The 60,948-nt window shown below is 36.4% G+C and overlaps 5 protein-coding genes and 1 long non-coding RNA gene across 15 annotated transcripts in view; all 6 read left to right on the forward strand.

Annotated features, from left to right (window-relative positions):
- otc (ornithine transcarbamylase) overlaps positions 1–1,432 on the forward strand; it is a gene marked incomplete at both ends in the record, with an annotated part of 2,522 nt that extends 1,090 nt beyond the window's left edge. Inside the window, 7 exons of the mRNA XM_079426602.1 lie at positions 1–27; positions 118–271; positions 346–468; positions 579–632; positions 891–1,040; positions 1,152–1,289; positions 1,373–1,432. The exon at positions 1–27 is cut by the window's left edge and continues 61 nt beyond it. Coding sequence (XP_079282728.1) covers positions 1–27; positions 118–271; positions 346–468; positions 579–632; positions 891–1,040; positions 1,152–1,289; positions 1,373–1,432 — 706 coding nt within the window. The remainder of the gene's footprint in view (positions 28–117; positions 272–345; positions 469–578; positions 633–890; positions 1,041–1,151; positions 1,290–1,372) is intronic.
- Positions 1,433–5,213: 3,781 nt separating this feature from the next.
- Positions 5,214–6,443, forward strand: LOC306876236 (mid1-interacting protein 1A-like). The gene has a single exon (XM_079427245.1). The coding sequence runs from the start codon at positions 5,273–5,275 to the stop codon at positions 5,729–5,731; it is 459 nt and encodes a 152-aa protein (XP_079283371.1). The 5' UTR covers positions 5,214–5,272; the 3' UTR covers positions 5,732–6,443.
- A 4,709-nt stretch (positions 6,444–11,152) lies between these two features.
- LOC306876218 (cyclic AMP receptor-like protein A) lies at positions 11,153–18,659 on the forward strand. The gene is made up of 13 exons (XM_079427223.1): positions 11,153–11,314; positions 11,861–11,913; positions 12,000–12,054; positions 12,652–12,708; positions 12,855–12,915; positions 13,165–13,252; positions 13,338–13,427; positions 13,519–13,557; positions 14,534–14,612; positions 15,026–15,073; positions 15,159–15,241; positions 17,591–17,732; positions 17,836–18,659. Exons 1-13 carry the CDS (start codon positions 11,246–11,248, stop codon positions 18,010–18,012), a joined length of 1,041 nt encoding a protein of 346 aa, XP_079283349.1. The 5' UTR covers positions 11,153–11,245; the 3' UTR covers positions 18,013–18,659.
- Positions 18,660–19,033: 374 nt separating this feature from the next.
- On the forward strand, positions 19,034–20,612 carry LOC306875856. Its single transcript, XR_013784774.1, has 3 exons — positions 19,034–19,211; positions 19,721–19,813; positions 20,062–20,612. It is a non-coding gene; the product is annotated as an uncharacterized lncRNA (long non-coding RNA).
- A 2,152-nt stretch (positions 20,613–22,764) lies between these two features.
- On the forward strand, positions 22,765–36,896 carry LOC306876522 (sentrin-specific protease 7-like). 8 transcript variants are annotated; one of them, XR_013784834.1, is made up of 23 exons: positions 22,765–22,799; positions 23,627–23,738; positions 23,849–23,947; positions 24,390–24,463; positions 25,563–26,124; positions 26,472–26,760; positions 26,988–27,115; positions 27,338–27,412; positions 27,982–28,015; positions 28,274–28,471; positions 29,987–30,234; positions 30,545–30,678; positions 31,140–31,256; positions 32,063–32,182; positions 32,310–32,402; positions 32,634–32,797; positions 32,912–32,952; positions 33,069–33,112; positions 33,483–33,551; positions 33,771–33,921; positions 34,001–34,067; positions 34,502–34,638; positions 36,780–36,896. XR_013784834.1 is itself a non-coding variant. In XM_079427786.1 (22 exons), exons 1-22 carry the CDS (start codon positions 22,894–22,896, stop codon positions 34,558–34,560), a joined length of 2,922 nt encoding a protein of 973 aa, XP_079283912.1. In that variant the 5' UTR covers positions 22,788–22,893; the 3' UTR covers positions 34,561–34,673. The 8 variants fall into 8 exon arrangements, 6 of the variants coding, with proteins under 6 accessions (XP_079283908.1, XP_079283909.1, XP_079283912.1 ...); XR_013784835.1 differs by having other exon boundaries at positions 22,778–22,937; XM_079427786.1 differs by lacking the exon at positions 36,780–36,896 and having other exon boundaries at positions 22,788–22,937; positions 34,502–34,673.
- A 1,157-nt stretch (positions 36,897–38,053) lies between these two features.
- Positions 38,054–53,544, forward strand: impg2a (interphotoreceptor matrix proteoglycan 2a). 3 transcript variants are annotated; one of them, XM_079426486.1, is made up of 21 exons: positions 38,054–38,187; positions 38,462–38,665; positions 43,181–43,347; positions 43,487–43,512; positions 43,648–43,674; positions 44,225–44,265; positions 45,947–46,077; positions 46,230–46,394; positions 46,520–46,578; positions 46,917–46,937; positions 47,229–47,422; positions 47,504–47,562; positions 47,823–47,928; positions 48,180–49,207; positions 50,035–50,254; positions 50,383–50,593; positions 50,794–50,982; positions 51,719–51,920; positions 52,067–52,146; positions 52,233–52,317; positions 52,499–53,544. In XM_079426486.1, exons 2-20 carry the CDS (start codon positions 38,482–38,484, stop codon positions 52,273–52,275), a joined length of 3,153 nt encoding a protein of 1,050 aa, XP_079282612.1. In that variant the 5' UTR covers positions 38,054–38,187; positions 38,462–38,481; the 3' UTR covers positions 52,276–52,317; positions 52,499–53,544. The 3 variants fall into 3 exon arrangements, with proteins under 3 accessions (XP_079282612.1, XP_079282614.1, XP_079282613.1); XM_079426488.1 differs by having other exon boundaries at positions 48,180–48,949; XM_079426487.1 differs by having other exon boundaries at positions 47,232–47,422.
- The last annotated feature ends 7,404 nt before the right edge of the window (positions 53,545–60,948 follow it).

Here is a 60,948-nt window from a genome sequence, read left to right on the forward strand (position 1 = left end):
CAATGAGAGCACCACAGACACAGCCAGGTCTGAAATCACACACATTGTAAACACTATGTAGACACAATTCACAGAGGCTTTAACATGGTCTGATATGTGGGTGTGTTTGTATGGCAGGGTGTTCTCTGGTTTGGCAGATGTTGTGTTAGCTCGGGTGTATAGTCACTCATCTCTGGAGCACCTTGATAAAGACGCTTCTATACCAATCATCAATGGCCTATCTGACCTCTACCACCCTATACAGGTTCTGGCTGACCTATTGACACTACAGGTACTCACTCACTGATACATACACACACATTCATTTAAGTACATGCACTCACATGTTCTTTTTCACTCCTACAGGAGCACTATGGCTCATTAAAAGGCCTCACTTTGGCTTGGATAGGTGATGGAAACAATGTTCTTCACTCCTTTATGATGTCATTGGCTAAACTAGGTGTCAATCTAAAAGTGGCCACACCCAAGGTCCGCCTTCTTCAGATCTGTTTTATACATGCATATACAACCATTCAAAAGTTTTTATTTTATTTTATTTTTTTATATATAACCCTTTTAATTAACCTTTTTTCTTTTAGGGTTATGAGCCAGATGCTAACGTCACTCAAGAGGCTCAGCTTCTGTCTAAGCAGGTATAGACTGAGAAGTCATGATCAGATTTACTCATAAGATCCACAATGTAATTAAGCATATTTTTTATAATGTTTACTTTATCTACCATGCATTTGCATTATATATTTGACTGTGTATGTGAAATTATTATTTCTCTTTATTAATTCTCTTCAAAAACACAAGAAATCTTGATCATGTGTGATGTTTTTTATGATCCCTAGCTCATTTACAGTATGCAGTTACAGTACGTTTACCTAATTGTGATATTCATGCTGTAGTTTGGTACCAAGTTGCAATTCCTGATGGATCCAATGGAGGCAGCACGGGACAGTAGTGTGCTGGTTACTGACACTTGGGTGAGCATGGGCCAAGAGCAGGAGAAGAAGGAAAGACTAAAAGATTTCCATGGTTACCAGATTACCATGCAGGTAGAGAAATATCCATCAACTTCTTCTGGTCTGATCTAATCTATTTTTGTAAATAGACAGACTTTTAATTCCATTATGGTAGTTTTCATGTTTCTGTTGATTGGTTGACAGACAGGGAGTGTGGCTGCACCAGACTGGACATTTCTGCACTGTCTCCCACGTAAAGCAGAGGAAGTAGACGATGAAGTTTTCTACTCACCACGTTCCCTTGTGTTCACAGAGGCTGAGAACCGCAAGTGGACCATTATGGTAAATTGTATATGTAAAAATGTGAGTATTATTAATTAATGCAAAGCAAGTAATAGTTTCTGTTTTATTTTGTTTTTTTCCAGGGGTTGATTGTGTGCATCCTGACAGACTATACGCCACAAATTCCCAAACTCAAATTTTAAAAAATATGTGGAGAAAAAAACACTAAAAACAGAATACTGTCATCTGTCTGTCATCTATAATCACAAATGATTATATTTATCATTCTAGGCCAATGGGGGGGGGGGGGGGGGGGTTAAGAAAGAAGGAAGAAATGAAGAAATAAACAATTGCTTTAAATGATTAAATACTTTTATTTAATGTGTGAAAAATACTTCTTACAAAATTAAATCATTTAAATATTTCAGTGAGGCAAAAACCTTTAAGACCTATAGAGGGTACTGTGACATTGTGAGAAATACTAGTATGTTATCACATTTGATATATTCAGATTTCAATTACAAGGGGTTGTATGGATACTGCAATTAACTTTTTTTTTACAACAGAAAGGGGTTGCAAAATGCACTGAGCGAAAAACAATAATACAATTCATATCCAGTCTCTGTAAGATTTTCATTGTGTCTCTTTAGGTTTCTGTGTAATTATGGGATTTGGCATCTATGTCACCTTAAATCACTTAGAAACATTTTACATAACGGATACACTCTTTTAGGTCATCCCTTGCATGTCTAACTCTGCGGGGCAAAAATAGAGTCCAGCAGTGCGACGTGATTTGAAGTAAATAGGTGGTTATGTGTGGGCATGCATTTAAAGCCACTATGGTATTTTCATGTTATGGCTAGGCTACTGATCATTTCATAATAAAATGTGCATGTGTTTTAGCATGAATGTCAGCATGCTTTAATTTTTTAGTTTCACTGTCTTGACTGCTGCCTTGTAAGCAGTATCAGATCATTGTGAGATCAGACTGATATTCATTACAGTCAAAGGATGTTTAGGCTGGGAAGTTTTCAGACTGTGAGTGAAACACTCAACAATTGAATTAGGTGAAGGCACACTGCAAGAAAAAGACATTGTTATTGTACTAAGAAATCACTTCTGCAATGCGTACATTTAAATGGTAAAAGAGAACCAGTGATTCTCAGGGTGAGGCTAGAACAAGGGTGGAGATATAGAGTCAGAGCAGAAGAACAGGTTTCTAAATCATCCGAGACATTCTCGTCATTGCAAAGGTGTTTCTGCTTCTCTTTCTATGACTTGGTATTTACAATTATTTAAACTGAAACCTTGCTGTGATCTTATCTCATCTAAACATTGTTTGACCCTCTTCAAATGTGACCTTATTAGGCCTGTGTGTGTTTTCATTTTTGTACATACTGAACTGGGTTTCAGACATGACTGCAAGATAACAAGACAAATAAGAAATAAAACATTGTAATTTTTTTAACTGTCACATTTTCAGTAGACAATTGGGGTCCTAATTGTTTGAAATTTGCATCTGAATACTTATTAGGCTCCTCTTGTGTTAATTTGTAGAATTGGACAACAAACCAAATCCCCTCTGGACATTCAGACTAATTCAACAAGCCAGAAAGGACAGTTTCAGGCCATTTTACATAAGCATTTTAAAAGATTTGAGTAAAAGACATAAGTCTATTAAAGAGAGGAGAGAAACATGCCCCTAAAACCCATTTTAAGGAATAAATAGACATCTACTCAAATGTTTTCAACTGTTTCAATTTGCACATAAGTTTGACCCTCAGACCACTTAGTTAATAAAAATATATACACAGATTTTCAAGAGGAATTGTCTTTTTTACAGGAGACTTAATTGAGTTCTCAGTTAAGTTCCTGTCACAATTATTTTAAGTATCACCTTTTAAATGTTTCTTCTGAAACATATGAAGCAATCTTTGACAAAAAAGAGCATAGAAATATCAAATGTATGTGGATTTTGGCATAGCTCTGGAAAATCAGAGAAATGTTTGAAAAGTTCATTCTGAAATCTTTTCATGTGTAGACTTCAGATTATCTGAGCAAAGCTTGAGATGTTAGTCTTCATCAGGAGAAAACTGTAACAAGCCAAAGTGTTAAACAAAAGTCTATTGTTTCTCTCTATTTGATCTCATTGTCACCTGGAACAAACAACTGTGATATAATCTCATATCTCATTTTTCTTTCCTGTTGGGTTCATACATATTTTGCTTATGTGGCATGATAAGGACTTTAAACATTAATAAGCCTATTCATAACTCAAACATGTAACTTTTGACATCAATGTTACTAACCAGCAAAGCATTTAAAGATTAGATTTTGTTAACAAGAACATTGTTTTATTTCAGTCATTCTTGAGCCATGGGACAAAACATGTCCAACTGCTATCAGGTTTAAAAAATAAAAATATTTTTCAATTGAAAATTTTATGGGGATTAATAATAGAATGTATTTAACACAATGATCCCCTTCAATTAAATTTGTATCATTATTATATGAAATCTATTACATTTGTTGTCTTCTCACTACATCTAAAACAGTGTGTCCACAGAGAAGGGTTCAATCATTCATATGCTATAACATGGAAAAAACGTTCTTGTTTTATCAAAAGTAACACTTAATAATATCTCATATTAAAGCAAGGATAATTTTCAGTGACACCTGCATGTTTCATAAGGTTTCAAAGTTGTGTCCCAACTTTTTGTCAACACCGTCAGACATTCATTAAAATGTAATAAAATCAGGGAATATCAGGGGCAGCTGTCACTCTAAACGAACCCCTTGACACATTCCTCCTCTGCAGAGTACATCACAGTTTTATAGTTTTAGAATATTTTAAATCCTGATGTTAATATTTCCTGGTCACAACCATGATATGTCAACACCATCTTCCAATTTCTGAGGAAATTATTTGAAATATTTTACTCTCCTGAAGCAGGTCCCATTAGCATCTAGCATCAACAGAAAAATACTAAATGGCTACTTTCAGGAAAACCATTTGTTTTGTGAAAGAAATGCCAAATTTGTCAACACCATCAGATGTCACCACCACCGTCACATTTTGTGTTCCAATAATATATCAAAATACTTAAATGTGACTCTTGAATAAAAGCTTTAAACAATAATATACCCACTGTTTGTTTTAATACAGTAATTGATTGATTCAATGTATTTGTAAAAGACTATAAATTCAGGTTTTCCTCACCACCGTCAGGGGAATATTTTGATAATATTTCATTATGATATTTTATATTTGTTGAGGAATTGTTGGTCATATGTGAAAGTGTAATCTGTCTGCTAACATGAGAATGTGTTTTGAAATGTTAAAAACATCTTGAATGCTATTAAAGATAAAGTTGAAATTATATTACACAGTCCAAGGTAAAAAGCACATTTAGTTAAAAAAGAGGTTGTATCAAACATAGCTCAGTAGCTTAGCCTATATAAGATATATAAATGTGTTTTCATTTGTCTGAATACATAAGGCTTTATTTTTTAAATTTTGCAGCCTGTTTTGTCCCACTTCTCAAGAATGACTGATTTACTCAAGTCAAAATCATTTACCCTTTTAACCCTTATTAATATTGTTAGCCTTTGACCTACACTTCATTTAGCTACATAGCCATAACACATCTATAGGCCTATAAGCAGGAGCTATTATTTTTCGTCATGTGTGAAATTTTAAAAATCAAAGTGGTATGTAGTGCTTTTCACATTTTCAGTTTTGTTTTGTTTCATTTTGTTTTTAAGTTTCTATGTAACGTAAATTAGGCTATTATACCAATCGATCGATGCACTTTCGTGCCGCTCCCTGTGTGTCTATGGGCCGTGCGGAGGTTGGTGTCTTGTAGTTGGAATCTGGTTTTGGCCGATACGACATCCCAAACCGGATCAACAGGTTTCGGTGACGCCCAGGAGCAAAAACAGTCAGGTATAAATTAAAGGTAAGGAATGCAGACCTTCAGAAACAACTAAGCGCACGAGAGACAAACATACGACTCTCGAATTAATCCTCATAAACCAGCAAAATGCAGATGTCCGAGCCACTCAGCCAGAAGAACGCTCTGTTCACGGCCATGAACCGCTTTATCGGCGCCGTCAACAACATGGATCAGACAGTCATGGTGCCGAGTTTGCTGAGAGATGTGCCGCTGGGCCAAGAGAAAGAGCAGCAGAAGCTAACCAACGACCCGGGTAGCTATCTGCGGGATGCTGAGGCCGACATGTACAGCTATTACAGCCAGCTCAAGTCCATCCGGAACAATGTCGAGTGGGGCGTCATGCGCGCAGAGGAGCAGAGGCGCAAGAAAGACACGACAGCGCCGGAGCCAGTGCGCACAGAGCCAGAGAGCGACGTGGATCTGGAGCAACTCCTGCAGTACCATCTGAGGGGCTTGCATGGGGTGCTGTCCAAACTCACAAGCCAAGCCAACAACCTGACCAACCGATACAAGCAGGAGATTGGCATCGCTGGCTGGGGACAGTGAACTGCATCATGATCTATTGGGAGATGATGAACTATTCTGATCTAATAGGATCTACTTTGCCTTTGTGGAAGAGCCTACCAAAAGGACCGAACAAACAGAAGTTAAACTGTCAAAAGTTAAAATGCAAGGCAAATCGAGAGGGGAAAGTGGGTTTGTTGTAGTATTGGTTTTGGTGTTGATCACTGACGTATTGTAAGGGCTGCTTCTTGTCTTATGGCATTTTATTTGCACTGACAGTTTTCCCTTTTAAAAACAGAAAAAAAAACAAAGTCTCCGTTCAAATGGCTGGTTGCCATGCCTTATCTTGATATTTAAATCTATTTATGTGTTATGTATATTTCAAAGCTTTTATTTTTCCATTCTTTTTCATTTGTTTGAGAGGAAGGTCATTGTCCTATGAAGTTGCTGTGTGTTCCAGAGGACTGATGACTTGAAGAACTGAGAGTATGATAGTTTGTATAGTGAGAACTCCTGTTGATGAAGCAGAAACCCTGTAGAAAGTTCTTGGGAATGTTCCCTGCTAATGACCTGAAGCTATCCCTGAATTATCCTGTGAGTCAATGACGTGGATGGCTCTGAAAATCACTGTGTGTGTGTCATGATGAGCTCCATGAGATTCTGTGTTAAATTGTGCCTAAAGGTCAGTATGATTGTTAAAAACATTTGCTGTATTTTGCACTGAATTGTTTTTTACTACAAAATAAACTTTTGTCATTTGAAAACATCGATGTGTGGTTGTTTATTCGTAATCATGCTCAACAATGCTTAGACATACCCTGTGCCTGTTTTACAAATTAGCCTCACACATACTCTTCATTCCTTAGTGCTTATAAAAGTTCATAATTTAAATAACTTTAATTTCTGAGACTGCTGATGGATTAGACATTAGACATAATGGCATGAAATAATAATCAGTTCTAATCAAATCTAATCTAACATTTTGTAATCTATTCAATTCCCATTTATCCATAATTATCCATGATCCTATTTAGTATGTGCATACAAGTAAGTGAGACAATGAAACAGATCTCTTTTATACACAAAGGTTATTTTTAGAATACAAATATACAAAGGGGCCATAAATAGGCTACTTGTGCCCATGTGAACAGACATGAGAAAAAGCAAAAACAGTTAGCCTATTTTTACAATTAGGCCTACAAGATAAATTGGTTTTGTGGTAGTTTACCATATCTGGGGTTCCAGTCCATTGGAGTCTCCAAATTTAGACGTGTGGATAAAAGTGATCAAAATGTATTTCCAAAACACAATAATTTGAAAAATAGAAATAATATTTATATTCATATTTATATTTATGTAAACAATATACATAATTATTGCCCAATGTCTTCTAGGATACCAAAGATTCTCTTTTTTTGGACCTAAACCTAAATAAACATTTTGACAAAAGGGGTGAACTGTCACATCATGTTCCTTGAATGAAAATCACCTCGCCTTCATGTTTCTTACCATATTATGAAAACTCAAGCAACACATAACACTACATTTTAAAAAAACAAAACAAAAATATAGCTGCAAGAAGCAATGGCGGCCCACGCCGTCAGTGCAACCGCCACCCCGGTGGCATCAGGATAATGGTGCCCAGCGGGCACACGCATTACAGTAACCCTCTGGCAGTCTGGTTTTAAGGGATACAGCAATTAAAGGGTTAATCCACATGATGCAGTTCATCAACTCTGTGAAACACACACAGATCAAAATGCATTCAATTAATATTTGTTCCATACGGACTCTGGAGGATAAGTCTCGCTGTCTTATTTTGTACCAGCTGAAGTTTCCTCAGATCCTTTTTTGAAGTATTGGCCCATATTATCTGACAATAGTCCAGCTGTGAAAAGAAGAGAGTATCCAATATTATTTTCATTATATCAATCGTAAAATATTTTCTACATCTCCTTACTACAGCTACTACCCTTCCCATTTTCTTCACTGTTTTCTCAATATGCTTTGACCATGACAATTTATTATCCAAGGTGATACCCAATAGTTTTACTTCCTTAACTTGTTGAATAAGTGTTTTATTTATATATAATTTCAGCTCCAGTTTGGTCTGTAGAAAATAGCTAGACCCAAACACTATACTCTTTGTTTTAGATGTATTTAGTATCAACTTATTCTCTAAAATCCGCTTTTATATGCTCTCCAACTCCTCATTCAAAATAGCCGTTAATTAAACCGACGTTTGTGCAGATGCATACATTGTTAAGTTAGCACTTCTTAGCACCAGATATAAATCATTTGTAAAAATGAAATACAACAGTTGTCCCAAACAGCTCCCTTGTGGAACTCCGCATTAAATTCCCCTTCTATCCGAATAACTTCCATTGAAAAAACTCTCTGTGATCTATTATCCAAGTAACTTTCCATCCAAGCAATTACTGATGGTCTAAATCACTACAACCTACTTGGACCGATATTGCTGTCGTATACAAATATTCATTGCTCAAATAAATATGATCTTTACAAGGTGCTGTGAACTCACCCTTATTATTTATACTTATTCTCGTTGGTTGTGTAACCATCTGTTTCAATCCACATACGTCTATTATATTTTCCCATTGATTCTTTAAAAAACACACATGTACTAACCAATTAATATTAAGATCACCTAAAAAAACAACTTACATATTTAATTCACAAACCTTATTCAGCATCTCACCCATATCTTCTAAATATTTATGATTTGAGCCTGGTGGCCTATAACAACATCCTACTAAAATTGATTTGACACGAGGTAGATTAATCTGCAGCCATAGAACCTCAACTTCATTACACATAATATCCCTTACTTTTAAAGAAATATTATTCTGCACATAAAAAGCAACACCTCCACCGTACTTATTTCTATCACTTCTATATACATTATATCCATAGACACAGCATTATCATCAAAAGTCTCATCCAAACGAGTTTCAGATAAAGCAACAATATTAATTGTGTTTGACAGTAACAAATCGGCAACTTCATGTACTTTGTTCCTCAAACTACAAATATTCAATTTTAAAACTTTAAAAATTAGTTTTTTTTTTTTTTTACTAAATAAAAAATGTAGTACTAAATAAAAAATAACATGCATTTTGTATGATCTCTCTTATTTTGTTAAAATTCTTCACATTTTCACAGATTCTGCAAGGGGTTGCCAAACTTTCGCATAATATTCAAAACTTAAACATTATTCAAATTTAAAGTTTTATCTGTTAACATTAGTTAATGCACTGTGAATTAACGAACATTTTGATTAACTAACATCAACAAACATTAATAAATGCTGTGAAAATATATTTTTCATTGGCAGTTCATGTTAGTTAATGCATTTACTAATGTTAACAAATGAGACATTATTATAGTTACCAAATCTTTTAATGATTCATAAGCATTTTTTAACAACTTATTTTTCCATGAACTAACATGAATAATTTTTACTAACACAAATAAATAAAAAATATATTGTTCATACTTAATGTTATTTGTGAATTAACCAATGTTTAAAAACTATATTATTTAACTGTTGTTAGTTAACAATATCAACAATAATTATATACCATTTATTAATGTTAATTAATAATAAGTCCAAAATGTATTAATACATTATTAAAATTTAAAGGTGTATCTTTTGAACATGACTATTTTTCTAACATTAAAAACATTAATAAATGCTGTAAAAAAATGTTCATTGTTAGTTCATACTATCAATGAAGAATTAACATGCTGTAGAAATATATTTTTCATTGTTAGTTCATGTTAGTTAATGCATTCCCTAATGTTAACAAAAGAGACCTTATTATGAAGTGTTATCAAAACCTTTAATAATTTATAAGCATTTGTTTTTACTATTTTATTGATCTAAGCATTCGTGAAATATTTTTGCCTGCATTACAGCTTACTCTGCATCTGTCAGCTGAACTGTTTTACTGTTAAAAACTATTAAAGCATCAAAAGTTTAAACAGACCCTCTCTCTCTCTCTCTCTCACCCACCCCACACAGAGAAGCAGAGTGACTTCAGCTGTCTGAAAGTTTTTTAATTTTCTGCTCTCCATAGTGTATTGTAAATTCATGAAATTAATCACATTTCCTCAGAATGACTTGTTCTGTGTATGTAATTTTTTATGAAGTGTTTGGAATCTGCTCTTAAAAGATACAAAAAAATTACTGCTATCTTTTTCTACTGTTACATTAATAAATCACCATTGCCACACCGTTCAAGATATCCTAAATCCGTTCGCAATTTAACATCTTCAGTAAGTTGGCATCATGTTGAAAAAGGTTTAGTGTGAATTACTTGTTTCTGCTTGGAGGAGTATGAATTTATTTACAGCATGATTTTGCAAAAAAACAAACAAAAAACACATTAAAATAAATATAGCTGACTTCCTGTTGGTCGTAGCTAATGACTGTAAATTAGAAAGTTGTCCGGCTTGATAAGAACAATATATGTACCGAGTTTGGTATCTGTAGCTAAAACTAACCCCTTAACGTTTGTCAAAAGGTGGCGCTATAGAGTGCCTCCTCCATGCCCTTTTATGAGCTTTTGCCAGTGTCTATCTATCATTAATACTGATGTGTGTTGAGTTTCATGACATTATAATCATGTTATCTGCCTCAAAATCACCAGAAAAGAATATTGAAGTTTGACACGCTGCCATGCCAACAGTATTTTAGAAATCAATATTCCCGTCACAGTTTTACATCGGCCGTGTTTTGACATTATTCTGATGAAGTTTGAAGCAAATCGAGTAAAAATAAGATGCTGAATTTAAAGCATTTGAAAAATGACACAATTCTTGCTGCCAGTTGGTGGCGCTATAACTTTCAGTCATATAGTCACATCTATCCGATCAGCATCATACAACGAACAAACCACTGATGTTTGATCAAAATTATTAGGCAATGTATGTGGACGTTATAGGCATTTCATGTTTCTCATTTTTTTGCCATAACTTCATCGCCTCGCAAACGGTTCGAGATGATATCATGTTCACCGAGTTTGGTGGCAATCGTTTGGAAATCCTCAGAGGAGTATATCAAATTCCAGAGCATGCACTTTTTAAACAGCCCTGAATAGCCGACTTCCTGTTGGACGGAGCCTAAGACATGCAGCGTGAAAGTTATTCGGTTCAAAGAACAAGAGGACCCTGTGCCTTTTGGCTTGGGCCCTAAAAAAACAGTAAACACATCAGTACATGCTTGATCAAATAATGCTGAACAGTTTCATCCGTTCATTTTAATTAAAATAAAATCTGATTTAAAGTAATATTTCCTCAATTATCTCAGAACAATATAAATCGAAATAAATACAGAGTATTGTTATCATTTTATTATGATCTCACTGTATAAACAACAGCGTAGTCTGTAGAGATAAGGTTCCGTCTTCAAAAAGATTTCGTCTCGCTGTTTGTTCCTCTGCGCACTCCGTACGTGTCAATGTGGCTGTAGTGTTCCTATGGTTCCCATGTGTGCACTCCACATCAAAACATTAGTAAAAAGAAAGAATAATTATGGGAGATGAGCATCCACTCCATGTTAACAACACTACTAGCAACGCAGTGCCCGATGATTATCGAAGTGTAAGTATAAACATGTTTTAAAAACTACTGTAATGCTAACTTGTTAGCCCTCATGCTAATCACAACATGACACCATCCTTTCCAGGCATGATAATGTTCACTAATACTTTTACTGAAAGAAAGACATGAAAGTTAGAGTATAGAGTAATTTATGACAACTTAATTTGAGGTAAAATGTAAACATTTTTTGTGGGAAATTCGAAAGATGAGTCACGGTGAGAAGTTAAGTAACGTTAGGAAATGAATCATTTATTGATCTGTGATGGGACCCAGCACACGAGGAGCAGGAAAACACCTGACTGCTTACATTTCTGTGATGAATATTCAAAGAGTGTCTGAAAGTGTAAATCAGTGTAGTGTTAGAAAACAAAATGTAATGAACCAAGGCGTTTATTTTAAAAGATAATAGAAGAATATGTGAAAGGGTTATTGAATAAAAAAAGCTGGTCGCATTAAATGTTATTATTGCCTTCTTGGAATTAAAGTTATAGCGCCTTTTCCTTCTTGATTTTTTTCATCAGCTTTAGTATGTGTTTTAATCCACAGGATGTGATTCTTATAGTGAAAAGAGCCACTGGGACATTTTCATTATTGGCATGGTGAGTCAAATCATATTGCACTTTGCTTTTTGTATAAAAATTGACTTTTGAGTATTCTTAACTTTATTAAAATTTTCTCTATGTAGCCTCTTCATGCTGTTTGCCATATGGCTGCTCCGCCGATGTAACTCTTTGGCTCAGGTACAGTGTGTGTGTTACAGTTGAAATGTTTTTTAAAATAAATTATTACTTTTATCTAGCAAGGGTGAATTAAATATATTAAAAGTGACAATACAAATGTCCACACTGTTACACACAACCAAAAGGATCAATAAAATATTTCAACAAAATGCTTTAAAAAATACATTTCATTTACATAAAAGAATTCTGAAAAAATACTATTAGGCAGCAAAACTCAACATTGACAATAATGAGAAACGTGTCTTAAACAAATCAGCATATTAGAGGGATTTCTGAAAGATCCCACTGACAAGTGGACTGATGACTGCTGAAATATGAATAAATTACATTATAATATATATTAAAACAATTTAAATAATATTTATAATAAATAATTCTTTAAATTTCACTACATTGCTGTTCTTATTGTATTTTTGATAAAATAAATGCTGCCTTGGTGAACATAAAATTAGCAAAAGTTATATAGACCCCAAACTAGTAGTGTAATTTATGTAATTCTAACCAGTAATTGTCATATTCAGTGATATTGTTGATTATTATGAATTATTTGGAGTAATGTTAAATCTTTTTTTTATCTTTTTTTCCTTTGTCCTTCAGAAAATGATATTCAGTCTGACAGTAGCTGCAGCTTTTGACAGTGTTGCATATGTTATGGTGAGTTGCACTGATTCATTTGTGTGTGAGAGAGGCATGTTTAGAGAGTAATTATTCAAGCTTATGTATGTTGGAGAAAGGGAAATATTTTCTCCCTTTTTAATAACTTTGTTTCATCGCACCTGTTGCTTTCTTCTCATCTACAGGGAGAGTCTCATCCAGAGGGGTCTCTGTGTAATTTTCAAGCCTGGTGGCTCACTTATTTTGGTAAATTTGGCAACTGATTTAAAGATGTGTGCACTGTTGTGTATATGTGAAGTAATAGATAATCAGTTCTGAGATGAGATAGTGAGAGCATTTATTTTTGGCTTTGATGTAACTAGCAGAAGACATTTGAATACATAAAATTCACAACATCAAAAACACATGCAGTATGATACTTCTGAATAAAGTCATTTAAGTGGAAAGGAAGTATCTTCTGTTTCTATAGTTATAGTTTTCGACTGTTTGTTTCAGACTGGACCGCGCTGATGTGGGTTTGTCTTATTACGTTTAATCTGTACCTGAACCTGGTGAGAGAAATCAGAACTGAACATTATGAAATGTGAATCATCACACACACTCAAATAAACACGTTTAGTTGTGGATACATACAGATAGTGTTCCTAACATCTGCATGTGTTTCTCAGACCGTATCACTTGGTTGCATGGGGGGTTCCTCTGCTCATGTCCACCCTCCCGCTGATGGCTGGATACTACGGTCCCGCCGGAGCCTGGTGGTGAGTGACCTTTGACTTTTGATATATTCTTAATTGCAATCATATCACTACAGTCATCATCAGTCATTTGTGTCTTATTGTTTTCCTGCAGTTGGATCACAGAAAAGCATGTCAAGTGGAGGTTTGGCATGTAAGTTTGTAATGTTCAGCATGCGTGTGAGTGTTTGCGGAAATGCATGTTGTTGCTAGGAATGAAACTGTGTTATGAGTTGCATCATTTTTCAGAGGCTCACGTAGCTCATGCTATTTGAATGCCAGGAATTTTCGTTCCCATTCTGACAGGTTATTGTGCATGCTGGAGTTTTTAACAATATTTTTCACTCTAATTTTGTCCAGTTATGCTATATTAAGGATTGTTCACACTGGCAACAAGTATATATGGACACCTAAAATGCATGAATGCTGTATAATATTTATACGTATGCACAAGATATCTGTACCGTATCGGTTATCGACCGATATTTAATTTATCAGTATCAGTCGATATTGAATATTTAATTGTATTTTTACATTTAGATTATGTTTTCCGTCTTCCAACAGTCACTTCAAAGTAATCTTAAAAAACCATTGAGTTAAATGAATCAGTTTTTAATACTCTATAATTTTTTTAATTATTACAAATATGATATAAGATGGCTTATATCATATTAATATATATCATATATTAGAATATTGACCTTTTATCAGTTAGTGGCTTTAAAATGAAAATAATTACTGTCTTCAGCCAGTCATTAGCCAGAGTTTTAATATTGTTGCATCCCTAGATATTTATTTTAGGTAACATTTTATTTTAATGTGTCCTTGCGTGTACTTACTATTATAACTACAATTAGTTATGCATAATTACATGCAAGAAAACCTAAACCAAACCCTAATCCTAACCCTAACCATATAGTAAGTACATGTATTTAACTAATATTATCCATTACTTAAATATATAATTATTACACTGTAACAAGGTCATCTTAAAATAAAGTGGAACCTTATTTTACAGAAGGATAGTACAAGCACACCATCAAGTTAACACTATCTAGTGTCCAAATACTTTTTGAGGCTTCTGTTTGTGTATATTGTTGTTTGAGGTGTAAAGTATTGTTTATTTGCAGATGGTACATTCCTCTGTTTAGCCTGATTATCCTCATGAGCTGCTGTTATGCTCGAATCATCTGTGTGGCCAACGAGAGGGTGAGTGAATGTGATTGTGAAAAAATGGTCTCACTACTTCCTAAATTTGATTTCATGGCAACTTGCTGTCAAACCTAGGTGTGTAATTAAAATGTATTGTAAACAAAAAGCTTTATCTCCTCCCTGTTCTCTGTTAATGCTGACTTACCACAGTGTGGCTGAAAGTGACATTCCACATTCCAGAACATTTTCAATGTCTGGCATATTCTGACACATACTGACGCAATAAATCAGCTCATGTACGTGCAGACATCTGTGTACTCCACACAGGTCTTACTGTGGTACACTCAGCAGTGTATATTAAAATGTCATGAACGAGCTGATGGGATTTGTGGCCGATCAGCCATAAAAAACATAATGATCCATGCATAAGGAGTATAAATGCATGTCTAAAATTACTGTATTTATTTCAGATGCGTTCCTGGTTAGGCACTTTTAACCCAGAAAGAGAGAGGAGGAAGGTATGTGTGTGTGCATTTGTGTATGTAAAAATGCTGCCATCTACTGGTCAATAAATCATTTATGTATTATTATTTCTTCCTGCAGATCTCTTTAGCTGAAGAGATCAGACCGTTGAAGTGGTATCCCTCTGTCTATCTGCTCGTCTCTATCTTCCCCCTCATAAATCGGTAACTGTGCATTTTCTCACCACATTTTACAGGGATGTAATTTTTCTGGATATACAGTGGATATAAAAAGTCTACACACCCCTGTTAAAATGTCAGGTTTCTGTGAACACCCCTGTTAAAATGCCAGTTTTGTGTGATGTAAAAACATGAGACCAAAATCAATCATTCCAGACCCTTTCCCACCTTTAATGTAAACTATAACCTGTACGACTAAATTAAAAAACAAACTGAAATCTTTTAGGAAAGGTGGAGTAAAAATAAAAAACTAAAATAATGTGGTTGCATAAGTGCACACCCTTAAACTAATATGTTGTTGAAGCACCTTTTGATTTTATTACACCACTCAGTCTTTTTGGGTATGAGTCTATCAGCATGGGACATCTTGACTTGGCAATATTTTCCCACTCTTCTTTGCAAAAATGCTCCTAATCTGTCAGATTGTGCATCTCCTGTGCATTTTCAATCGGATTCAGGTCTGGGCTCTGGCTGGGCCATTCCAAAACGTCAATTTTCTTTTGGTGAAGCCATTCTTTTGTTGATTTGGATGTGTGCTTTTTTTCGGTTATGTCATGCTGAAAGATGAAGTTCCTCTTCATCCTCCGCTTTCTAGCAGAAGCCTGAAGGTTTTTTGCTGGTATTGACTGGTATTTGAAACAGTTCATAATCCCCTCCACCTTGATTAAGTCCCCAGTTCCAGCTGAAGAAAAACAGCCCCAAAGCATGATGTTGCCACCACCATGTTTCACTGTGGGTATGGTGTTCCTTTGGTGATGTGCAGTGTTGTTTTTGTGCCAAACATATCTTTTAGAATTATGGCCAAAAGTTCAACCTTGGTTTCATGAGACATTTTCCCACATGCTTTTGGGAGACATATAATGTGTTTTTGCTAAATCTAGCCAGGCTTATGTTTTTCTTGCCACCCTACCCCATAGCCCAGACATATGAAGAATATGGGAGATTGTTGTCATATGTACTACACAGACAGTACTTGCCAGCAATTCCTGCAGCTCCTTTAATGTTGCTGTAGGCCTCCTGGTAGCTTCCCTGACCAGTTTTCTTCTCAATTTTAGAAGGACATCCAGTGCTTGCTAATATCGCTGTTCCGCCATATTTTCTCCACTTGATGATGACTGTCTTCACTCTGTTCCATGGTATATCTAATGCCTTGTTATATCTAATGCCTTGGAAATTCTTTTGTACGCTTCTCCTGACTGATAAGTGAAGTGACATTCAGCCAAGTGGTATCCCTCAGCCAAGTATGGTGACCCATACTCGGAATTCGTGCTCTGCATTTAACCCATCCAACGTGCACACACACAGCAGTGAACACACACACACCGTGAACACACACCCGGAGCAGTGGGCAGCCATTTTATGCTGCAGCGCCCGGGGAGCAGTTGGGGGTTCGGTGCCTTGCTCAAGGGTGGTACACCTCAGTCGTGGTATTGAGGGTGGAGAGAGCGCTGGACATTCACTCCCCCCACCTACAATTCCTGCCGGCCGGGGACTCGAACCCGCAACCTTTGGATTACAAGTCCGACTCTCTAACCATTAGGCCACGACTTCCCCACGACTTGCCACGACTGATACCTTTTAACAGTGAGATCCCTCTGATGCTTTGGAAGCTCTCTGCAGACCATGGCTTTTGCTGTAAGATGCAACTAAGAAAATGTTAGGAAAAGCCTACTAGAACAGCTAAACTTTATTACTTTTAACCAGAGGCACTTTAAATGATGACTCCTATTTAACATGAGTTAGAATGTGATTAATTCTGAACACAGCCACATCCTTAGTTATAAGAGGGTGTGCACACTTATGCAAACCCATTATTTTAGTTTTTTATTTTTACTCCACCTTTCCTAAACGTTTTCAGTTTGTTTTTTAATTTAGTTGTACAGGTTATAGTTTACAGTAAAGGTGGAAAAGTTCTGAAATTATTTATCTTGGTCTCATTTTTTTACATCACAGAAACCTGACATTTTAACAGGGGTGTGAGGTCCAAATTTGTAATAGATAATAATTTATAAATCAATCAACATAAGATGAGCTTCAAAGTATCTCAGCGGTTTTACACCAAAATAGAAGTTTTGTAAGCAGAGATATTAAGACCACTATAAATATTAGTATTGTAATTTTACTGTTGTTCCATAAAATAGAATATTAAATACTTTTTTATTTGACAGTAAGGAAGCATTTTGGCAATAATAATATATTTCTTTAAATTTCATAATTTTATAACAAAATTGATTTTCAACAATTTTTTTTTCATATTTTTTTGTCTCACATGCCTTGTACCTTTTGGATGCATCTTTGTGCATCTGTGTCTGATCTTTACGTGTGTTTCTGCAGACTTCATAATGCTGCTTACCCAGAGGACCCTATGTTTTCTCTGACGTTATTGCATGTGCTCAGTGCTCCCTTGCATGGGCTTGCAAATGCTCTTGTCTTCGGTAAGGACACCTGGAGTCAGCTGAGTACAACAGGAATAAAGGTACAGTTCATGCTCACTGGTCTCAGCCATGGTCAGCTGTGGTTAGTCACCTTAGCATTCTGTTTGATTTCAATCTCTTGTTCATGTAACATGTTTTCTTCAGATGGCTATCCAGTCTCGGCTGTGTGACAGCACAAGGATTGGAGAGTACCATGCTGCAAATGTAAGATACACACACAACCTCGATACACACTCCGATTCCGACGATGAGGACAACAACATCCTATTTTACAGCCCGGACATGATCTTAAAAGATAGGGGACCCTGGGAGAATGTTTAGAAAGTGTGTGTGTGTGCATATTTTTACATTCTTTGCCTTTAAAGAATTTCTATCAGTGTTTCCGTGTTGCAGCTTTTATGTTGACACTTTAATTACAGCATGTATTATTATAGTTGGAAAACAGAAAAAAAATGGTTGATATTATGTCTTCCTTTGCCGTTAATGACGGTAGAAGCATAAGATTGTTTTTGTACTGTATTAATGTGGAAAAGCTTTCAATCAAGCTGTTTACCGCCTCAAAGTAATGTTTGTTGTATATAGTGGAATTAAAGACTGCCTTTTCTATTTCATTCAGCTGAATATTTCAGACATATACATTGAAAACATTTGAGCATGTTTTACTATATTTATGAAAATGTACGCTATATTTTTGTATTGTTTGCAGATTCAACAAATTTGAAATACAAATCTAATAACATTTATTTTGTGTTTGTGTGTCTTTTGTCTAATAGAAAGAGCGGACACTCTTAAATTCAGTTAATCAGCTAATTAACTTTGAGTTCAAGTTAATTAAGTCTAGATATAGAGCCTCTTAGCACTCAGGATGATTAATGAGAAAGCCTTGTGGAGTAAGACAGGTTTCCCATGAACTGCTTCATGAAAGTTATAAAAGGTCTAAACGGAATAAATCAGTGATATAAACTTTGAACTGGTGTCTGTTTGTGTAACTTAGTCTTACGAAAGCAAATTAATGGACAGAAGTTTGAACACTTTCTTTGTTCTTGTCAGAAATTTACTATTTTTATCTCACTCTCTCGCTATGGCTATATGTAGTTTTAAAAAAAATTGAATGACATAAATATTACTTAAAGTGTTTAATATAGATAAAAGGAGACAAATGTTGTGCACAAAAGGGGGATCTATTTTCTTCGTTGTTTTCCTGATTGGCCGTGTTGTCTTATGTCATCTCAGCGCGTTTCATAGCGATTGGTGAACAACTCATCATAAGTGCCAAAGGAGCCAATCAATGATAAGTACGTTGTACGACTGATGAGAAATACTACAGTAAACCATACATAACATTTTCATAACAGCAGCTGGTGAAACTACTACTGGAAGAGACGGGGCGCTTCCGGAACAACAACACAACCTCCATAACCTGTAAAAGACGCTTGTGTTTCAAGGCAAATTTCTGGGTACGAAACAGATACAGTAGAAACTGTACGATCTGTACACCATGGTATGACTTTTGATAAAAGGTAAGACGTAATTCTTTAAACCATTTAACATTAGAACAAAATATTCGAACCTTTCGGGTTCTGTTTACGAGATAAACACCTATAATATAATAAATATAAAAATACTGTATGGTCTTATCACTGCTTGTTTCATTTATAACTCGTATACATGTATGTATACCGTATGTACAATAATGTTCGTTAAACATTGTAGTAACCCATAACCGATATATTATATTTCAGGTGTATATTTGTATGACCTTATGATTTGATATATATATAGTATGGTGTAAATACAATGATCATTCATGATTACCATGGTTAATTTCAAAGTACCATCTGATATGATCACTGTACTGTGGTATCACCACTGCATTTAGTAAAACAAAATTGATGAGATTTTAAATAATTTCTCATTCTTTTTATTTTTATGAAAAAATTCTGCCTTATAGGACCACCTAGTGTATAGTGAATTTTGTTTTGTGTATTTGTATGATGTTTTGTGTATGATTTGTAACATTTCCCTACAGCCAGCGTCTACGTGGTGCGCAGGATCCGCACTGCCCTTACATTGGGAGAGCAAGCAGAACAACCTGTGCTCACACCATGTAGTCTGGCTAAAGGTGAGGTATACTCACTTATCTCTCTCTCTCTCTCTCTCTCTCTCTCTCTCTCTCTCTCTCTCTCTCTCTCTCAAACACAGACAAAACAGAAACATAAAGAAAGTACATAGGGTGAAAGTGTATGTCAGTGTTTTATTACTCTGTAGCCTGTCTTCAGTGAGGCAAAGTACAGAAGTACATTAGAGTGAAAGTACAGATGCTGTGTTCAAATGTCACATTAAAGTCATCTGATGTGTTTGTGTTTTCAGGTAAAAAGGAGGGCTATGCATCAGACGCAGCATTAATGCCCGCTCCAAAGCCTGAGGGTGCTGCTGGGTCATCTGCATCTACAGAGACGGCGGTGCAGAAATGTGGTTCCTGAGGTTAAAGGTCACGCAGAAGCAAATCTGGGCACAATGGAGGCTGAAAGAACAGCATTGCTGGACACCAGCATGTGTTGTGTTTTGGATGCTAGTATTTCAATAAGGCCATCTAAGCTGGTCTTTTAAGTAGAGGTTTTACAAGCGGAAGGCAGATTGTAATAAAGATCTGACATCAGTCCAGTTTTGCTCTGCGTGCTCCTCCTCTCTTTTTCTGTTTCCCATCAGCTGTAGTTTGTGAAGTTCTGTTCATCAACCTCTGCCTCAGGGGCGGTTCAGATCTGATGTTTACCTGCAGCTTTTGTATTTATACTCATCAACTAACTGACTGTACTCTGACTAAAGACATTTCACCGTCAGTAACATTAACAGCTGACACTCTTTATAAGATTATGTAATTTTTGAAATGACAAAAACAACTAATAAAATGGTCCAGTCTCTGTTCTCTTATTTTCTTCCTAAAAAACTCAACATTAAATTAGCATTGTTTTGTTTTATCTCTGGTATATTTATACTAAGCGGTCCATTCTAGGAAGCTATATTCTTTGGTTAGATAAACACAGCTGTATTTTAATGATGACAAAATCACAGACATCATTCCTCCACAAGGTTACAGATTTAACTCTACAATTAAAAGATTTACTTAAGTTTCTTTAAAAATGGAATATATGTATTTTATCATGTATTTCATCCCAATAAATTAATTCAGAAATTAAAGTGGGATTTAAATAAATACTCAGGGTTTCATAGTGATCATCACAGCATGAGATAGGAAACATTACAACACACAAAAATGGATAAATAAAGACAGGAAATTATTTTGTTACCAATTTCCAGTATTAAAGGTTGGGTAGGCAATTTATTCCAGAAACATTAGTTTTTATTATACAGGTTGAAAGTCTCTTTAAATTCTGATAGCAGTGCTCTATATATTATTTATACTGTGTATATTTATTAGGGTACATCAAAAATCAAATGTAAGATTTTATTTAGGCCTTAGCATAAAGAAAGCACATATGTGCAAAATATATTTAAAAATAATCATAATAATCTACTGGGTCCACATGTGATGCCAAATATCTTTACAGGATTGCAAATAAGCATGTGTTTTAACTCAACAAACATAATCTTAACCAGTTTCTGGCATTGTGTGACATGATTTTATTTTTCTTTAATTTTCTTTAGTTATTTAAGTGTGGTAACCCATACTCGGAATTTGTGCTCTGCATTTATGCCATCCAAGTGCACACACTCAAGTGAACACACTCAAGTGCACACACTCAAGTGAACACACTCAAGTGCACACACTCAAGTGCACACACTCAAGTGAACACACTCAAGTGCACACACTCAAGTGAACACACTCAAGTGAACACACTCAAGTGCACACACTCAAGTGAACACAAGTGCACACACTCAAGTGAACACAAGTGCACACACTCAAGTGAACACAAGTGCACACACTCAAGTGAACACACTCAAGTGAACACAAGTGCACACACTCAAGTGAACACAAGTGCACACACTCAAGTGCACACACTCAAGTGAACACACTCAAGTGCACACACTCAAGTGAACACACTCAAGTGAACACAAGTGCACACACTCAAGTGAACACAAGTGCACACACTCAAGTGAACACACTCAAGTGAACACAAGTGCACACACTCAAGTGAACACAAGTGCACACACTCAAGTGAACACACTCAAGTGAACACAAGTGCACACACTCAAGTGCACACACTCAAGTGAACACACACACTGTGGGCACACAGCAGTGAGCAGCCCCGGGGGCCATTGGTTAGAGAGACAGACTTCAATTCTCAGTATTGGCAGGAACATAAACATGCTCTTTTTTCAACCTCAGTACCCACTCAGTTTGACACCACACTCAGCACAGTCATTCACGACAAAATGGCAGTGACAGTGGGTAAATAAGTAAAGAAAAGTAGAGAAAATAAATAAATGAACGATGTTTAGAAGATGTTTAGTCGACGGTGTGGAAAAAGAAGTTTAGATTTTGTTACAGAAGTGCAAGCCAAAATTGGAAGACTTGCCAAAATACACAGAGACAGACAGCGGGGCAACCTTTATTGAAAGTAGTCTAGTGAACCTGTTGAGACAGGCCTTCGCTTATATCCCTAAGAGCTGTGGTTGTTTGGAAATTGGCTTTATTTATGTAGTTCCGCTAGATCACACTAGTAACGCAGAAACTGTCCACCCTGCCTTTAAAAGAAACATAAAGCAGGAATGAAATGAGGCAAAAAGATATTCGATTTTATAGTTTACATTGTGTTATATTATACATCAGTTTTTCTGTTCCAGCATGACTTCTGCCCCTCTACTGACACTGGCGTGGAAATTATGTCTGAATAGGACCAAATCCCCACTGCTGTTCCAACACACAATAAAAAAGCTTTACACGAAGAAGCTTTTACAGAAAACTTACTCTTATAATGTCAATGTGTTCAAAAATAAATAAATAAATGCTTTAAAAACCAAGTATTGATGTGGTGTTTGAGAGTCCGCTCAGTTACATACATTGTATTTATTCTTCATACGCTAGATGGCGCACACTACCTCGCTAGATTACGCGTTTCACAAAGAAGAAGAGTGTGGGGCTTCCTGTGAGTTGCGGAAGTTTTTAATCGAGGAATATAATCCCAATATTCATGTGTTTATCTTCCGTTCATCAGCTAAATTATCTTAATTTAAGTTACCATGTTCTACAGTAAAACCCGTAAACTGAGTCCGGGACTTAAAAAGTAGGTGTAATATATAAAAACCGAACCAGATGAAGGTATAATAGTAAAGTAAAGTAAAGTCGTGACGTATTGTCAAGTATGGTGACCCATACTCGAAATTGGTGCTCTGCGTTTAACCCATCCAAGTGCACACACACAGCAGTGAGTAGTGAACAAATCCACACACACACACACACACCGTGAACACACACCCGGAGCAGTGGGCAGCCATGCTGCAGCGCCCGGGGAGCAATTGGGGGTTCGGTGCCTTGCTCAAGGGCACCTCAGTCGTGGTATTGAGGGTGGAGAGAGCGCTGGACATTCCCTCCCCCCACCTACAATTCCTGCCGGCCGGGGGCTCGAACTCGCAACCTTTCGATTACGAGTCCGACTCTCTAACCATTAGGCCACGACTTCCCCATACAGGACAATAGGACATTGTATTTAGCTACAGGTCAGTTAGGAGCACTTTTAATGTGCATGTGTGCTAATGTTGACTTTTCAATGCATTGACAGATACGGACAGTTATATTTAGCACATAATGTAACTGAGATTTTGATGCAGGCTATTGGTGAAAATCATCTAATGATATAATGCATCGTATTTAGGTCTTTTAGGACCGGTTACAGTGCTATATTTAGGTTCTGATCCTGTCCTGTCTTTGTTCATTTCCATTGCTTTATCTGGGATTTCAAACATCTGTTTGCAGAATGCCACATGAAAAACCCTGTAACAGCCTTCTGTCTAGCCTCTGTCATTTTCCCCTGGACCGGAGGAGAGCTCTGACCCTCTCACCTGAGATGAAACGTTACAGCTGTCAGGTATGTCCATGCTTAAAATGACATGACATATGGAATAGTGGTGTTTACTGTGTTTCAATGTTTTTACATTAAAAAACAAAACAAAAAACATACATTTTAATGTGTCCCAGACTGAAAGTCCTCTTAAGATCCCCAGGAGACTATCCACAGCTGAGGATGAGCGTGTGGATACAGAGATGTCAGAAGATCGGAATAAGAGCCACTCCAAGGTGACTATGATGTGGACATATCATTTGTGCATTTGTTGACAAATTCTTTTTACGTTCTAGTATAGAGCTACATTTAAACCACAAAGGCATTATAATATAATTATAGTTCTTTCATGCCTTATTGCTTTTATAAAATGGTGCATACAGCAATATGATAGAATACACCAGTGTTCAATGAATAGTTATGCTTATTAATAATGATAATCAGAATAAACCATTCTTTAGCTGAATTGTATAGTTTAACCTAACTATATGGTCACCAGGCACTGAATTCATTTGACATATTAACATAGAATGTGTGTTTATCTGTTTTTAGAATTTTTTTTTCTTCACTGATCTAGTGAACTGTTTGACTACTTAAAACCTCTGTCAACAATTCGACCTGTGCTCTCTTAATGTTTTGGTAGTTTCTGATTGGCTTTGTTTTCTTGTGTACTGTTAGATCCACTGGACACAGCTGGCCTCAAATGGTACATCAAGCGGTCAAGAACATACCATATGGCAGGAAATCGAAAGGTAATGTGCTAACCACATTTTCCATCAGATTCTGAAGGCGAAGCCTGTTCTTCATCACTTATAGTAAACATTAGGGTAAGTAGTTGTATAAACACGTTATGTACCAAAGTACAATATTGTTTGTTTTGTCTTGCATTACATTAAATATGTAGTTTTGAATTACGTACATGCTGGCCAACTGAATTGCATATGTTATACTTTATGTGAAAACTCTCAACATTGCATGTATTTGGGAAAACAAAATTCAGATTTCAGAGGCACATTTAACATACTTCAACATGATTGGAGTGTTTCAAGCCAGTAGTTTTAGGATACCATACGAAAACTTTTGTATGTCTTTTGTTATTTATTCTGTTTTTGCCATGAAGATAACCTTGTGCTGACATGGTATTAAAAAAACTAATAATAAAATAAATAAATAGGGTACCATACGACAGTACTGCCAGAACTGAAGTGATCTGGCTTTAACAAATTCACCTGAAAACAGGCTCCTTCGGGCAGTTTTTTGTATTATTTTTCCTGGTGTCCTCTTACAGTTTAAGTCAAGTCAGTTTTAGCAATTTTCCACCCTTTCTGATCCTTAAAAGAGGCTAAAGTAATAAAGTTGCTGCTTACTGATTAGGTTTTGATGTGTTGTGCTTGTAATTGTTGCCCTTTTTTCTGCTTGGTTTCATTAAACAATCTGGGTGAACTCTGGAGGGTGTTTTGCCTTCTAAGAATATATTAGAATATATATTTATATATAAGTTTATATCAGACTTTTATTTCAAAATAGCAGAGGGAAATCCTGTTTTCCATGATATGGCACACATCTACACTCCCCCACTAAACACTTTTGCTTATCATTCATGCACCATCTGTGCATGTTGACCCACACTGCCAGTACTTAAAATGATTGCTGTACCATTAGTTTACAAGATAAGTCAATAAACAGCTGTGCAGAACGAACCAATTGTGTTTAAACTGTCTGTCTAGTAGTTATGGATCTGCAAGTAAAGTAAGTTTGTTTAAGGAGCTACAGTGTTTGTTATTCTTTGCATTAGTTTAGTTGATTTTTATGTGATTATGTTTAATGTGTGTATGTACTTATTTCCTATAGGCGCCAGGTCAAAGTGGTTTTAGAAGATGTCCTTCAGACAGAGATCGGGCAGAGATTGCTGAGATGTGGCGGGCAGATTTGCCAAAAGGCAAGCCAATCAGAGAGCAAAAGGCAGAGTGATCACACCTCAACAGCTGCACTCAAAGACAAGAGGAGAACCAGTCTAACAAAAAGAGGAGAAACAGACTCTACTGGACCAAAAGCCACTTCACCATCCCATAATCAGCCTGAGTCATCCACTGAAAATGAGTCATGTCCACACAACAAAATAAAAAATCTGAAATCCAAACAACTGAACTCATCACTGAAACTATTAGAGTCATCTGAAGTATCAGGTAACTCCTGTTCACCCGGAGAAAGTGACTCTCCACAGGCTGTTCAGATTAGTGAACAGTTGCCTAAACAGACCAAACCATCTACCTTTGAAGACAATGAAGTATTACTTCTTGAAGGATCTCCGCAGCATGAGGAAGCACCTTCCTCTGGATGTGAATCTTTATGCAGCCCCTCTTCATCGTTAGCAAGGCGGGGGAGTCTGAGAGAAGAAACTTTAGGTAGCAAGGTAAGATCTGTACACCTTGACAAAAATCAAAGAATCCTGAAAAAGTGCATCACAGATGGTTTCCACAAAAATATTAAGCAGCACAACTGTTTTCAACATTGATAACTGAGCACCAATCAGCATATTAGAATGATTTCTGAAGGCTCGTGTGTGACACTGTAGAGTGGAGTAATGATGCTGAGCATTCAGCTTTACCATCACAGGAATAAAATACATTTTAAAAACAATTTAAATGCTTTATTAAATAATTTATTGGTATTTTAAAGCAAACTATAATGTATGATGTGAAACCTCTGTTTGGTACATCTGTTCAGGATTCACATTTGAATCTACATTTGATTCTATAGCATCTACCCAATAAGAAAGAAAGGAGAGAAACACAAGAGTGCCTAAAATATGCTTCAGAAGATACGGAAAATCACTTGCTCAGGAATGGAGAGGTGGTGCAGGAAGTGGATGCAATGAGAGGAAGTGTGTTACGCCTCTCATTCGGGGTCGATGGGGAAATCCAGGCTAAAAGATTACGTATGGACAGCCTTTCAGGTGAACATGTTCCCTACTCAGACCCTGCCTCTGGGACAACAGAGGGGCAGAGCTATAACACAGAGTCCTTTAAGCTCACCACATCTGAACCTAGTAAGTGATTAAAATGTGATTGAAGTGATTCATTTGAAAAACCTTTTAAAAAATCTTACCCACTGCAAACTTTTGAACAGAAGTGTATGTAATTTGTAAATATAATTTCACTAATAAATATCAAACATTATTTGGTGTTTACATGCAACACAGATATACCAAAGCATTTTTTCTAACTTTGAATGATTGTTACTTGAACACAGTAATTCCATTGTTGCCTTGATTAGTTGTTTTGTCCAGTGAAGAGGAAGAGGAGGAGGAAGCAGAAGGAGAGGAAAGTAAAGAGGTGAAAGCCCCTTCCCTAAACATCCAGCCACTGGAGGGTGCAAAAGACATGAATATAGAAGATAAATCGGTAAGAGTTTACAAGCATGTCATTCACACACAGGTGGGTATGGTGATCCACCTACTGGACAAAAAGAAATCATTTTATTTACTAAATAATTACTAAATATTATATAGCTGATTTTATGGTGTCTTATAATAGCTTATCTTGATGTAAAAAACATCTAGCTTAACGGGGGCTGTTCCAGCCAGACACTGGCGCTGATGTGTGTATTTATGTTTTCATTGTCAGAGTTCAGCTGTGATAGAGCTACAGCTGTCTTCCCTTCACATGGGTGGAGTTAGTGCCAATTGTGAGAGTATGAAGGTGAGCGTGATATGTTGATGTGGTGGGATGGAGTGATCAAATATGTGACCCTGGAGCACAAAACCAGTCATAAGTAGCATGGGTATATTTGTAGCAATAACCAACAATACATTGTATAGGTCAAAATTATCGATTTTTCTTTTATGGCAAAAATCATAAGGATACTAAGTAAAGATCATGTTCCATGAATATATTTTGTAAATTTCCTACCGTAAAAGTATCTAAACTTAATTTTTGATTAGTAAAATGCATTTCTAAGGACTTAATTTGGACAACTTTAAAGGCGTTTTTTCAATATTTAGATTTTTTTTTGCACCCTCCGATTCCAAAATGTTCAAATAGTTGTATCTCGGCCAAGTATTGTCCTGTCATAACAAACCATACTCCAATGGAAAGCTTATTTGTTCAGCTTTCAGATGATGTATAAATCTCAGTAAAAAAAAATGGACCCTTATGACCAGTTTTGTGGTCCAGGGCACATATGTCTGAATCATTCAAGTCATGATTCAAGCTGTGGTTTACATAAAAATCTATTTGTGTCACTGATTTTTATATATACGATTTTTCAGGTCACTACAGAGAAGATCACCTTTTCATTACGAGGTAAACATGTTTTATACATACATTATTATAAGAAATATTCTGGTGGTGAACATTAAGCATTTTCTATGTTTTCTTTTGTAGGTTATTATTTAACTGTCAAATAAATCTATAACCTTTTATTATTCCATACATTTTATATTATAATTTGTGTTATATTGTTTTAATATTATGTTTTATATTATAAATAGATAAAGGTAATATCTATATGTGATATATGATTATACATTTTTAAACCGCTTTTCTTTTTTGTTTACTCAGGTTCTTCAGTGAACATTTCTATATCGACGCCTAATGTGTGTAAATACAGTGTATGGGATGAGCATATATTGAGTGGGTGTGGCCTGGCCAAGGACAACGAAGTCCCACCTCCTTCTCTGGTCCTCTTTTGGCTGTCTGATGACCAGGCACACGGATTACGCAATGACCTGGCCGTCATCCTGCCAGACGTATGTCCAGGTCAGCTACTTGTCTACTTTCTTGATTACTGTTAATAGATACTGTAGGGGGAAGTCGTGGCCTAATGGTTAGAGTCGGACTCGTAATCCAAAGGTTGCGGGTTCGAGTCTCCGGCCAGCAGGGATTGTAGGTGGGGGGAGTGAATGTCCAGCGCTCTCTCCACCCTCAATACCACGACTGAGGTGCCCTTGAGCAAGGCACCGAACCCCCAACTGCTCCCCGGGCGCCGCAGCATAAATGGCTGCCCATTGCTCCGGGTGTGTGTTCACGGTGTGTGTGTGTGTGTGTGTGTGTTCACTGCTGTGTGTGTGTGCACGTTGGATGGGTTAAATGCAGAGCATGAATTCCGAGTATGGGTCACCATACTTGACAGTATGTCACTTCACTTTAATATATTGTTATATGGATGGGATTTTTACGGACTTCCGTTTTTTCCGACCTCGGAATCATTTCCGATGATTGTCATCGATCCAAGTTTTTTTTTTTTGATGATGATTGAAATCGTGCAAATGGCCTTAAACTATTACCTAAATAAACTGTCAAAAGAAACATCATGGGTGGAATGGTCCTGAGAGTGCTGCACGAGCTCGCGGGATCATCTGCAGGACAGTTAAAAGTGTTCAAATGATTCAAAGCGCCAAACGCGAGTAGAATCAGCGCTGAAATGTGTTACTCGACCCGGTGACTTTTTATGAATGGCGGTGAGAATTTGAGATTGCTAGTGCTGTCACAAAATTAATTTATGTAATTATATAATAGACTGTAGTCTGTAGTCACGCACTACATGTCTGCTGTTACAGTACTGTTTTATTTTCGATTTGCTTGGTTTGAGCCGCTTTAATTAGCTTTTGGGAACGCAACATTCGTCATTAGAAACGTTTATAAATCTGTTGTTGTTTACAAAGAGAAGTTTCAGTGTCACAATCACATAATCCTTCAGAAATCATTCTAATATGCTGATTTGCTGTTCAAGAACCATTTCTTATTATTATCAATGTTAAAAACAGTTTTGCTGCTTAATATTTTTGTGGAAACAATGATACCACTCAAACATTTGTATAAGATTTAAAAAGAGAGAGAAATTAATAATTTTATTCATCATGCATGAAAGTGATAAAAAGTGAGTGAAGATATTTAAAATGATTTCTATTTAATAAATGCATTAACAAATTTAATTAATATATTTGATAAATGCAAATAAATGCAGTTCATTAAACTTTATATTTATCAAAAAATCCTGAAAAATAAAATGTATCACCATTTCCACACAAAATATGAAGCAGCAAAATTCTTTTCAACATTGATAATGATCAGAAATGTTTCTTGAGAGTCAAATCAATTGTAATGATTTCTAAAACATCACATGACACTGAAAACTGGAGTAACGATGAAGAAAATTCTTTTTTGTGTCTAGCTGATCACATGCCTGTATATATTTGTTAATATTGCTAATATTTTTGAAAGCAGTGACAGTACTTTCTATATTCTCTCTCCTTATGTTTTATGTGTTTACAGCTGAAGGCAGTACATGTGTGTTGCTGTGTTTGGCTGAACCTGTAACTGGTGTTGAGAGTGCGCTCTTGGCATCTTTAATGGACATGGTTCAGAATCAGAGCAGCCCTGAACTCCTCTCCCCCCTCTCACAGTCAGACAGCCTGAAAGTGCTTCAGAGCTCCCGGGAAACACACCTTCTCCAACTTTTGATGCCTGAAACTGATCCTCAAACCAACATTGCTGCACATGCAGCTGTATCTGCTGTGAAGGTTCAGACAAAATATTGCATCTATGTATCTTTGCTTTTTTATGTGTTTGCAAGTTAATTTCTTTCCCGTGGTTAACTTAGTAATTTAGTAACAAATTATTAGGCTGATAATATTATTTGTAATTATATAAGATTATTAAATACAAAATACAGAATCATTTTCACTTTTCAGACCCTCTGTATGTCAGTGTGGTGGTTTTTGAATGATCTGTTTTTCCAGCCTAGTCTGAGTGGACTAGGTAGAGAATTATCAATTATAGGAGAAAAAGAAATTGTTTTGGCAATATTATGGATTGAATGTGTGTTTCCAGTCTCAGGAATCTGATCATTTGGAGCCAGTTTACACGCTTTGCCACAGTAGAGCTCAGGGTTCATACAGTGTTACCTTGGCACCTACACTTGGGGCAGAATGGACACCGTACCGACACTGTGGTCCGGCACGCAGGTAAAAACGCTTTTAATGTTTGTGATGGAAATCTCTTGCTCACCAAAGCTGCATTTTTTTAATCAATTAAGCAGTAAAAAAAAAAAAACAATAATTTTAGAAAATATTGTTACAATTTAAAAAAAACTTTTCTATTTGAATATATTTTAAAATATAATTTATTCTGTAATGTCGAAGCCAAATTTTCATCATCATTATTCCAGTCTTTAGTATCACTTGTTCCTTCAGAAATCACTCTAATATGCTGATTTGGTGCTCAAGAAACATTCCTTATTATCATCATACTGTAAACAGTTGCTCTGCTTAATGTTCTTGCAGAAACCATGATGCATTTTTTCAGGATTTTTGATGAACAGGAATGTTTATTTTAAATAGAAATAGTTTGGAGCATTATAAATGTCACTGTCAATTTTGACCAATTTAAATCAGTCCTAATATACTTTCATTCAACTCTGTTTCAGATTGATTCAGTTCCCTCCTCCACCCACGAAAGGAGCCATCACCGTGACGACAGAGGACCTGGAGTGTTTAGACTGTGGCGAGTTTCTCAATGATGTTATAATCGACTTCTACCTCAAGTAAGACAACTAAGGATTGCTTTTAGACACAGTGTATCAGTGGAAGGAATTACAGTCACTCCATCACAGTTATTTGGGAAGGAGTGGGGTTAAGAACGAGGAGTTTTCACTATCAGAATGAAGATTGATCCAGTTTGCAACTTGTTCTGATCAAAAACTGCTTATAGGAAGCTCTGATGTGAAAAACAACTAAACGTTGGCTGTTTTTAACAATACATTATCTTTCAAATCTTTGGGGTCGATAAGTCTTACAATGATTACATATTAGAATGATTTCTGAAGGATTATGTGACAATTTAGACTGAAGTAATGATGCTGAATATTTATCTTTGCCATCACAGGAATAATTACATTTTAAAATATATTCAATTAGAAAACGGTTATTTTAAATTGCAATAATATTTTGCAATATTGCTGTTTTTATTTTTGAATGAATTAATGAATGAATGATGTATTTATAGAGCACTTTATTTCTCCTCAAACCACCACCAGTGTGCAGCATCCACTTGGATGAAGTGACGGAAGCCACAGTGCAACTGCTCTAGTGTGCTCACCACACACCAGCACTAGCTATATTTTTGTACAGATAGGCTAATTGCAGCCTTGGTATGCATAAGAAGCATAAAAAAAATGACAAATTCTTACTGACCCCAAACCTTTGAACTGTAGTGCATGTTTTTAGGTGCATAAACCTGAAATCATTGTAACCCTAAGGATATGTTTGCTACTGAGTCTCGAACAATCCTCTTTGAATATTGATGACAAACTTGCAAACTGAGGTTGTATATTGTGTGCGTGTTTTTTAGGTATCTTCTGGTGCAAAAGGCCCCGCAAGCATCTGTAGACAGATCTCATGTTTTCAGCAGTTTTTTCTATAAACAGCTGACACGCAGAGACAACGCTAATGAGGACAGTACAAGCACAACGTGAGTATTTGTTAGACGGCACACATATTCATATATACCCCTTTTTGAGCTACTGATATACACTTTCCTTTGATAATGCTTATTGTTACAATCGGTTTTTGTTTTTACAACTTTGGTTGTCCATCAGAGCTCAGGTCAGAAGGCATCAGCGTGTGAGGACATGGACGCGTCATGTAGACATCTTTGACAAAGACTTCCTGTTTGTGCCTGTCAATCAAGAGTGAGTATTAGCTATATAAATACAGTGTTTTGACACTTAAGCCATACGTACTTTTGAGGGCCAGTGTTTTTAGAGCTGTTTGCTTTTTAATTACATGTTTCTTGTAATTTCATTAATTTGTGCTGTCTATGGACATTATAAAAAGTTTGAGTTTTCATGTGCCTTGAATATACCAGTGTGTATCAAATCATGTTTATAAGTGTCTTATATCATGTCTGATGTTTGTTTCAGAGCTCACTGGTACCTTGTGGTGATCTGTTTTCCTGGGTTAGAAGAGCCACAGTTTGTGAAGAGGGACGGCAGAGACTCTGTGCAGGGCGATGGAGGTGAAGGTTTGGGTGAGTCTGAGGGTGAGATCCATGCAGAGAATAGATCCAACAGTGATGAGGACAAAGGTAAGATGTGTCAGTTTTGAAAAATTGTAATTCTAATGCTTTACTGTTAATTGTATGCTTATTACTTTTGAGTATCATTTGATGATTCTAGACAAACTTTTGTTCTTAATCTAGATAACAGTCGTATAAAGTCAAGCACGTCTTTTCATCTTCCCGTAAGTCAAATTAACTTTAATAACAGGTCTTGCCATTCAGAAATCTTTCATTTGAAAATTTGATTTGTTGATAGTTTGCACATGCACAGTTATAGCAGAACCTTTTCCCTCTGTAGAACTGTACGGAAAATACCTGCAAGAGACCTGTTGTGTGTAAAAGGTATGTGTGTGTGTGTGTGTGTGTGTGTTTTGTAGAGAATTTAGTGTGTGAAAAGAAGATAATAGTTTAGGTTGTCTAATAAAAAAAACTTTTGTGTTGCATACATTATGATAAAATTATAAAAGTACTGTATAATGGATTTGAGATTTTCTGTTGTTATTTTTTATTATAAAAGTAAAATTTAACTTGTTGCTAAAATGTTGCTTTTTATTCATATACATGTATATATATTTTAATATGCAGTTATGGATGCTTTCAGGAAAAGGATTTCACTGCTAATGTATCGCACGAAAAACAATTTTTAACTATAACAAACTGACATTTTTTTAACCATGAGTTTTGAGAGTTATTTTTACTCAATTTCTTTCAGACCATGTATTCTCATCATGGATTCCCTGAAGTTGTCGGTTCACGAACGTATCTTCAAACTCTTGCGCGAGTGAGTATCTGCTTAACTTAATCTCACATTTATGTTAACCGCTGTTGTTGTTGCTATCTTTATTATTATTATTATTATTATTTGTTTACTGCTATGTAAATAGTACTAGTGCAACAGAATATTTTTGCCTGTGATTTCAGTCTTTATTTATGACTAATATATAATGTGTATAATCAGATTTCTTTTCATGACATGATTTATTTTGATGTTTTTTTTTAGATACCTTCAGGTGGAGTGGCAGACAAAAAGAGGTGGTTATCGTGACTTTAGTGGTGACCACATGGTAGGTTCCCACTGTACAGTTCCCCTACAGGACAACAGCAGTGATTGTGGCCTTTATCTGCTACAATATGCAGAAACTTTTTTACAGGTAATTCCAAATTTTCAATTCAATTTCGAATCTGTCCAAGAGTCTATTTTGACTGCAATGCTATTTGTATATCTTTAAGGACCCTGTGGTAGACTTTGAATTGCCATTGAGATTGGAGCACTGGTTTCCACGGCAACAGGTGCGAGGTAAACGGGAGGAGATTCGAGACCTCATCCTACACCTGTACAGATTTCAGCAAGGCTTTCTGGGACATGAATCTTTAGAAGATAGGGCAGATCATGGAAATGTCATTAAGTGATGTTAAGCTTTTAGGTTCACATGATGATTTTACGCTAGATATATTTATATTTTAGCTGTTTTTGAACCTTTTATATTAATTTTATGCCTTTGTATATTCTTGGAAAAACTTTAGAAATAAATAAATGTCGATAAAATGATGATAAATTGTTTTGCTCTTTTTAATCTCAAATTTCTCTGTATGTCTGTTTTTATCGAGGTAAGTAGCTCAAACCTTCTTTAAAAGGGTCATATGGCAAAAAATGATTGATCTTTCAAGCCAAAAATAAGAAGACCCTGTTAAAATGAACATTTGTACTGTGTTTATGCTCTCTGTTAACAGTGGCTACAGTTGTGATGAATGAATGTAGGAGAAACATGCCTGGACACATGATTGGATAAGCAGTCGGGTGTGGCATGAGTCCTTGTTCTGATTGGCTAATTCATTAGTAGTGGTCAAGTAGAGCATCAAAAGGCCAGGTGCGTGCAGGGATGGTATAGGTTTAACACTAATCAGACAGTTAGAGATTAGACTGATTTGCAGACCACCCACCTTCTTCCAGTAATCCCAGCGTTCCAGTCTGTGTACAATGATGGTCTCTGTTTGTTTGCTTATTCAGTGTAGTGTATACTAGCTGGTAAACTGTGATTATTAATTTTTAAGTGTGTGTACCAAGGAGGACTGTAAAACCTGGTGGAAGCTATATGGTAGCATTTTCTGCCTTTGAGACAGGCCTATTTTTGGAACAGCGTGCTTCCATACTATTACTATTTCTGCTAGATTTGTTGTGTACACCTCTCATTTCCAGTGTCATAAGTGATTTGGAAATATCAAGTATTGAACAGTTTGATCAGACTAACAAAGGTAAAGATATGTTTTACACAAAATGGAAAGTGCAAAGTATACATACTACAGAAATAGTAGCAGTAATACAATAAAAAGCCTTATGAAAGAATGCCACACTGTAAAAATAAAAAATCTGGAAAAATGGATAAAGTCCTGGCAGAAAATGACCAGTGTGTTTTCTGTAACGTTTTTGGACATTCCCTCCAATCTTCAAACACAACACAATTCAATGTGTAATTCAAAAAACAGATCAATAGGGCAAATCCCTCACAGTACACTGGGCTGTATTTTTACAAACCTTTCTTTACTGTACCTGTGGTGGTTAATTTCTGAGGACACAGACACTAAGCCACCTGTACGGTAATTGTATTGTGGCAGTTAAATCGGTGTGTGAGCACAGGGGGTACAAAATCCTGTCTTAATCTTAGCCATGCAAGTCACGCACGGCCACATCTAAAACAAAATCTTATTTAGATTTCATAATTTCCTAGAATGACCCTGAATCTGAAAAATCACACCCGTCTCTGTAATATCCTTGTCAGTCAGGTCTTTAGAGGGCTGGGTTTTGGAAAGAAGGAGCATATTTGCAGGTCTAATTCAGTAGCTACGGTTGTTAGCAGAGTTGGGTATAATGCGTTACTGTAATCTAATTATTTTTCCTGGTAACGCAGTAATGTTACATTATAAATGTATGTAATTTGATTACAGTTATGTCAACAAAATTACTTGTTACAAATGCAGTGTAAAAAAAAATGAAGTAAAAATCATGTTTTGCGCGTCAGTATGCCCCTTTAATAAATCACCAGAGAATGCGAGCTAAAATGCAGACGAGTCCTACAACATTTAGATGCAATGAAATCTAGGGCCCTATGAAATCCGTTTTATTTTTTCCCCAAATTCCGTTTATTTTTTGTCTAAATTCTGTTTTTTCTGTTTTAATTTTTCTGGATTCCATTTTTTCCATTTTGTTTTTTTTTCGGAGTCTCTTCAAATAAAATTTTATTAATCAAAAAGCATGTCTAATGAATTAAAATCATGAAACTTATACAATTTAACAATTTATTAAAAGTGTAACAAAAATGACATCATGTTGAGGGCTGTATCATTTTTTTTCTCACCTTGTGTTTTATTGTTACCAAACTCTGTGTCTTCATACCTTGAAAAAGGCTACTAGCCGAAACGTTGGTTAATAAACATGCTTAAGTGAGTGTGCAGTTGTTTCTCTTTGTAGTGTATATTTTAGGTTTGATAACCTGAAAAGGAAAGTAACTTGAAAGTAATTAGTAATCTGATTACTTTTTAAATGCAGTAATCAGTAATGTAATCAAATTACAATTTTAAAGAAGTAATTTGTAGTGGATGACATTTTTTTAGTAACTTACCCAACACTGGTTGTTCGCTATTGTTCCCAGATGTGAATCTGTTGAAAATGCTAATTTGGGCACCAACAAGGGCCTTGATCCACTAAACATTGAGACATGCTTTCGAGGTAGCAGATATTTTTAACATTGTTAACAATAATATGCCATCATTATGCATACGGTAAAAATATTTTTGCCTAGCGACGGTTTTAGAGCACTGGAATGACAAGCTATAGGACAGCTATAGACCTTAATAGACCTTATTCAAATCCATTAAAGGATTGTTAGGCTGCATTAATTAGATCAACCGGAACCGGGAACACTCCCCATAACACATGATGTACTCGTTACATCGTAAGAGGAATGGCATCTACGCTAATATTTATCTGTTTCTTTCTTATTCTGTTTCTCAGTCCGTGTCCGGATCAGATGGTGGATCGGCACTGGGAGATGATGTCTCCCTGATCATCGGTGGAGGCCGGACACCTGGATGAGCCCCGGGGACATATCCCCAGTGAAGACCTCGACTTAAATACAATAAAACTAAAAATATAATAAAATACCTAACTACATAATACTATTATTGTTAGAAATTGCAACAATATAAAATATAAATAAATACATTTATACATTTAAAATTTTAATTAAAACAATAAGTAAATAATAAATAAACAATAATGTCCTGGCCAGAGGAGAACTGCCCCCCCGACTGAGCCTGGTTTCTCCCAAGGTTTTTTTCTCCATTCTGTCACAGAGGGAGTTTTGGTTCCTTGCCGCTGTCGCCTCTGGCTTGCTCAGTTGGGGACACTTGATTTCTAGTGATTACCGTCAATTTGATTTCACAGATACTATTTAAACTAAACTGAGCTAGACAATGACATCACTGAACTCAATAATGAAATGCCTTTAACTGAAAATTGAGTGTTTAATCTTATTTGTATACATTACTGACACTCTATCCTCCAATCTGATACTGTTAAGTGCTTTGACACAATCTGTATTGTTAAAAGCGCTATATAAATAAAGGTGACTTGACTTGACTTAATGTGAACGATTCATCCATGTATGTGTTTCACTTTCTACAAATTTATTTAGACCTCAGAAAGTGTAATCAAAAGGCTTCTCTCTGGTGGACCCTTCCCCTCTTCTTATATTCAACTGCAAGCTTGCATTCAGATCTGCCCTGTCCTAAATTTTTTTTTAGTAACCCGTTTCATTTGGGTGAGAATTGATCTGTCACTACTTCCATTTTTAATTTACTTGTTTATTACCTTGTACTTAATTGCTATATTGCATTTGTTTATTTGACATTATTTCAGTGCAAAGTAATAGTGTTACCTGTTCTCAGTCTTAAAAAAGCATCTTGATTCCTGTTCATTTACAGTTGTTGCAGTCTTTAAGGGTCAAAGCATTAATTCCTGTCCTTAACCTTACAGGTGGTCAAGTGTTCAGTTGAGCAGTGATTACGTAAGCATCACGTTAGTATGCATCCATTGAGAACTGTATATTGGGTTCAGATTATTTTGGTTTATGGATATCTGGCAAATCGCCTTTTCCTCGTTTTCTCCTTCACTCCACATTTCCAGCACATGTATATTTGGTTTGCACTGTTGGTTAACTCCAGTTCTTCCAGTTACTTCTTTATTAGCTGCTCTACAGGATTACTAAACAAGATTAGAAGAAAAAAAAAAGGAAAATCCCTTCCATCTGCCTACCTGCCAGAGGATCGCCACAGTTATACACCTGCGCTCATCTTTGACAGTCTGGATAGCACTTTATAATATCAGTGGATTTATACTATCAGTGGATACTGTGTAACAGGTATGCACAGGTGTGGGACGGTTTGGTCACATTGTCCGAAGTGAAGTGGCGACTATCGCACAACAGCTTAATTTTCAAACCACAGGAGGTCATTATGTGGAAGCTCATATGGACCTGTATCCTGTGTTGGTTAGGCTGTATTTTTGCAATAGGCCAGCTGGATATTTCTGCAGGTGTGTCTTTGTTTGTATATGTATGTATATATGTATTAGGTGGGAGTGTGATGGCTAATGGTTATCATCAAGTTATTTGTTTGTATATTTCTTTTTTTCAGGGGAAGTTGACCGGATTCCCATGTTTGGAAATCCAGATAAGCGCTCACAAAGATTGTTTCAAAGGTTTGTGGAAAAGCCTGGATATAATGGACTGTTGCCAAGATATAAGCGTAATGTTTTTCTGTCCAGTGGAGTACGCCTCTGCAGTCAAGAAACAGTGCAGCAAGCCGTCAGTAACCACCTCAAATACTACCAGCTCAGAGGTAAGACACTATCACAAATTCTATTTATACTTTTAGTATTAATATTTTGGTATTAATATAATTGTATAATCTGTGTATAGTATTGCTTGTACATGCATTAATTTACTATATATTTATACAGAATTCAGTGTCAAAGAACTGAAAGTAGCCTTTTGTATACTTCCGTTTTGGACCATTCTAAAATCACAAACTTTAGTGCCTCTTGTATAATTAAAGATTACATACATAATATTAATACACGATTTTGTCACAAAAACACGATTAATTAGGGCCAGTCGTGGCCTAATGGATAGAGAGTCGGACTTGTAACCTGAAAGTCGTGGGTTCGAGTCTCAGGTTTGGCAGGAATTGTAGGTGGGGGAGTGAATAACAAGCGCTCTCTCCACCTTCAATACCATGACCGAGGTGAGACCCTTAAGCAAGGCACCGAACCCCCAACTGCTCCCTGGGCACCGCAGCATTGGCTGTGTGTGTGTGCACTTGGATGGGTTAAATGCAGAGCACAAATTCCGAGTATGGGTCACGATACTTGGCCACACGTCACTTCACTTCATTACGTGGCTGCAAGGGTGAATTTGAAATATTTTCACTTCTTTGGTTTCAATTCATTTTATAATAGTCCTTTTACTAACAGAAGATAGACCGTAAATGACATTATTCTGCAAACCCGATTCCAAAAAAGTTGGGACACTGTACAAATTACGAATAAAAAAGGAATGCAATAATTTACAAATCTCATAAACTTATATTTTATTCACAATAGAATATAGATAACATATCAAATGTTGAAAGTGAGACATTTTGAAATGTCATGCCAAATATTGGCTCATTTTGGATTTCATGAGAGCTACACATTCCAAAAAAGTTGGGACAGGTAGCAATAAGAGGCCGGAAAAGTTAAATGTACATATAAGGAACAGCTAGAGGACCAATTTGCAACTTATTAGGTCAATTGGCAACATGATTGGGTATAAAAAGAGCCTCTCAGAGTGGCAGTGTCTCTCAGAAGTCAAGATGGCAAGAGGATCACCAATTCCCCCAATGCTGTGGCGAAAAATAGTGGAGCAATATCAGAAAGGAGTTTCTCAGAGAAAAATTGCAAAGAGTTTGAAGTTATCATCATCTACAGTGCATAATATCATCCAAAGATTCAGAGAATCTGGAACAATCTCTGCGCGTAAGGGTCAAGGCCGGAAAACCATACTGGATGCCCGTGATCTTCGGGCCCTTAGACGGCACTGCATCACATACAGGAATGCTACTGTAATGGAAATCACAACATGGGCTCAGGAATACTTCCAGAAAACATTGTCGGTGAACACAATCCACCGTGCCATTCGCCGTTGCCGGCTAAAACTCTATAGGTCAAAAAAGAAGCCATATCTAAACATGATCCAGAAGCGCAGGCATTTTCTCTGGGCCAAGGCTTATTTAAAATGGACTGTGGCAAAGTGGAAAACTGTTCTGTGGTCAGACGAATCAAAATTTGAAGTTCTTTTTGGAAAATTGGGACGCTATGTCATCCGGACTAAAGAGGACAAGGACAACCCAAGTTGTTATCAGCGCTCAGTTCAGAAGCCTGCATCTCTGATGGTATGGGGTTGCATGAGTGCGTGTGGCATGGGCAGCTTACACATCTGGAAAGGCACCATTAATGCTGAAAGGTATATCCAAGGTCTAGAACAACATATGCTCCCATCCAGACGTTGTCTCTTTCAGGGAAGACCTTGCATTTTCCAACATGACAATGCCAGACCACATACTTCATCAATTACAACATCATGGCTGCGTAGAAGGAGGATCCGGGTACTGAAATGGCCAGCCTGCAGTCCAGATCTTTCACCCATAGAAAACATTTGGCGCATCATAAAGAGGAAGATGCAACAAAGAAGACCTAAGACAGTTGAGAAACTAGAAGCCTGTATTAGACAAGAATGGGACAACATTCCTGTTCCTAAACTTGAGCAACTTGTCTCCTCAGTCCCCAGACGTTTGCAGACTGTTATAAAAAGAAGAGGGGATGCCACACAGGGGTAAACATGGCCTTGTCCCAACTTTTTTGAGATGTGTTGATGCCATGAAATTTTAAATAAACTTATTTTTCCCTTAAAATGACACATTTTCTCAGTTTAAACATTTGATATGTCATCTATGTTGTATTCTGAATAAAATATTGAAATTTGAAACTTCCACATAATTGCATTCTGTTTTTATTCACAATTTGTACAGTGTCCCAACTTTTTTGGAATCGGGTTTGTACAAGGAATTATATAATTTTTGGTTGGAAAACAACAGCACAAACATGAGCCGTCATTAGCTCTGGAATTGTTGATTTATCTAATGCCATTTTTGTTTCAAGCTATAATAAAGTTTAAATGCCTGAGCTCAACCAGATAATATTTCTAAGTCCGATATACCCTTTTATAGACATTCTTTCATACATTACAACAAAGCATGTTCATTTTTAACAGTTACAGAACTAAAAAAATACCGCATAACAGAAATGACCCAAATATTCAAAGTGAATCTGGATTCTAGCTACTGAAGTACTGGCTGAAAAAGTGTTCTGATAGCTAAAAGGAATGAGACAAGGCTCACTGCTGTAAGCTGGCCAAGAAATATCTAGTGCCTCAAGAAGGAGATGGGTGAAGAAATATTTTAGGATTTTATTAATAGGTAAGGGCAAGGACAGATGGCAGAAAGTTGTACCATATATATATATATATATATATATATATATATATTGCTAGATATAAAAACTATGGTGAATCATTAAGTTCTTGCAGATTATCTTCTTGTGCCAACCTGTGGTTAAAATATTCATCACCAGCACATTGTAAAAAGACCACATTATAGACCACAACCCAAAACCCAGACCAAATCTTGACCCAAGTAACAAGATTCAAATCAAATCCACATTTATTTTAAAACCTCAATATCAAGAATCTTTACATTAAATAATAATCAACTAGTGCAAGCTGTTCTGCACAGCTGACAGCTATGTAACGATGAGATCTCATTAGCGTTTGGCAGTCAGATCCACTGTGAGGTCCTGGGTTAGTGTTGAAGGACCTCAAGACAATTTTTCACAGTTCACCTGTGATTTCTCCCTTAACAAATTAGAGGGCAGTATGATGGGGTTAAAAGTCAGCTAACACATTGGACTGGGGCCAGTAAGGTCAAAGCCTTTATATCCGTGACTGAGATCGAGGGTGTAAGTGATCTTGTCTAAGCACACCATTGATACACTAATTGTCAAAGTAGTGTTTGTGATTGCACCACAATGTCATCTGGACTGAAAGTTGCTGTCTCTGTCAAGAAAATGCACCTATATGTGCAAACAACTGTTGTACATAATTCAAGTTTCAACATTCTTGCAAAATAAAATAGAAACAGTCTTATCAGGCAACCCGGTCTCATCCCAAGTCGTCACGTATTGACGCTTGGTTTTTGCGTCGCTTTTTGACGCTCAAGGTACCCCTTTAGCGTCACTTTTCGACGTGAAGGGAAGCGTAACTTTTCGGCGTCGATATGCTAACGCGCTATTGGGAATTTTATCGTCATAATAAGGTTGCCATTATTGCATATATGTAGGGGTGTGATTTTTGAATGTAAACAGTCAAAATAGTGACTTACCAAACCCCTGCCCCTAAACCTACCATCTGTGAAGAAAACGCAAGATATAGGAGGCAGATGCAAGTACTGGCATAATTTATTTAAAAATGATTAATATACGCTAAGTGTTTCCTATTTAAAAAAATTACCTTCCCTTCACGTCGAAAAGTGACGCTAAAGGGGTACCTTGAGCGTCAAAAAGCGACGCAAAAACCAAGCGTCAATATGTGACGAGTTGGGATGAGACTGTGTTATATCAGGTTACTTGAGCTAAATACTGTGTTGCAGTTATGTATCAGATGGTGAATCCATGGTGCTTTGACATATACGGTGGTAATGATTAATTACCATTTTCTCTTTGAAGGCTATCACAGTATTAACATGGTGTCTGTCAAAAATTAGGTAATTCCATAGTCATTTAAATTAGTAATTTGTAACAACAGCAGACTATTGGATTATATGTTTGCTTCTGTGTTTTTGTTTTAGCATTATCAGCCGTACGTTTGTTGTGGGAAGCTCAAAAATCCTGGCTGTAGAGCCAAATGTCTAAGTGTCCAATCTTCACTTAAGTGGTCAATCCTGTGAAAACCTGTCCTGTCAAGACCGAGACCAGAGCAGGGTCGAGTCAGAGGGTTGAGTACGAGTCAAGACAGAGACCAGAGAAAGGCCTTCGTCTTGAACTCAGGAGCATGTGGACTCAGTCTTGACTCCTCTTCTTGTCTGGTTTCAACTGTAATACTGAAAGCTGAGCTTTAACTTTTGAGACGAAAGACCTGTTCATTTATTCAGACAAGAACATTACTGTTACTTGTCCAAAAAAAAGAGCAATCCGATTGTATTACTTACTGTTCTGGTGTGTTTTGTTGCACTAATACAATGTTGTTGTTGTTTTTACATCAGCATGTCAGGAAATCGCGTGGGAGGGTTTCAAAATCTTCTTGGATCGCCTCCCCAATCAGGAGGAATACAAGAGCTGGATGAGCCAGTGCCAGACAGAAAGACTCTCTATACAGGAGATTGGCGCTGCCTTTAGCCAATCAGAGGAACACTTAGCACTTATCCACAGAGTATGTAGCATAAGACCTGTATCATTAACGTTGTACTAAATATGTTAGCTGATACTTTTGGTAGGGATAGAGTATCATTGGTGACTGGTACATGAGCATACCTAACATCTGTCTTTTGAATCTTTATGGACCATTACAGAGACTTGCGCAGACGGGGCTGAAAAGGTGCAAAAAAAGCCCCCCCCCCCCCCCCCCCCCATCCCTTTACAAATACCCCCTTCCCCTCAGCCATTTATTTATTGTAATTGTCTTACTGAGTCTGTTTTTCTCCTCACCATTCGTCTTCCTCTTTCTTCTCAGTAATACACCTACATACTCAGTGTGCAGGTATACACTCTTTATACCTGTTCTTTATGTTTTCATTAAATGTACTAAGCATGAGAGAATTTGTATGTGTGGTTGAATAGTTAACTCATACATTTGAAGTAGTGCTGTCAAACAATTAATCGTGATTAATCGCATCCAAAATAAACGTTTTTGTTTACATAATATATGTGTGTGTGTATTGTGTATATTTATTATGCATATATACATACACTCACATATAGCATATATTTTGGAAATATTTACATGCATATACATTTATATATTTATATTCTTATATTTTATATTCTATAGAAATATATTATATATTTAATATATAAATAACATATTTTTCTTATATATATATATATATATATATATATATATATGCATGTGTTTGTATTTGTATATACATAATAAATATACACAGCACACATACATATATTATGTAAACAAAAACCTTTATTTTGGATGCGATTAATTCCAATTAATCATTTGACAGCACTACTTTAATAATAAAAGGTTTTTGTATTATTTATGACTGCCCTTTTTCATTCTCATTTTCTTTATACAGACCTGAGGAGTCTTCCCAAGAGCAAGACCATGTGCCACCAGGTCTGTCTATTATGATTGTTGTTGCTGACAGTTTTTTACATAAATGTCTCCATATTTTTGATTTTCAGAATCAGAAAAAGCTTAATTGCCAAGTGTGCACAATGATTTTTTTTGGCATTGAGCCAAAATGTTCACAACCATTAATATTATATGAATTAATTTAGTAATATTAATCATTCAACTATTTAATATTAAAACATTAATTTGAAAAAGTTGAAGAGCAACTATTTGCTGTAGAATGAGTTACTGATGCACATTTGTTGTGGCAGAATAGAAATTCTAATGCATAGATGCAAACTCTAATTTATGGAATTTCATAAATTCAGTTCTGAAAAGGTAGATTGGTCTTGTTTGTATTGGAAAAGTAATAGCGATTACCCCTTGGCAACTGCTATTTGATCAAACTAGTTCTTAAAACACAGTTTTAACATGGTGGCTAAGTTTATGCAACTGGCCCCTGGTTGTTTCAATAAGTTTTATAGTATTCTCTTTAAACTTTCCTTCAAAAACTATGTCTAAAAAGGATAATATTTTATGTATTTGAGGTCAGAGATGTGGGAACGGTGAAGAGAGAGAGGGCAAACATTTTGCATTTTAGGTCAGCATTGCCGTCTAAGCAGCCAATATTGTCTTAAATACCCTGCATAGCACTTCATCTTTTATAACATGGGATTTTGCCCAAATATATTCAATCTTGATTTTTATAAAATGTTGCAACAAGATGTTAAAAAAAAAGTTTTTTTTTTTGTTTTTTTGCTTGTGAAAAATTACAGTTTTGGACATATAAGGTAATAAAACTCTGGACCATAAAACCAGTCATATGTAGCACGGGCATATTTGTAGCAATAGCCAACAATACATTGTACGGGTAAAAATTATTGATTTTTCTTTTATGCCAAAAATTGTTAGGATTATTAAGTACAGATCTTGTTCCATGAAGATATTTTGTAAATATATCAAAACTTAATTTTTGATTAGTAATATACATGGCTAAGTACTTCATTTGGACAACTTTAAAGGCGATTTTCTCAGCATTTAGATTTTTTTGCACCCTCAGATTCCAGCTTTTCAAATATTTGTATCTTGGCCAAATATTGTCCTATTCTAACAAACCACACATCAATTGAAAGCTTATTTATTCAGAATTCAGACGATGTATAAATCTCAATAACAAAATAAAAAAAGACCCTTATGACTGGTTTTGTGGTCCCGGGTCACAAATATATATAAAATACCTTAAAGTAACTACAAATGAGCATTTAAAGCAAATATCTTTAAAAGAAATTCTGTGTGGAGCATGCCCCTGATCCGCGCAATGTTCTCACCTTTTTTCTCCCTTACATGTTTGCATCTCTGCTAATGGCTGTAAAGTAAAAAGGATAAGATACTTGGCTTGTAGGGTTTGGTTTGCATTTCATTTGAAACTACTGAATGTCTAAACTAGAATATTTCTGGAAAAATATATATTTTTGATGATAGCAAGACCAAAACTGTGGTCTGAAACCGGTAATGCTTATAAATTCTACAAGGTTATTTTGATGCAAACTTAATGTGTACAATTCAGATTTAAATGCTGTAACTGGAAATAAATAAACTTGAAATGATCTTAAACAAGCTTAAAAAGATCTTATAACATTTATAACACCCCAAGAAACAAACAATTATCTTTAAAACTTGGTAGGTGATGAGCTTCCAGCAGAGACCACTGTGGTGGTGACCACGGCGGTTCCAGATGAGGTTATCTCAGAGAGCGTGAAGGAAGTTACTGCAGAAGCACCATCTGCTATCATGACAATGGAGATGGATACTGAGGTAGATGTTTGGCAGGCTGAAACATTACCGTTCATACTGATATAAAGTCTGGTTGCACTCGTGAATCATGATACATGCAAAATTATGCATATAACTGAATTATGAATACTGAACACCTGCTAAACAAAGTTTGTGTGTGTTGTCTGTGGTAGATCACTAATGAGATTGAGCAGGAAGCAGCTGCTTTGCCTTCACGTCCTCTGGTTGATCAGAGGGTGGAGCTGGCTATGTTATTGACTGGAGAACCATGGAGTGAAGAGCTGTTCAACTCCACCAGCAGTGAGCATGGCAGACTCGCTCACAAGGTCATAGAGAAGGTACAACACACCCACATACTTACTTTAATTTTTACACAAATGTTTTGTATAATGGTTGTTCTATACCAAGCTTAATTACTGTATCATTTTGGTTTTGTGTTGCCTATGTTTGTCATTTCATACAGATTTCAGCTGCTTTGAAGAAACTGACAGAATTCAAGACTGTATCGGTATTGAACATCAGGTGTGTTAGTGCATGATTCATTTTGTTATTATAGTTGCATTTAAATATTGTATGAATATCACTGCATGTGATTACAACATACGAAACCAAGTAGCATTTTAAAAATGACAGGTCAAGCATGCAGTTAAAGCAAAATGTTTAGTTTTTTTAATAGAAAGAATTGTTTTAGATTTTAAATAATAGATACACTATATACAATGTACAAGAATTGAAACACTTCCTGGTTGTCAGATTGGAACATGCCATAGTCAATGAATAATTAGACAATATGCAGCATTAGCCTATGACCTGCTGCAGTGGTAATTGTGCTAAAAATATGAACTTTATCTTCCTTGTAGACCACAGATGGATCCCTCAAGGTAAATTAGACTTGATTGCGTGCATGAATGCAGGTTAGTTCTTTGAGTTACAATAAACAAGCAAGAATCATGTTTATAGTCATGCAATTACTATGGAAGTCAATGGGGCAAGAAATTATTCTGACATAAACACTTTAAAATATACAGTGTCTTGAAAAAATTGACTCTTAACATTACAACTGATTATGTGAGACTATTGTGATTGTCACTTGTTAATTTTTTCTGTGCAAAGTTATATCCAATACAAACCTATAGGCATCCATTGTAAGTGCAGTTGTTGTCTTCTCTCAGCAGTGGTGATAAGGCAGTATTGGTGGAATATGTTGTGTCCCTCCAGACCAGCAGTGAAGAGATCAGCAGTGAGACACTGGACTTCATTAATCTTCAATCCAACATGGTAGAGGGCACCTTTAGTTACTCAGAAGGGCCCACTGTTCAGTACACCATTACTGACATCCACCCCGACATCACTGAGGCTCTGCATGGTACTGCTCTATCTGCTGGTAGCTACTAGTCCTCTACAGTACATCTCAGCAGTCTGTCATGGTGTTATTTTCTCTTGTCAGTGGAAATCTCTGCAGAGGAAACCCATCCTACAGAAGAATCTCTTGACCCTGACCACAAGGTGAATTACATTTATGTCATGGTGGCAGTGAAGTCACCAAATATCAACTAGATATTTACATATATACTCAACAACGCGCACAATTTGAGATAGTATTCTTGACCCAGAGAACAAGAAATGTGGGCGAGTTTTGACCAAAGTTGAATGTTTAACAATTTCAACAAAACCCTAGCTCTAAGAATGGAAAAACAGGAACAGTAAAATTGATGACTACCCTAGCAAGCACAACCAACAACTGTTTTATTTTGATTATTGTCTAGGATGATATTTTAGGAGTAGAAAAACCATCTGAGCTGCCTGGAGAGGTGATGAAGGAGGTCTTTACTATTGGTGACCTTTTGGATTCTACAATGTCAGAAGAACAAGGTATGGGAGAGCAGGATGTCATCATGCCTTATAGACCATGCCAGCTGTAGTTTCTCAGAGGATGTACAATAATTTACAGGAAGGTTGTATAATCCTGCTCCTGGAGGGCTAGCATCCTGCAGAGTTTTGTTCCAACATTCCAACACACTGGAATGTTTCTAAATTCTGCAGGACAGTGGCCCTCCAGGACCAGGATTGGCCACCAACATGGTGGTGAAAGACTCAAGATGCTTGTTTATTCCTACTTTCAGACCTTCAAGACAAGGACTTGGTGTCAAAGTTTCTTCCCAACCAGACTCTTGCTGTGGATAGTGAAGCTGTAGGTCCCATTATTGATGCCAAGCAAGACAGTGGCTTGACAATTGATGATTTTAATCCCGCCTCTGGATCTGGTGCAGAAGACAATTGGGTAACTGTACTTACTAGGGCTCAAGAGCCAGTTGGAGAGACAGAAGGTGAGCAAGAGGTTTTGATTGATGTAGACATGCCACAGATTGAGGACTATGAATTCTCCACAATTACAACAATGGTTGAAGAGGACCAGATCTTGCCTGAGGAAACTCCTGAACTGATTACTGTTAAAGCTGGAGAAGATGGAAATGTACAGGTTGGTAGCGAAGTGCCCACAATGCCGCCAGTCAAAGTGGGTGAGGCAGAATCTACCCTAAAACCCGAGGAAGACATTATACTACATACAGAAGAAGAGAGGACAGAGGAAGACAATGAGGAAGAAACAGAAACGCAAAAGGTTGAGGAAACTGAAGTTGTTGTGATCATAAAGGAAGAATCAGAGGAGGTTGAAGAAGAGGAACAGGAAGAATCTGTTGATAGTACCACGGTGGCACACGAGGATGATTTTGTACTAAGGGATGTTTCAGCAATACAGTTTTCAGAGGAAGTTCTAACAGAGGATGAGATCCTATTGGTCACCACTGAACCAGCAAGCCCAGTCTACCCAACTCCTCTTTCAACTGAGAACGAATCACCCTTCTCCCTCATCATCACTATTACCCCAGCGGAGGTGGAGTTGGTGCATACCTTAAATTCAAAAGTTATGACCGCATCTCTAGATGTGATTGATTACAAAGAAGAAGAGGGTAGTGGCATCTCTGGTGTCATCCAGGGCGATGAAGTTTCCAGCATAGCCTTGCCAACTAACCCTGGGAGGTCTTTGATAGTGTTTTTCAGTCTTCGTGTTACTAACATGATATTCTCTGAGGATCTGTTTAATAAGAGCTCTGCAGAATACAAAGCCCTGGAGCAACGGTTCCTTGAACTGGTAGTGTACCTCCTCAAAGTACATTTGCTCCTATTGTTTTTCCTCTTCCTTATCCTACCATAACTTGTTATTCCTCTTCAACCACGTATCCTGTCAAATCAGGAGTGTCCAATCCTACTACTGGAGGGCCACCTTCCTGCAGAGTTTGGCTCAAGCCACAAATACACCTGAACTAGCTTAACAAGGCTTTCAGGATCACTAGAAACTTACAGGCATGTGTGTTTGAGCTAAACTCTGATCGAAGGTGACTCCCCAGAAGCAGGAATGGACATCCCTGATCCAGATTAAATTATTCACTAATTCAGCTCCAGCCCTCGAGGTCCTCTTTCCAGTTTGATCAAGGCTGGAGCTAAACTCTGTAGGAAAGTGGACCTCGAGGACCAGAGTTGAGAACCCCTACAATGTTTTATATAATATGCCAGTGGTTCCCAACCCTAATCATGGAGTACTCCCAGCTTTTCGCATTTTGTATGTTTCCCTAATGAAACTCACCTAAATTTGTGCATCAGCTCATTAGTACTCTGAGACCTGAAATGAGTGTGTTAGATAAGAGTGACTTCAAATATGTTTGGGGTACTCCAGGACATAGGTTGGGAACCATTTTATATACCAGGTCTCTTCAACTCGAGTCCTGTTGTGCCAGACATAAACAAACAACCTTATTAAGGTGTTTGATCTTATCAGAATATCAGAATTGCTTGCAAATTATAGACTGGTGGGTTAGATTGGGATTGTTGATAAAGTCTGCAGGGCACTGAAGAGTTGTGTTACATAGCATTTATGTTTCTGAGTTCATTAACTCATTATTGTTATTGTATGTCCCTCAGCTGGTGCCTTATCTTCAGTCGAACCTCAGTCACTTTGAGAACCTGGAGATCTTGAACTTCAGGAATGGAAGTATTGTGGTGAACAGCCGTATGAAGTTTGGGCAGCCTGTTCCTCGTGGAGTCAATACTGCTGTTTACCTCATTCTAGAGGATTTCTGCAACACAGCTTACCAGACCATGAACCTCGCCATTGACAAATATTCATTGGATGTCGAATCAGGTCAGGCAACATTAGAAAACCTTAGTCAGTTTGGTTCTACATCCTATATATTATGTATTTAGGTACCTCATCACATGCCACCTTAATGCTGTGGCTAATCTGTGTGGGTATATGTATGTTTGTTTTAGGGGAACAGGCAGACCCGTGCAAGTTTCAAGCATGCAATGAGTTTGCTGAATGTACAGTGAACCAATGGTCAGGTGAAGCTGAATGTGTGTGTAATGCTGGTTACTTCAGCGTGGACGGACTACCCTGCCAAAGCATCTGTGACCTTCAACATGACTTCTGCTTGAATGATGGGAAATGTGATGTCATTCCAGGCCAAGGAGCCATTTGCAGGTTTGTTTGTTTATTTGATTATATGATATTCAAGAAATTTTGAATAAATATGTGCACATTTAAGAAAATTAATTACAGATCAAATCCGGTTCATTTAAGTCTGTTCTACCTGGAGAATGGCATATTAATTAATTTTAAAGTAAGTAGCTGCTAGACTGGCTTTGTCTTAAGTGTTTTAAGTTTGTTTGTCTGCACTGTAGATGCCGTGTTGGGGAGAACTGGTGGTACAGAGGAGAACATTGTGAAGAATATGTTTCTGAGCCACTCGTAGTTGGCATTGCCATAGCATCTGTTGCTGGGTTCCTTCTGGTGGCGTCAGGAGTAATCTTCTTCCTTGCAAGAACTCTGCGAGACCAATATGAGAAGGATGAGATGGAGGATCCAGTACGGTAAGAGTCAATCTGGTAAATCATGGCTTCATCCCACCTCACATTCTTTTACTGTGCATTATAATATTCTTTCTAATACGGACTTATGTAAGGGAACAGTTCATGAAAGATTTACCTCAGAAATCCAAGCCTTCAGAGCCGATCACCTGACACAAACCCTTGATTAGAGTTTGACCTTGAGTAAAGTAAAGGAGCTTTGAGCTTCTGGAAAGGTGCTATATAACTAAACCAATAAAAATTATTATGAAAATATTATAATTCAATCAAAGAAAAATTTAACCATTAAATTGTAACAGTGATGAATGAGAACATGCAAATTGTTAAACTGTTTAAACAAGTATTTAAAAATAAAACTTTCAATTAAAACTTTCCAATAAATGTTTCAATTTTGCATTACACACTAAACAGGGTCAAATCTATTGAATTATTACATTATATATAGATATTTTACCCGAGCAGCTTTGGCATGTAAATAATTGTTAGAAAATATTTATAAGAACTGTCCCTTATGAGTCAGTTACATTTTCATTAAATGCTCATTTATTATTCAAATCTTTTTAATTACTGCATGTGCAGCACCTAGGAAGACGCTTCCATCTCCAGTAATTCCATTACGAGATTTTCATTTGTTCATCAAGGCTGATCTTTGATCCCTTATCTCTTTAAGTCATGGCTTCTTAACCGTGAGGATGTCTGTTGCAACCTTTTTTGTGTGTATATACATGTTTATATGCAGGAGAGAGGACAGTCCGCCATTTCTGGACAGGGCCACCAAGTATAACCCCATGTTCGAGAGCGATTTAACTACAGGCTACAGCCATTACTACCAGCGGTACCCCGAGCCCCCAGTCCACAGCAGCGCCAGTGCCGAGGCGTCCACAGAGTTCAGCAGCGAAGAGATACGCCATATTTATGAAAACAGTGAACTCACCAAGGAGGTACGGGTCCGTGCATGCCTATGTTTACAACAAATTACTTTTTATACAACACTTCTGGTGAGCAAGTGAAATTTTGTGTGAAAAATGGGTGTAAGCGAGTGTGTGATGCATGTTTCTGGGAATTTCTCTTCCTGTCCATTCCATAGGATATTCAAGATCGCATCCGCATCCTTGAACTCTACACAAGAGATCGTCAGTTTGCAGATTTTTTGAAGCAGCATCAAATGTGAGTTTTTTTTTCAAGATGCCTTATCAATAACCTATAGCTTTGCTCATTTTCACCCCCGTGTCATTTTATTTTTATTTTATCAGAGCAATGGATAATCAAAGAGAAAGTTCCTCCAGTAGTCAGTAGCTGTCAAATGTCCAATAGCCTGCTGAGTGCAATACAATGAAGGTTAGTAAACAATTATGAGAACAGAATGTAACAATGTAACAGTATGATTTGTGTCTCCAGTGTTGCATCTAGTGTAAACATCAATGGATCTTTAGGGCTTTTCAGACTTTTATTATTATTATTATTTTTTTATTCTAAATACAGTGTTTGTATTGATTTGCGTCATATGTTCCTCTTCCAGAAACTTGCGTTGTCTTTCAAGAAATGGCATCTTAGTGATTTCAGAGCAGTTTCTCTTCAGCCTCTCTGAGACTTTGCCATCGCAAATTAAAATGGCTACCTATGGATACTTCTTAAAATAAGATTCAAGAAAGAAAAGGATATTTTTGTTCCTTTTGTTTTTGATTTTCGATTTCTTTATTTTTTCTGGTTACAGACCATTTTCTGTCATAGAACGGGATCTTGGTCACAGACAATATCCTTGTCATTGATTGAAATGTTTTGTTAGTGCCTTCTAATCTTATCTGTGGCCCATCTCTCAGACAATCAATCTTTGGTGGTCAAAGAAAAAGATCCCCGATGGATTAATCCTGAAAGTTACTTGAATCGCATCATTGACCATTAATCTTGTATTACTCTTTTAGTACATTACCTTTTATAGTTTCACTGCATGTCAGAGGATTCAAGCTCTTCTGTATTAAGACAAATCAGACTGCTCATTTTAATGATTTTTAAGACAAGTAAGCTCACTTGGTGGCCATCTTGGAAGCATCCGGGCAGCTATTTTCTATGTAGGTAATAGTTATACAAGTACAGCTTCTACATACTTGAAGATTGACCAAAATCAAAAAGACATTTTAAATAAGTAGAAAAATATGACAGCAATGTTATCACAGATCTGCATCAAAAGCTTGAATCACAGGATAAAAATGATGCCTCTATTAAAAAGGTGATTGGCTCTTTTAACTGAAAGTAGGGGCTTCCATTCATACAGCTTCCAAATTGAGTGCTGCGATTTCTCCTATTTTTCTTTTTATTGAGTGTACATCACAACATCCTTCCAACAATGATTGTTGCAATAATGGACATTTGTATGTATTTCTTTTTATTATTTGCTGTATTTAAAATTGTATCAGTTAAAGGGTGTAGTAGTTCACCTTCGATAAAAAACAAAAATACTTTTGCTTACGTCATTAAGTGAGGAAATGATTTGGCAGAATTTTCAAATTTGTGTGAATGATGACTTTGAGTTTTTGTGAGAAATAAACTTTGTTATACTGGAGTCTTTTATTACAAGTTTTATTACAGGTGCTAAGGAATTGTTGACAGTTATGTATGGATTGTATTGCATGTTTGCCTGTGTGTGTTATAGCAGTGTGCGGTGTCTGAGCAATACAATGTGTTTTGGGCTGATGGTCTTCCATGTATCAGAACTAATTAAAGAGAATAGAGAGCTCACTACAATCAGTCAAAGCAGAGATTACAGCCCAGATTACAGAGCATTACCTACAGCCTGTGCTGGAAGTGCGACTGTTTTCCAGTTTATAGCATAAAAATGTAAATGGCTTTAATATGTGTTATACAACATAGTGAGGTCCGTAAATCTGAGCCAGACTCCATATGTGCCTGTGGGTTTGGAATGACATGAGTGTGATTAATCTATGGTAGAGTTTCAAATTTGGTTGTATTGATCATTTAATGATAATGGAAAGATCTCCAGAGTCACACAATTCTTTTTGTTGGCATTATGAGAAACGAATGGAGACCAATGTGGTAATGTGTAACATATGAAAGACACAATTATCCATTATTTGTTTGCTAGTGTTTTAAGTAGAGAGCATGAGAAATGACTACAATTAGAACCAGGCTAAGCGCCTGAGCCACAAAGAAAGGGGTGTTTTTCTCTCTACAATGTCAGTAGTGAAAGAACTGATGGTCCAATGATTTTGTCGACATTTCAAGTGTAACTGAATAACCTGTTGATGTTACACTTCACAGTTTAACCTCTAGGGAGCGGTGTTTGTTTTTTTAATATTTCAAAGTGTGATCAACGCATCACAAAACAACAGATGATCAAATGACTGGTGTAAAATCCCCATGTTGCTCTATTTTAGGTGATGCATTGGCTGTGACTATGAGGCAGTGTTTGCACTCTGTAGATGCTAACAGTTCTTGTAAGTAGTGCTATAGGAGAAATTAAGCTTTTCGAAGCAGTTGCTGCGTTGCGTCTCAAAATGATACACAGTTTTTTGAAGCGCTCAAAACACAGCGACACCCACGGGTCAAGATGTTGTAAATGCAACGGGAACACAGCTCAAAGTGTAAAGCAACTTCTTTAAATTTAATCTACAAATAATACCATTTCATATAAAAGGTATGTTATCAGTTTTTTTATTGACATGTAGTGCTTTTGTGTTCTTAGTCAGAACTTGGCAAACTAGGCCAATTAGGAACAATTAACGACTATTTTTCTTTCTATATTATTTCCTTGTATTAAAATTGATGAAAACTGAACCGAGATCAGACAAGTCAAAACCATTAGCAGTCGTTCAGGGGTTCACCAGATCATCCGAATTTCGAAACGTTTCTTTGTTTTACTGAATATCAAGTAGGCTACATTAAGTATATGGGCCATTCTACAGAATTGGTCACCTTTCAAGTCAAGTCACCTTTATTTATATAGCGCTTTTTACAATGTAAATTGTGTCAAAGCAACTGCACAATATCAAAAAAGGAAAATAGTGTGTCAATAATGTAAAATGAAAAGATTAAAAAAAAAAAAGATTTTCAGTTAAAGTCATTTCATTATTGAATTCAGTGATGTCATCATCCAGCTCAGTTCTGTTTAAATATTGTCTTTGCAATCAGGTCGATGATATCGCTGGAAATTAAGTGTCCCCAACTAAACAAGCCAGAGGCGACAGGTCCTAAGTCAGAGTCGGAAACCTCTTGAAAAAAAAATGTTTTTCAAGTGATTTGTATGAATGCAAATTGTATAATATCCAAGGTACACATTTCTATTAATTCTGCAGTTAATTCTCATATTGTATTTTCAGAAAGTTTGGGAATATTTGTCCTCTCCCCAAATTTGTCACTACCGAAACGTAATAATAATTATAAATAATAACAATAATAATAAAAGTAATAATAATTTAATTAAAAGGGTTATTGACTAGATTATTGACTTTGCTTACATCTAGATTTTTTTTAGTTTTTTTTTTTTTTTTGCTATTTTATTAATTTTTTCAGAGGTGAATCAATAACAATTACATTTTTAACAATATTTCAAGTGTAATTTATGAGATTTGTTGTATTTTGAAACCCATTTTTGTTTGTAAAAGGCAAAAAGTTGATCATACTGATTCATTAGTTTGAATATGTACTGAATCAAAACATCTTGTTTGATAGTTCAGTATACTTTTTTTTTTTTTTTTTTTTAAACATCCCATGTTTCGGTAGTGACAGTAATGCTTTGGTAGCAACCACATCACATAACAGAATTTTAACTCGCATACTAAAACACTAGTGTTCACACTTGGCGTCTTTTTCGAAGCTGCCGGCGTCTTTTTTACATTATAATCCTATGGAGTAAACCGTGTTTTCAAAAAAGTCCTGAGCGCTTTTTAAAACGCCACCGCTGGCGTCTTTTTCTGCAGCTCAGAGCGTTTTTTCGAGTTGAAAAAATTTCAACTTTTCTGAAAAAAAACGCCCTACCTCAAGCGCCTTTTTGACAGCTGACCAATGACAAGCGAGTAGCGAGATCTTTCGTTTCCATAACAACAAGAAGAAAAATGGAGAAGGTGCCGGTAGATAGACTGCTCGTACTAGTTTCGGAGCACAAAACGCTATCATAATATTGGTTCCTTCCCCGTATAATGCCGTGCACCCACAAACGTCGTTGTGAATCGACATTTTCTTTCCCGTTAACTTCAAAAGCCAACGCAAGAGCCAACTTTTTACTCTTTCTTGACATTTCTGCAGTACACAGCGCTAGGCTACTGTTGCAGCTGTTGCTATGACAACAAAAGACGCTCTCAGCAGCTATTTGTAACAGACGCTGCCAGCTTTGTTTTTCATTAAAAAAACGCTCTTGTCAACTTTTTCTAGTCAAAAAAGACGCCAAGTGTGAACACGGCCTAAGACTTACTAAAATACACACACACACACAAAAATGGCAAAATTGTACTAAAATTGTATTTCCCCATGAGGATTATGTGTTCCCTTTTGTCACTACTGAAACAATGATGACATGTTTCAGTAGTGACAATTATATGGGATAACACCCAAAAAAAAAAAGATGTCACTGTCGTTATGGAATAACTCCTAAAAAAGTGTGCTTAATTGCAGAAAAAAAGGTGTTCGGCAGTGATGTTCTTCAAAGTTATACACAGATTTTTCAGACTTTTGAACACATTTACCTCAAAATGATGGGACCTATCTACTCGCACCTTGTAGCTATGAGAGAGGGGGACACAGGAATATTTCCTGATCATAAGTTTATGGGTTTAGTTAAAATCCGTCTTGCAAGAATCAAAAAGATACTTTTAAAAACAACAATGGGGGAAAAAAAAAATACAAACATTCAGTATCAATCAGTATCATTTTGAAATTTAGGGGTTAGGGTTCAGGACAGCCACCTCCCAATTGAAAGTACCCAAGAAATGATGATTATATATATATATATATTAAGCTTACTAATATTTTAAATATTATTGTGGGTTTCAATAGATAATAGAAGGATCAAAATAAACATCTTAGATTTGAATACTTAAAGGAACACTCCACTTTTTTGGGGAAATATGCTCATTTTACAACTCCCCAAGAGTTAAACAGTTGAGTTTTACCATTTTTGAATCCATTCAGTCGATCTCCGGGTCTGGTGGTAGCACGTTTAGCTTAGCTTAGCATAGATCACTGAATCAGATTAGACCATTAGCATCTCGCTCAAAAATGACCAAAGAGTTTCAATAATTTTCCTGTTTAAAGCTTGACTCTTCTGTAGTTACATCGTGTACTAAGACTGACGGAAAATTAAAAGTTGTGATTTTCTAGGCCGATATGGCTAGGAACTATATTCTCATTCTGGCATAATAATCAAGGAACTTTGCTGCCGTACCATGGGTGCTGCAGCCGCAATGATATGACGCAGCGCCCGAAAGTAATCCCCAGCTATATCATAACTAGTTACCTAGCCATATCAGCCTAGAAAATCGCAACTTTTCATTTTCTGTCGGTCTTAGTACACAATGTAACTACAGAAGAGTCAAGCTTTAAATAGGAAAATTATCGAAACTCTTTGGTCATTTTTGATCGAGATGCTAATGGTCTAATTCGATTCAGTGATCTATGCTAAGCTAAAAGTGCTAATGTTACCGCCAGACCCAGAGATCGGCTGAATGGATTCAAAAACAGTAAAACTCAACTGTTTAACTCTAGGGGAGTTGTAAAATGAGCCTATTTACAAAAAAGTGGAGTGTTCCTTTAAATGCGTTTTAAATGTGTTTTTTTGGTTGTGGGACAGCAGTTTACACCAATTCTGTAGAATGGCCCATATAACCAAATTTTGTAAGGTTTCAAAACCAATGTTCTAATCAGTCTGACATAATATCCATCTTATTTTTCAAAGCAGAAGTGAGCAGTTTTCTATAAATGTGTGAGACCTCCGGTTCATTAGCCACTGTAGGGAAATAACGAGAAAAATAACAACGTGCAGTAAACGGTACGGTTTGCAAAAAAATGAGGAGGATGTTGAAGATCTTGATGAAGATGTTTATTGCAGCATAACAGTGACAAAGAACATGTAGTACCTTGGGTTCAACGGAGTCGGAATGAACCCCGAACATCCTAAGCTCAAACCTTTTATATACACTTACAGTTTACTACCCTTAATGTAAATGAAGTTGCTCCTGTTATTACAGCTGTGGTCTGTATGTTAATTAAGTTCTGACACCCCTTTGTTTGAGGTAGTTCTCGGTGTCCCATACCCGCTCCCATTCTACAATTGGTGACCATTTGCTCAGGATGTGATCATTCCAAATGGTCTACAAACAACATAACTGTTGACTTTCTTCTTCTCTATAATAATTAAGCCATTTTGGGAAATGAGCATGATCAAACATATATTGTGGAGTGGAATCTGGGTCGAGGCAGACTATAGTTTCTTACACACTACAAACCAGTATGTTCATAATTAAGATAATACATTAAAATATGTAAAAACACACCAGTTTAAAATATCAAGTTGCAAAACAAGCTGTTTTGTACAGCTAAAAAGAACTGGAAACGGATGACACTGGAAGCCAGACAAATTTACAAATGGCCTTGCCTGCTCTTACGAAAAATAAGATGGATAGCCTCGTTTTCTGAAATCATGTGATGTGGGGAATTTTCGTGCGCTTAAGTTTCAAACCACCAGCGATTCATTAAAAGTTTTCAATGCTTCAGAAAAAGTAGTGTTTTGAAATTGACTATCACTTTAATTAATTTGATGTAATTTAAGGCATTAATGTTTTTTTTTTTCAATCTGGTTAGGTGTTTTTTAAACCGGTAAAGTATTTTGTTTTGTATAAATTTAATGGACAATGGCGCCATACTGAAATTGTCTTTTGACCTACGACGTCAGCCCCGCCACATTTAACGATGACTGAGGTCTTATGGAACAGTAAGGTATACTTCAGAGTCTTGTGGAAGTAGTTCATTCAGTTGTTCTTTGCTTACTATGTATACTGCTAATTTTTGACGTACTTTTCGGACAGTACAGCAGTGGAGAGAAACAGGCATATTAGAATGCAGGGATTGTGTTAGTTACGGCACAAAACACCTGTTCATCATGTCACTGCGCAGCTCCCATTCCACATACTTATTTTTGTTGCATAGAAACATTTTTATGCCAGGGCCTATATCTGATTCTACATAGTGGATTTGCTTAGTAAAACAACAGCAACTTAAACAGAACATGACCATGACAGAATGTGAAAGTATAACATGCTAGATCTGAGACAGTCTTACATACTGTGTTTGAAATGTTGGACACAGACACAGATAGAGATTCTAACTGTTACTGGTGTGCATCTAGTGATAAATTTGATAAACATCCTGCTGCAGGGCACATTTGTACATTATTTGTCAGTGTTACAGTCCTAATGATTCTGTGTGCTTTGACTTTTCTGGCAATGTTTATAATGAATCACCCTCCTGAGTAGAATTCATCAGTTCCCCACACACATAGGCTGCCAACAGCTGCATTTAGTCACTTGTTCTTCCTCTGAAGAAACACAAACACATAAAAATTTGCACATTTAACACCACTGATCGCTGATGTCAAGGGCCACCAATGAACTCTGTGGACAATTTAGTCCTTTGTGTAGGGCATCAAGCACTCGTTATTTGCAAGCACACATGGTATTGTTTCCATTTACATTTGTGCATTTAGCAGGCACTTTTGTCCAAAGTGACTTTTAAAAAGATCATAAGAATATAATAAGATAATAAGAAATTGTTGCAAATATCAGTTAATGACTCATTCATAAACACATACGGTTTAGTTCCTCAATTAGTCAGTGTTGTGTTTTTGAACAAATCGTTTTAGTAAATTATTCAACGACTCCCTCATAAAAACAGTGGCTGCATCCTTAAATGCAAATTAATTCTCCGAGTATGTATTTCTTTAATAATTACTTTATTCAGTGACTCACTCATAAAGACTGTTGCTGTGTCTGAAATTGTATATTGTATAGTAGGTAATAAATTTATTTGAATCTTGCATGACTGTTAAAAAGCTGTATATGAATGTGTGTAGTTGCCTATGAGTGAAATTTGTTTACTACATTTGCCATGTTTTCACTGAAATGTGATCAATGGCGTCAATTAGTGTCACTTCACTGCCATCAAATCCTCTCCCATGGCCTCATGGGACAGTAAAGTATCCATCAGGTCATCCGGGAACATCTACTGGATATACTAACACCTACTGGTTATACTACTTGGCTCACATACTGTTTTTCACATACTATATAATATAGAAGTAGTTATATTCAGATGCAGGAAGTGAGTAGTTCTTGATTCAATGTTTTGAACAAATGAGCGAAGGATTCAGTAATTCACTCATAAAGACAGTCACAATGTCGCCACCTACTGGCACATTGATGAAACCTGCAGAATGTGAAATTTAAGTTTCTACCTTATTTTTAAGCAGTAGAAGTAAGCTTTTGCTTATTTGTGAATATGCAAGAACTTTGATTCATTAGCTGCTTAAAAAAGAATAAGAAAGTGCAGTCAACGGTATGTATAAAATCAAGGAATCTATGCATTTGTGATGCAAAAAATAAATATGGGTAAGGCAGACAGTACTTTCTTCTACATTTTTACTATTGTACCAATTTGAATGACAAATTAAGACTGGTTACAAAGACAAGTTTAAAATCTAAATCTCCAGGTTGGGTCCAGATTTATACTGGCAGTACCTTGGAAATGAGTAGGTGACTAATATTAATCCATCCCTTAGACACCTCTTGGCACATTGATTTATCACTGTGCCCAAGGAAAAACTGCCATCAGCAGTATGATTCATTAACAGAGAATGTTGTCTTGCTGCCAGAGGGCCCATGATCAGGATCCTTTCTGCCCAGAGCGGATGAGTGCATTCAGTTTCCATCATGAATGCAACTTCCTCTCGATTAAAATCTGGAAGAT

Source organism: Barbus barbus (assembly GCF_936440315.1).
Source record: "Barbus barbus genome assembly, chromosome: 10".
NCBI lineage: Eukaryota > Metazoa > Chordata > Actinopteri > Cypriniformes > Cyprinidae > Barbus > Barbus barbus.

Coding starts and splice junctions, on each gene's coding strand:
- LOC306876236 (XM_079427245.1), top strand. CDS start 5,273: ATGCAGATGTCCGAGCCACTCAGCCAGAAGAACGCTCTGTTCACGGCC.
- LOC306876218 (XM_079427223.1), top strand. CDS start 11,246: ATGGGAGATGAGCATCCACTCCATGTTAACAACACTACTAGCAACGCA. Junction 11,315..11,860: donor TGCCCGATGATTATCGAAGT/GTAAGTATAAAC, acceptor TTTAATCCACAG/GATGTGATTCTTATAGTGAA. Junction 17,733..17,835: donor TGAGTACAACAGGAATAAAG/GTACAGTTCATG, acceptor TGTTTTCTTCAG/ATGGCTATCCAGTCTCGGCT.
- LOC306876522 (XM_079427782.1), top strand. CDS start 22,894: ATGTTCTACAGTAAAACCCGTAAACTGAGTCCGGGACTTAAAAA. Junction 23,948..24,389: donor GGAATAAGAGCCACTCCAAG/GTGACTATGATG, acceptor GTGTACTGTTAG/ATCCACTGGACACAGCTGGC. Junction 26,125..26,471: donor AAGAAACTTTAGGTAGCAAG/GTAAGATCTGTA, acceptor TTGATTCTATAG/CATCTACCCAATAAGAAAGA.
- impg2a (XM_079426486.1), top strand. CDS start 38,482: ATGTTTGGAAATCCAGATAAGCGCTCACAAAGATTGTTTCAAAGGTTT. Junction 46,938..47,228: donor CCACAGATGGATCCCTCAAG/GTAAATTAGACT, acceptor GTCTTCTCTCAG/CAGTGGTGATAAGGCAGTAT. Junction 47,423..47,503: donor CATCACTGAGGCTCTGCATG/GTACTGCTCTAT, acceptor TTCTCTTGTCAG/TGGAAATCTCTGCAGAGGAA.